The sequence below is a fragment of the Siniperca chuatsi genome, linkage group LG16, assembly GCF_020085105.1.
Source record: "Siniperca chuatsi isolate FFG_IHB_CAS linkage group LG16, ASM2008510v1, whole genome shotgun sequence".
NCBI lineage: Eukaryota > Metazoa > Chordata > Actinopteri > Centrarchiformes > Sinipercidae > Siniperca > Siniperca chuatsi.
Window position 1 is genome coordinate 5,062,724 of NC_058057.1, and position 72,089 is coordinate 5,134,812.

The 72,089-nt window shown below is 39.4% G+C and overlaps 2 protein-coding genes and 1 long non-coding RNA gene across 3 annotated transcripts in view; 1 reads left to right on the forward strand and 2 right to left on the reverse strand.

Annotated features, from left to right (window-relative positions):
- Positions 1 to 614: 614 nt before the first annotated feature.
- LOC122863332 (gamma-aminobutyric acid receptor subunit rho-2-like) lies at positions 615 to 46,395 on the reverse strand. The gene is made up of 10 exons (XM_044169739.1): positions 46,283 to 46,395; positions 45,577 to 45,945; positions 42,417 to 42,523; positions 29,747 to 29,814; positions 14,627 to 14,850; positions 14,425 to 14,507; positions 14,040 to 14,180; positions 8,632 to 8,784; positions 4,398 to 4,606; positions 615 to 4,305 (listed from the first exon to the last, which is right to left on the reverse strand). Exons 2-10 carry the CDS (start codon positions 45,924 to 45,926, stop codon positions 3,991 to 3,993), a joined length of 1,650 nt encoding a protein of 549 aa, XP_044025674.1. The 5' UTR covers positions 45,927 to 45,945; positions 46,283 to 46,395; the 3' UTR covers positions 615 to 3,990.
- Positions 46,396 to 50,024: 3,629 nt separating this feature from the next.
- On the forward strand, positions 50,025 to 58,019 carry LOC122862839. The gene is made up of 3 exons (XR_006374854.1): positions 50,025 to 52,003; positions 52,195 to 52,496; positions 56,426 to 58,019. It is a non-coding gene; the product is annotated as an uncharacterized LOC122862839 (long non-coding RNA).
- A 13,668-nt stretch (positions 58,020 to 71,687) lies between these two features.
- The window catches only part of ube2j1 (ubiquitin-conjugating enzyme E2, J1), a 79,197-nt gene continuing 78,795 nt past the window's right edge, over positions 71,688 to 72,089 (reverse strand). The window contains exon 9 of the mRNA XM_044170118.1: positions 71,688 to 72,089. This exon is cut by the window's right edge and continues 3,114 nt beyond it. The gene's annotated coding sequence lies outside the window, so the exon portion shown is untranslated.

Consider the following 72,089-nt stretch of genomic DNA (forward strand, 5'->3'; position numbering starts at 1 on the left):
CTATTCAAATCTGACCAAACTACCCAGAGCCATCGGCTTTGCACACACAGGGATTTGTAAAACTATTTATATCACGTTTCCTTTTTTGGCTTTTTAAAGAAATGTGTGTAAATGTTTATTAATTTATCCCAGACACAACATACTACAAGCCACAGCACAGACGTCCTTTTAGGACAACAAGTGATGTGCCAGTGGGTATAAATCATAGCCAGACATATTGGAGCATGAGTCAGTGTATTACCTTAAAGCAACAGACGCATTAATAAACAACACAGATGAGAGTGTGGGATCCTGCCTTACTGAAGTACTATGTTTTTAAGTAGTGGTAGCATAGGCAAATCTGACATGATTTGTTTATTTGGGGATTAGATGTGCCCAGAGTGCTCTCTAAAATCTGGATTAAAGTCACATGTGCGTCACACAGGAAGATTGTGTCTGATACATTATTCTTGGAAGTTATGACTGTTTTCATTAAAGCTGTTTCTTATGCATTGCTGTTATTAGAAACCAGAGTGGATGAGCTTGACAGCATTGTGGCCTCAAATCCTCAAATTCTGCAGACTGGTGGTCAGATATGTTGAATCGTCAAAGCTATAAATCAGGACTCATATAAATGTGTGAAAGAAAGACTTTATTAAATTTGCTCTGAAAGCATTACATTCTGAACATTTTCTGCAGATGAAGGTAGAGAAGTGATGTTAGTTTGGAAGCTGATGGAACTGCAAGCGTGCTTGTCATCTTGCTTTGTTTTTTGCACCGAGAAACCATCTGACTTGCCGTTATGAGAGTTCATTCCAAAATGATATGCACCATGAAAAAGAATAAATACATAAATAAAAAACATTTAGCTTTTTGAAGCTAAAGCCATTATTGCTTATTCAGAGGTGGTTAGCATGGCTTGGCATAAAGACTGGAAGCAGGGGGATACAGCTAGCCTAGCCTGGTTCCAGACCCCGGAATCACCTCAGATTTGTTTGCTGAGTCAAATAGGTCTGGTGTTGTGTGCACTGACGGCTGCTTGACCTGGTTGGAGAAACATTTGACCAGTCAGAGCTTGGTAGGCGGAATATGGATGGGGACCTTATAGCCACATAGCTAGCCAGCTACCAAGCTACATTCACGAAAATAGTGACAGAAAAATAGCGACAAGTGTGGATGAGATTGACACAGCTGTACAGGTTGTTGTAAGACCAAATGACGTTGGCAGGACGGATATGTCACTCCCTTCTGATTGGTTAGGGTAAAAATAATTAAAGTTCATGAACACAATGTCAAGCTGAATGAATGAAGTTAAATTAAATAGACAGGCTACAGCTAGTCTCTCCCCAAGTTTCTTTCTTACATTTCTGTTTGAGTACTGATAAAACAAATGATACAACAGATACAACATGTTAATTAGTGAGCTATAGAGGTGCTGTTGGTATATTTTTGAACTTTGGACAAAGCTAGGTTAGCTATTTCCTTCTAGTCTCTATGCTAAACTAAGCTAATCCAGCTTTGTACTTGATGTGCACAGATGAGAAAATTTATATCAATTTCATATCTAACTTTAAAAAGTGATGATTTCTGAAGGAAGAATCCGCTTTAGAAATACTGACTTGTAAACCAGTATTTTGGAATGAAACTGCAGCACTTGTGATAGGTGAAATCACATACATCACAGCGTGGTCAGGTTAGGAATAGCTTCTAGCTACTATTTACTCACCACTTATTTACCCATAGTTAAATGCTAAACGAGATGGAATACTGCTTAGAAAACCCCAACATAACTATGCAGTCACTCATGGTACTCAAACAAACAAATGAAAAAACAAAAATACAGCCATTAAACCATGTTGGTGTATACAAAAATGTTCACTTAAGGTGGTTCAAGTTAGTTACATCACTGGTAAAGCTTTCCATGTTTTTAAAGATCCGGGTGTAAGATTTAGTGGCATCTAGTGGTGAAATTGCAGTTTGCAACCATTTGAATGCCGCTTGCATCACCCTCCCCTTCCAAGTGTGTAAGAGAAACTACACAGAGAACGCGAATGGCCCTATCTAGAGCCAGTGTTTGGTTTGTCTGTTCTGGGCTACTGTAGAAACATAGTGGTGCAACATGGCGACCTCCGTGGGAATGGACTACGTAGTCCCTATGTAGTTAAAAACGGCTTATTCTAAGGTAGGTTTTCAGGTGATTATACACTAATTAAAACTTATAAATATTATATTCCATTTCTGCCAATAGCGCCTCCAACTGTTACGTACTGGACCTTTAAGTCCTTTCTAAGAAATATACAACATCTTTCTATACAATAGAAAGATACAGTATTATCTGTAGTAGTAGTAGTAGTAGTAGTATCTGCCACAAGCATCAAGCAGTGTCTGTATAAGCCCTGTTTTGCACATCTTTGCCAACTTAAGGTATAATGGCACATGGATCTATTGCTGCACAAAAAATAAATAAATAAATAAATATTAAATTAACAAAAAACAGTGAATGAACAAGCCCGTAACTACATAAATAGATAAAGACTTTGCTCAGCAACTGTGGTGTATGGTGCTTTAAAACCCATAAAGTAGTAAGATCCTGTTTAGTCCTGGCTTTATGGGTTGCTTCAGTCTGGTTAATGCCAACAGTAGTCCATGAGTAATACAGGGCAGCAGCATTTACTGTTACTTTAATTGAAATGTTGTCACTGTAGTCAGTGCTCTGTTCAGGGAAGAAAGGCAGGTATTTATATCACTTACTGCCTCATTAGCCATCTGCTCTGGACACATTCAGTAATGTGACTCAGTCAGCTCCAAAGGTTACAGCGGTAATAGCAGCCAAATTCTATGCTCTTATTATTATGACAGTTTGATCATGAAGATAGAGAGCTTCAGAGAACAGTCTTTTATTTAGGGAATTCTAGGCAGGGGTTTGTTGCACAAAGATTTGACTATGGCTCAGATTTAACGGTCCAAGTTAAGTTCTTCAGTTGTGCAAAGCTTTCTTGACAATCTGAAAGCTCTGCTAATTAATATTTTCTATATTAACCATACCAAGATCCAAAAGACAGAGAAACAAAGTTAGCGACTAGCTGGTGAACATAGTGGAGCATTTAGCTAATGTTGATCCATGTCTGCTGGATGTGTAAATAGGCAACTGATTGCTAACACATTAGCCAAAACCAACTTTATAACGTGACAAGATGTCCAGGGTTTGTGTTTTTCATCTTTCTGTGAAGATCTTCTGTAGCTTCGTTCTTTATAGGCGGGATTAAGAATGGGGACATCATCTTCCAACATAGCTAGCTAGCTACCTACCTAGATACACCGATGAAAAACAGCAACAAGTGTGGATGAAATGGATGCAGCTGTACAAGATGTTGTAAGTCAGTTTACAGAAATAAAATTCAGTGATGAATGTAGCAGAGAAAAATGTTTAAATGGAAAGACATAGGGATGCAGAAAATAGTGTTAATGCTGAAGTTAACATTTAATGCTGACAAAAAAATCATATCGAAATAAGTTACTGCAAAAGCTTTAAAACATTGTGATATTTGGTAGGCAGTCACCTCTTTTTTGGGGTGGGCATACTGATAGTAGGAAGAGTTGCAGAGTCAAGTGTGATACCATTGCCAGAGCCTTGGGGTATGGTGGCAAAATTTTTAGGTTTAAAATTAGTCTGTTTTTTATTTACAACTGGCATTAGACAAGACTAAGAGCAAAACTTGTGCAACCAGCCCCACAAGGTTGTAGGAGTATGATTGGGGTATATATGAGCTTGTGATACAATTATATTAAGAAGGAGAAGCTGTATAAGTGGTCCCGTCCAGCGGTGATATGTGAGCCAGAGTTTAAGATATTCATACCCAGAAGCCTCTGATATTCTTTAGCCATCCAGCCAAACTCGTTGCTCCTCCTCAACATGCAGACTGGAAACAACTGTATCTCTCTTCTAAAGTCAATGAAAAGGTTTTGCAGTTTTTCCTGTGACTGCTACAGTTTAGGCTAAAATGCACACACTCAGCAGTACACACACCAGTAGATCAGGTTAAACAGGATGTAGGCGCCAGGGAAGATCATGCGAGAGTAGGTGTCGATGGCGTGGGTGTTCTGGATGATCCGGAAGCCGCGGATGCCCTTCTTCTTAGTCCCTGTGGGCTCGTTATCCAGGGAGAGATGCACCACCATTCGCTCCTGTTTTTCAGACGCATTTTCAGCTGCCATGGAGGCCCTTGTGTACCCTGCCAGGCTGTTGGCATCCGCCTCACTGTATGTCCCATCCAACATCATAGTCCTGGTGTGGGACATGCCACAGGTGCAGGGGAGCGTCTGAGACTAAGCAAAAGAGATGAAAAGAATCAAGATTAAATAACAAAGCTGAAAGCACCATATGTAGACGTATGCCATTTCTGAAAAGATCTGTGTACCTGTTCCCTGACTTTTTCTCTGAGTTTGCGGTCTTTACCGTCCCTCACCGTTGTCAGGTAGTTGACAGCAGCGTATTCAAGTACAGACAGGAAGACAAAAACGAAACTGACCCAGAGGTAAATATCCACAGCTTTGATGTAGGAGACCCTGGGCATAGAGGCATTGACTCCAGTGATGATGGTGGACATGGTGAGCACTGTGGTTATACCTGAAGCACAGAGACCATACTACCTTGTATTAGTATTGCATTCAAGAAGGATTTTTGGGAAACATTGGGAAAGATTCATATCCATTTTATCTGTCTGTCCAGTACAGAGATAGCTTTGGAACTTGTAGGCTAAAGACTAGAAACTTGGGAAACTGCTAACCTTGCTCGGTCAAAGTGAAAAAAGATCCATCCTTCAACAACTTCAAAAGTTCAGGAAATCAGAGGTAACTGTATTCTAAAAAGTCAGTTGTTAATTGTGTGATGCAGTGTTTTCACAGTTTCAGAGTCCTCAAATATGTTTCTGGCTTTAGTGATTTCAAGCACTTCCTAAAAGAACAACATCTCTAGACAAGATGTGAAAACTTTTCCATTCAGCAGATACACCTGTAGGTGCTGAGTGCAGTGATAGTAGATGAAGAGGCCAAGACTATATTCCAGTTGTGCCCTGTAGTTTACTCACAATATATTTTGCTGCATTTTTCTAGTCTGCTCAGGCTACTGTTGGTTTAAAAATTTACAACAGAATAAAGCCGATGATATTGGTAGAGCAGCAAAGCTCCATATTAGCTTATGTTTTCGCCAAAAGGCAATATTCTTTATTTCTGTAACTTCCTGGGAAGTATGTGAAGCATAGATGAGATGTCAGGGTAATTACACATGATTACAAATTCAATTCAATTCAATATTTATATAGTGCCAATTCATAACAGAAGTTATGTCATTGCACTTTTCCTATAGAGCAGGTCTAGACCGCACTCTTTATAATATTAATTACAGAGAATACCACTATCTCAAAATCAATGTGATGATTTATTGATGGTCACTGATTCTTGAGACATGGGACAAAACACATCCAGCAATTATAACTGCTATTAGGTATAAAAATGAAAATATTTTCAAATCTTAATGTTAATATTTCCTGTGTCACAACCATGATATGTCAACACCCTCTTCCAGTTTCTGAGGAAATTATTTGAAATGTCTAGATCATTTTATTATAGTAGATTCTATTAGCATCTAGCATCAAAAGAAAAAAACAAAATGGCCACTACATAAACTCCATTTGTTTTGTGGAAGAAATGCCTAATGTGTCAACATCTTCAGATGTCAACTCCATCAGATTTTTGGTCTGACATTGGTGATGGGCCAATGACAGAGTTAACATTCAATGTGAAAAACTTCATTTATTGTGGTTTTCAAGTAATTTTAATTATATTAAATATAGAAGTAGTGTTTAGTTTTTCTAATAATGTATAAATACTAAATATATAAACAAAGGATCCAAAGGATGTGACGTTATTGGGTGCTCCTGAGTGCCTTTTCTCTCTTCAGCTCCCCTACAGCGCCAACACTGCGCAACACTAGCTAACGTTAGCTTATGTGATATTCTCAGCATCCCCCAGTGCCCCATGCATTACTTGGTGACGTCTCTACTTTTCATACTCCCAAACATCACAAACCATTCATATTATTAGCATTAATCATTGCTAAAAAGGTCATATTTATTAATTGGAATGACAGAACTAAGATATCCATATCTCACTGGCTCAGTTTACTCACAGACCACTCAAATCTAGAAACAAATCACGCCATCTCTAAAAAACAACATAACCCCTGGTCCCCTTTTTGCAGACCCCTTTCTGATTCCTCTTTCTCTCCACAAATGGCTTCTAATGTATGATTCACATGAGTATAATATTTATAAGTATTCGTAGAAGAGGTTTCGTAGTCATCTGGACACTGTTTTCAGAATCAAGATTTTCGGCTCCCATCCGGAAGTCATTCTCAATTGTGAAAAATGGTCTGTCATTCATTACAGCACAAGCTGGGTGTAATCTGGACATTACAACATAGAGCCCAAGAAGTGCCCACCAGCTCAGAGGGTAAGAAGAAAGAGGAAATGCATGTTCAGAATGCTCTCTCAGCTTGTGGGTATCCTACTTGGGCTCTCAACAAAGTTAAAAGAGCCAAAAACAGGACAAAAGGGAAACAGAACCAAGAAGGAACGGTGTCTCCATCCCTTATGTACCTGGACTGTCTGAAAAACTACAAAGGATCTTTAGACAGCACGATGTTCCTGTTTTCTTTAAACCAGGCAACACTTTAAGACAGAAACTCGTTCATCCTAAGGACAAGATGCCCACTCAGAAACAGAGCAATGTAGTTTACTCTATTCAATGCAGTGAGGAAAACTGCAAAGAACGGTACATAGGTGAGACTAAACAGCCACTTCACAAAAGACTTTATCAGCACAGACGACACGCTAACTCGGGATTGCAGAGCGCCGTGCATTTGCATCTAAAAGCTACAAACCACACATTTGAAGACAGTGAGATGAAGATTCTAAGTAGAGAGAAGAGTTGGTTTGAAAGAGGAGTCAAAGACGCCATTTTTGTGAGAAAAGAAAACCCCTCTTTGAACAGAAATGGTGGTCTGAGATTCAACCTGCCTACGATCTATTACAGTGTATTATCACCATGGTCAAGCCAATCATATGCTAATCAGTGATGAGGGAGGTGCAGCCAGAAAACAATAGGCCTGATTACTGATTACTGGGCCATCATGGAAACAAAAGAAGGGCAGTTTCAGTTGAAGGAAGACTCCTTCCTGAGGGCAGGGCTTAAGTAACACAGATTAACTTAAATTTCTGAGTTCTCAGACCATTTTTCACAATTGAGAATGACTTCTGGATGGGAGCCGAAACGTCTTGATTCTGAAAACAGTGTCTAGATGACTACGATTGAAACCTTTTCTACGATGGAACATTCCTGGACGAATGAGGGACTACACCGTCTCATTTATAAGTATTATTATTCTCTTCACACATTGGTCTTATTTGTTTGGTCCTGTCTTGTCTATCTGATCCTGTCTTGTCTATCTTGTTTGCCTTGTCTGTCTAATGTCTTTATTCTTTATATGGTATTATGCTTATATAAAGAATGATGTATGTGTACTGTGTAATTCTGTATAAATACAAAAAAATAAATTTTTATTTATAAATTTCTGCGAAAAACCAAAGGATGTGACGTTTATGCGCTCTCCCGAGTGCCTTGCCTCTCTTCAGCTCCACTACAGCACCAAGAGTGTGCAACACTAGCTAATGTTAGCTTAGAAATGGGGTCCGCTAACACCAACAAACAACCGGATACAGATATGGGGCACTGAATTTGATGAATTTACTGTTTATCAGACAGATGACAATGAGACAAGAATTAGGTTGGAAAAACAATAGACGCTGCCAGTGCGGAGTGTTTCTTATGGCAGGGCCTCACTGATTACTGTACAAAAACACAACTTTATAACTTTACTCACTGATTTTATTGAAACTGGATCATATGCGCTATTTTGCATATCTCTGATGTCACAATGTAACTATTTACATACTGTATATGCAAAAGTCAAAAAAGTAACTAAACTTAACTGACTAACTAGCTTTATCATTAGCTATCATTATTTTTCAAGCTGTTATCATCTCATCAATATGCATACTGGGGATCAGTGACTGGTCATTAGGTATGCACATTCACAGCTCATTCACTGTCTGGCTGATGATTGGACTGGTTCAGTGAGTAGAGAGCAGCAGCACATTCAGTCGACCAGAGAGCTATAGACATGAGACCACACTGACTGAGAAATATTAGTGACTCTCTTCAAGAGAGAGGGGTTATGTCATTTTGCATTTCTGTTTGTGTATGGATTAAACAAGTGTGAGTCAATGTGTTAATCAGTGAGCTTTAAAGGTGTTGGTGGATGTTATTTTATTTTCTTTTAGTGAGGGCTAGCCTAGCTGTTTCCCCCTGCTTCCACCGCCGTACTTAACGCAGACATGAGGTTGATGTTGATCTTCTCATCTCACTCTCAGAAAGAAAGCAAATAAGCAAATTTTCCAAAATGGTGAACTTTCCTTTAACAGTTTGACACCCCCTAGGTGCTAACTTGGTTATGCTCTCAGGTCACTGTGATGTGTTTGGACACACATGCAACACAATGACCATCCTGCTTGTTCAAATTTAATATCTTCTTACCCAATGAGACTCTGGCAGGGACTGCCCTGCGGTCAATCCAGAATGACACCCAGGACAGCATGACCATGAGAGTGGCAGGGAAGTAGGTCTGCAACAGGAAAAAGAAGATGTGACGCCGCAGAGTGAAGTTGATGTACAGACGGTTGTACCAGCCTAGGGACAGGGAAGAAGTAAAATACAGCAGATGTTTGGAAATTGTTTTATGTATCAGAGGTAGAATAGAGAAATTATATGCTAAAATGCCACGATAAACACAGAACCAGGTGAAATTAACAACTAATCTGCACAGAGATGATCAGGAAATCTGGAGGGGCATATAAACCAAACCAAACAAACCAATGAACAAACAAAACAACAACTAAATAGAAAAGCGAAAACTGCTTTGGATAACAAAATCTATGACAGCAAAGCATAGCAAGGTAGAAAATGGAAGAATAACAATGTAGGGAAATATGAAATATATTAAAATAGCCCAGTGGTGTGTTTTTCACATCAGTGTTCTAGTTCCTGAGTCACAAAAACATTTCTCAGAGGAAGACCTTTTCTCTGGATACAGTGCTTATTGGTTGTGTAAATGTCTTTGGATAAAGCCAAACAATTATTTTCGGCAGCTTTTACTATTTCCTACCTTTAGTAGCACAATTATCTTTGATAAAGTGCTCTGTGGATTGTGGTGAGTAACCAGGACATGTTTCTGTACGGACAAGTTGCTACTGACTTCAAATGTAATTAGTCAGTTAAAAGGGTTTTGGCCTATTGTTCTTCTCTTCGCTACCTCAAAATGGAGAAAACTTGCAAGCTGCACTGAATGGATAATCATGTAACCTAACCATCTGAGAAGTAATGTGTGGAAGCATTTTGGACTCAATACCATACATGGATGAAGGCCGTTTGCCGACTTTGTAAATGCAACTGCTGTTACCTTGTCACTTAGACAGCGGAGGCACCACAAATATGAGTAAACGGAAAAACATTAATTCTACAATGTAGTTTAGGACTAAGGCTACTTTCTATTTCTAAAAAAATATAGAAGATAGCACACCAACTCTCAAAATCAGGCACATCCTGTCTCAAAATTATGCCAAAAAACTAGTGCATGCATTTGTTACTTCTAAGACAGACTACTGCAATTCCTATTGCAATTCCATTCGGCTGTCCGAATAAGTCCCTTAAGAGTCTCCAATTGATCCAGAATGCTACGGCACATGTACTGACAAGAACTAGGAAAAGAGATCATATTTCTCCAGTATTTGCTTCTCTGCACTGGCTCCCTGTAAAATCCAGAATAGAATTTAAAATCCTGCTCCTCACCTACAAAGCTCTTAAAGGTCAGGCACCATCGTATCTTACAGATCTCATAATACCATATTACCCGACTAGAACACTGTGCTCCCAGAATGCAGGGTTACTTGTGGTTCCTAGAGTCTCCAAAAGTAGAATGGGAGCCAGAGCCTTCAGTTATCAAGCTCCTCTCCTGTGGAATCAGATCCCAATTTGGGTTTGGGAGGCAGACACCATCTCCACATTTAAGAGTAGGCTTAAGACTTTCCACTTTGATAAAGCTTATGGTTAGGGCTAGCTTGGCAGAGCCCTGAACCATCCCTTAGTTATGCTGCTTAGACTGCTGGGAGACTTCCCATGATGCACTTCTTTCCTCTCGCCTCCTCTCCATCTGTATGCATTTTACATGCATTACTGCATGTTACTAACTCGACATCTTCTCTCTCCTGTAGTTCTGTGCTTTCTCGTCTCTCTCCTCTCTCCTTCTGTCACTTTCAGCAGGTATTTCTACCTCCGGAGCTGCAGAAACTGGATCTGTGGTTATGGGCAATCTGCTGCCCATGTGTTCCTGCTTGACAACTGCTACTACAGTTGTTGTTATTGGCTCTGTTACTATTATTGTCATCATTATTCCTGTGACTGTCATTCCTATTATTATTACTTTATTAATTAATATTAATAAAGTAATAACAATAGGAATTATTACATAATTATATTACCACTACCATTACATTATTACTATTTTAAAATTCTAGGTGGAATTTGCATTGCCACCCTCCATTGAGTCTGGTTCTGCCTGAGGTTTCTGTCTGTTAGAAAGGAAGTTTTACCTTGCCACTGTTGCCAAGTGCTTGCTCATGGTGGGATTTGTTGGGTCTCTGTAAATAATATTATAAAGAGTACGGTCTAAACCTACTATATAGGAAAAGTGCAATGAGATAACTTCTGTTATGAATTGGCGCTATATAAATAAAATTTAATTGAATTCTCCATAAATTTCCTCCCTCTTAATCAAAAGATTAGGGAAGACATAAGGAGATGGAACATTATTCCTCTTCTTAGTGTTGGTTCTCATAATTGAATTGGTTAAAATGAATAGTTTGCAGAGACTGTTGTTTCTGTTCCAGTACCTTCCATTGGATCTACCTGACCAACAATTTCTGGAGTGGGACAAACTTATTTCAAGGTACATCTGGCAAGGGAAAAAACCTATAAATAGATATATCGACAGTTGGTGAAAAACAAAGGAGGGGTTACAGTCCCTTGTCTAAAAGATTATTATATTGCAGCTCAATTAAGACCCTTGACTTGTTGGTTTAACCCAGAGTATGTTGATAGATGGAAGGAGATTGAGGAGGCTATAGCAAAGGAGTTTCCAATTCAAGCTGTAATTGGAAAATGGTGTTGTGGAATAATGTAATTGATTTGGGAAATCTATGGATTTGTTTGCCACTTAAGTTGTGGAACAATGTAATATCACAAAATCATTTAAACAAGTATGTCAAAGTTTTGAGATGGTGTGCATATTACCCTGATTTTGTTTCTAATAGATTAGATGTAAGGCTTAAGTGGAGGGTGTCTCAAGGCTTAACATCATACTGTACATTTATTCATCAGGGGCACATAAGAGTTTTTCAAAATCTCAAGATGCATAATGATTTTTACAGATTTCTTCAAGTGTGACACTATATTGAGCAATTAATGAAGGTAAATAAACAACAGTACTTAGATAATATTCTACTAAAAGTCTTCATAGAGGAATATGTTTTGAACCATCTCAAAACTTTATAGGGGTCTACAACAAACAAAATGTAACTCAATGTATTTAAAACAAAAATTGGAAATGGAGGGAAACCTAAGTATAACAGAGGAGTAATGGGAAAATATATGTGGGCTACAATGGAAAACTCAGCTTTATGGAGAGAGTTTTGTTGGAAAAACCTCATCAGGTCTTCATTACTGCAGTTCAAAAGACTCATTATGCTAAATTGTCCAGTTGTTAGAGACAGTGTGGGTCCTCCAAAGCAAATAATTACCATATATTCTGGGTTTGCCCATTATTATCTTATTTTTGGCAGGAGGTTCATAAAATTTTGCAAAAAGTACTCCAGGTGGACATTAGATTTAATCTTAAACCCAAGCACCCCGGTACCGGGGCAGCAGGCATCCCACAAGCGGCATATAAGGGCATGCTAAACATGAGGCAATATATTCATGCTGCATACCAACACAAAATGGGAAGGAGCTCAGCTAAAAGCTGATGCTAACCATTTTTACCTAAATTAAACACAAGTCAAACATCAAGCAACTGACTGAGCGTGCAGCAAAAACTATTCTCTGACTGTCTGTCTGAAAACAGCGCTACTAATATCTTTCATTTCAGGCTATTGACACAAACAGCCCCATAAATTAACAAATACTCCAGAGATTCCAACAGTGTAGATCCTATCATTGTACGACCAAAACTTACTGCATAGTTGTCGAAGAAATACAAAAACAAACTTAGGTTTGTACATTTACAACTAGGAATTGTGTCTTACCTTCTACAATGTCCCTGTGCCATTTTAAATCCATTTCAGCTGGTTTGTATACATTTAGATTGCATGGGAATGGATTATAAAGATGGCGGACCTCAGCCTTCCATACGATTATACGGTTTATGTCTCCATCTAGTGGCTGATTAAAAGTACTGCCACCAACAAAAATAATTTCATCCTGTTGGTCTGGCTGAGCGGAATCTGTAGACATGTCATAGATGACTCTGGGACCTTCCTTTGTGCATTTATCTGCCTCTATAGCATGGACTGGTTCAGTCATATATGACTATTAATCAATATTCAATTTCTATGTTTTTGGGACATTTATGTTATTTGTAACATGGCTTTATGGAAATAAATAGTGTTTTGAAGTAAAAGTCCCAGTAAATAGTGAAAAAGTAAACAGTAAACATGGCCAAAACATGAAGACTGCCTGAGTATATCTTTATAAATTGGATTTTGTACTGTATACATTTATAAATTTTGTTTCTTTTTTTGAGTGAATTGAGTATCATGAAGGTACAACCCAACATTCTAGTTCTATTTATTAAGTTCTGTTTTCAGTTCTGTTTTTTGTTTTCTATACCTGTATTTTATATTATTTTACTGGTCATTATTTGCTTCTGTAACATATATTATTACTCATCTTTATTATTTTCAGTTACAGCTGTTTTCACAGAAAGCTTGGATAGATAAGGCTTCTAAGTCTTGTTACAATGATCACATTGATTGTATGGACCTCTGTATATTCCAATAAACAGAGAATAAAAAAAGTACTACTACTTGTTGACAAATCTCTCAATGGTAAGCCTCTCAGCCTTTCAGGTCATGGTAGGTCTACTAACTGTTTAAATCAAACAACAAAAAGCAGCATAGAAGACTTGCCCCAACTAAATCCAGGTTAAAAACCTTTATGGACTTATCAGTATCTGCCCTGCTCCTACATCCATAGATACCTTCTATTAAGTGTATGTCCCTCTTTTTTAGTCTTTTTAATTTCTTATTTGTTTTAATGCATAATGTGAAGTGCTTTGAATTGCCTTTGTGTATAAAATATGCTATATATAAATTAACTTTCCTTGTCTGTCTTGTCTTGTGGTTCTTTGGCTTTCCTCATTTAGCTTCAACTCAGCCAATTCAATTACTTCTAACTCTGCAATATCAGGGCCTGATTAACTGGTCATCAGGCCTCAGGGAAAAAAAGTGAACTGAGGGTCCCTACTGATTTCCCATGTGTTCTCCAACTTAGGTTGGTTATACATTGATTAAACATGGACTTATTTAAAAATATCCACCATGTAAGCATAATCTCAACTGAAATATTAATGGTATTAAAATCAGATTCTGACACGGGGCCCCTCGATGATACAGGGCCTCAAGATTAGGTACAAATGCAGAAGTCACATTAAGATCCTTTTCATTTCAGTTTATATTAACCAATTAATCAAATTACTTCATACTAATTGCCACCAGTGAACCTGGGGCCTTTGGGGCTCCTAAGAGTAGTCACCATTTCTGGCCAGTGGATAATCCAACCTTATAGAAAATATCTATGTAAAACTCCACTCAGCATTTGTTTTGCCAGTGTACCTGTGCTGCTGTAGAAAGCCAGTCTGGAGGTAGTGTGAAACTTTTGGATGAGGAACTGAGATAGAGAAATCCTGTCATCAGTGCTCAGGGACTCATCACCACTTTTCCAATACAGCATCAGGTCTTCGTCTGTGTAAGCATCTGAAGGACAATAAAAGGTAATGTAATGTAGTAATGACCACTGGTGTGAAAACATGATCCAATTAACATCCACTGTTGTTCTGTGCTAACTTCTTACTGATAAATAACAGCATATAGTGATAAATAAATAAACAGTGTCTTTAGTCAGTGTGGTGCTGATTGAGGCAACATGCTGCAATAATTAGTAGCACATTATTTCCACAGTCTTCTTAGCAATTGAGTGTCAGGGCATATGAATACTTACAGCTCTCCAGCTCCAGTGTGCATGTCTGCGAGTCCAAAGGGAAACGACTGAAATCCATGTTGCATGCTGCAGTAACTGTAACCCTGGGGAATTAAAAGCAGAGTGTAAACATCACCAGCTCTATGCATGCTGCACCAAGGCCTGCCAGGTGCAAAATCCCAGTGAAGGCAGATATCTGTGTTTGTGGAGGTCCTGTCCTCACCTCAGGCTGTACAGGACATGACCGTCAGGGAAGACCCGCAGCATGATGTTGTCAGTGGTGGTGTCATGGATGAAAGACCTCTTAGAGTGGACGAAGAACACATCGGGCACCCAGATTTTCTTCACAAGGCGCCCATCGAATGTCATGCTCTTGTTGGTGGAGCTTGGGAAGGCCAGCCTCTCATCCTTCCAGTAATGCCTCAGATACAGGGTCATGGTGAAGTCCTGTGGGAGCGGGGGAGGGGTGATACAAACAGAAACAGCCACTGGATTAAGCCTCACTACAAGGACTCTACTTACTTGCTTCCTCTGGTTTACTGAATTCCTCTGGGATTACACTGCGGCGGCCTGTGGCTGCTGGATTATACGGATTGTTTATGACTACACATACATGATCAAGAGAATTGCTGAACATATGTTAACTAAGTACAGTCCACAGCTTCCATTGGTCCAAGATTACTTTTGTCTTCTCGCCTCCTTCCTCCTGTTGTTACTCAGGCAGGAGTGGTCCTGCGTCTGCAATACTCCCCCTTGCCACAGCAGATCATCCTCTATCCCATTCTCTTCATGCCATTACATAGGACCAGATCAGTTTAGAATAATGGCTGGAGCAACACATTGTACTCTTGGCACCCAACATAAAAGTACCTTTGATGTTGCATAAGATGTGTTCAGGGGCATGTCTGAATCTCTCCAATGAGTAACAACTGCAGTGTTGTAAGTTTACTAATGAGAGATGTTTTCAAGTGTTGTGATTTAAAGTCTGTATCCTTGAATGTATATATAACTGCCAGCAAATTAGCTGTTGACATATTTCGGAGAACCTGTCCTGGACCACCAACACCTCCTGCCTGGTCAAGAAGGCTCATCAGCACCTCTTCTTCCTGAGGACACTGAAGAAGAACCAACTGTCCTCAGCTATCCTGGTGAACTGCTATCGCTGCACAGTAGAGAGCATCCTAACCAACTGTGTCACAGTCTGGTATGGGAACTACTCTGCTGCAGAGCGCAAGGCACTGGAGAGGGTGGTGAAAACTGTCCAGCGCATCACAGGGACTCCACTTCCAGCCATTGAGGACATCCAGAGGAAATGCTGTCTGCGTCGAGCCCGCAGCATTCTTAAGGACTGCTCTCACCCTGCTCAGAGACTGTTTTCTCCCCTGCCTTCTGGCAGGTGCCTCAGGTGTCTCTGGACAAGGACCAGCAGACTGAGAAACAGCTTTTTTCCTAGAACTGTGTTCCTACTGAACTCTGCCCCTGCTGATTCCACTGTCCCCTCATATACCTTAACTTTAAATGCTGCTATATTTTTTTGCTACATGTACCACATGTTCATTTGCACTACCGGACTATTTATTTATACATATACTGCATCATTTGCACCCCAGTACTATGTACTGAATACTGCAATAACCCATCTACTGCACTGTTAACTATTTCTGTCCATAATTTGCACTGCTTAATATTCATTGCTCTACTGTTCTGCCTAGTCCAATTCATTATTGTACATATCCATCAGTATACTTCTGTTTATAGTAATGCCATTTGTATATAATGTCCATTGTACCACTTGTAAAATATTTTCATAATATTGCTCTATCCTGCATTTATGCACATACTTTACATCCTGCACTTGCTTATTGCATTTCTGATAGACCTAAACTGCATTTCGTTGCCTTGTACTTGTTTATGTGTAATAACAATAAAGTTGAATCTAATCTAATCTAATCTAATCTAAAAATACGTGAATTTTACTACAATTTAGCTTTTTATTTGGTTGTTCCTTTGTGATGTACAAACACTTGTACGCAGTCCAGTTGTGAGTCCGATGCCAAGAGGGAAAGGAAGGGGAAAGAGCCCAATGACAGCACCGGCTTTGCCTGCCCATCATGGCCCAGACACAGATGATATGTCCAAGGAAGAAGACACAACTGTACTTGAGGCCATTCGGGGCCTGGGCTCTGAGATAGTTTCCATCAAAGTGGACTTATATACTAAAATTGATGCCCGAATCGAAGCTGTGTCTCAGATGTTTTGGATGGAAATGGATTTCCTTGGAGATGAGTTTCACCCTGCAATCACTGCGCTCGAAAAAAAAAGCGCAGACTTGGACTCAACAGATTTTATTGTAGGGCTGCTTAAAAGGGGCAATATGTAAGATTTGGCCAGAATTTTAGTTTAAAACATAAAAAAATGAACTAAAATTATCAACAGAATGTGAAGAAGTAACAGTTCTGACGTCATGTCAAAGATGTCTATGTATTGTGTTGTAGAGATATCGACTGAAATTAGCATTCTAAACTGCTAGCCCTGTCCCGTCCTGTGTTGTAATACCATTTGTGCCTAGAGAGACGATAGTCCGATAGTATAACTCAGGTAGTTTCAGCTGGGAGATGTGTGCAAGTGGTGAGTTTGCTACATTACACAAGCTCTCTTCAAACTCTAATCCTGCTCTATAGGAAAAGTGAAATGAGATAACTTTTGTTATGAAATGGCGCTATATAAAAAATTAATTAATAAATATTGATAATTACTGTTGCATAAGGTGTTTACACAGTTAATAGATCACCTTTTTGTTTTATATTATATTATTGTCTGACAGCTTTAGTCAGTGGTTACTTTTGAGATTACAGATTTTCATGCCCTTCCTGTGCACTTAAAACAATTTTGGTGATTTTGAATTTGAATGTTTGTGATGAACTGAAGGATTAAGTTCCTTTATGGGTTGAGAAAATAGTTCTACTTCTTAAGCTAAATAAACTATTTTAAACCCCAGCATTATAAAGCTGAAAACAGGGCTGTTTTTCTGAGCTCATGAAAAGTTGACTTTTTACACATGTGGTTCTCGCAGGACAATGACGCTACAAACATATGATGATCTTATAGACCATGATGCATTAATGTAGATTAAACTACCCCCAGAAATAAAGTAGTTTAAATTAGCTCAACCTTAAACATCAGCAGTAAAATACACATTAATGCAGCAGTAATATTAATCCAGAGACATCATATGTAATAGTAAAACACTGACAGGGACAATTTTATTGCACAATGAGTACTTTTACTTTTGATACTCTAAGTGAATTTTGCTGATACAACTTAGATATTTATACTTAATTAAGGTTTTGAATGCAGGACTTTTACTTCTAGTGGAGTATTTTCACAGAGTGGTATTAGCACTTTTTCTTCCACCACTGATTATGATACATATGGACATAGGTCACTCACTGCTTAGCCAGCCGAAGTTGCAACAGCATTAGGGAACTATGCTAGGCTACAAAAACAATGCCAAAGCATGCTACTCCCGGCTTCCCGCTTCAACTACACTCTCCTCCTGTTCACTCAGTTCCTCGGCTTCCCTGTCACACTGCTCCTCACATGGCCAGCCACCTCTCCTCCTTCCACCTGTTGCTGCATAATTATGAGTATTATTATGAGTATTATATAATGAGTAGCATTGCTGCTGTCGCTGTAGATGTTGAAGCACTACTGCAACCCCTGCAGCAAACATATCTGTGATTTGTGCACATTTGGTGGCATCCACATCTTGATTCTTCATTTTTTTTGGCCCACAACTTATCCGCACCGCCCTTCTTTCGTTTTTGCTTATCCATCTTGACATTTGAGAGAGGCGCTCTCCTTCATCCACAGATGCCACCAGACCCACGGCATCTGACACAAGAAACAGAGAGGACAGAGGGGTAGTCTAGTGTCATTATAGAAAATTAACCAGTGGACCACTGCCCCTGCTTTATGGTCATTAGCAAAAAATATAAATATTTTGCCAGATTGCCAGTCCAGCCCTGGGTCCAATGATAATTTCCAAATTTTATCTTCTTTTTATGCCATAAGGACATAAAAACCTGGATGACCAGCAGTTTTCTGATGTTAAACTCTGATAAAACTGAAGTTATTGCACTTGGCAACACCTCCGAGACACGTTATCTAAAGCTATAGTTGCTCCAGATGGCATTGCCCTGGCCTCCAGCACACTGTAAGGAACCTCGGATTTGTCTTTGATCAGGATTTGTCCTTTAGCTCCCACTTGAAACAAACTTCAAGGACTGCCCTTTTCACCTACGTAACATTGAAAAAATCAGGGACATCCTGTCTATAAATGATGCCGAAAAACTAGTCCATGCATTTGTTACTTCTAGGCTGGATTATTGCAATTCCTTATTATCAGGCTGGCCGAATAAGGCCCTTAAGACAATCCAGTTGATCCAGAGTGCTGCAGCACGACTAGAACATACCACACCAGAGTTCAGGGTTACGTGTGGTTCCTAAAGTCTGCAAAAGTAGAATGGGAGCCAGATCATTAAGCTTCTCTCCTGTGGAATCAGATCCATATTTGGGTTCAGGAGGCAGACACCATCTCCACATTTAACAGTATGTTTAAGACTTTCCTCTTTGATAAAGCTTATTAACCATAAGCTATATCAAAGAGGAAAGTCTTGGCTAGCTCAGGTGAGTCTTGAACCATCCCTTAATTATGCTGCTATAGGCCTAGACTGCACTGAGTTCCTCTCTCCTTCTCTTTATCTGTATGCATTCTTATCCCATTAATGCATGTTACTAACTCGACATCTTCTCTCTCCCGTAGTTTTGTGCTTTCTCGTCTCTCTCCTCTCTCCCTCTGTCACTTTCAGCAGGTATTTCTGCCTCTGAAGCTGCAGAGTCTGGATCTATGATTGCAAGGCATCTTCTGTTCCTGCTCGACAATCACTACTACAAATATTGTTCTTATTCTTATTACTATTATTATTGTAGCTTCCGTCAGAGGCAACACTCATATATTGTAGTTCATAATATGCATTTTATAGTTAAAAGGACAATAAATAGTTAAAATCTTCAAAATAATCATAAGAATAAGTAAGTAATATATTTTTTGTTAATACATGTCAATTCATTTCATATTATTCAGCTAAAACTATAGAAAAAGGGGGAACCTATTTCCTTTTGTTCCGCTAGGGAATTATTTAATTGCTGCTATCAGGATATTTTGTTCCGGTGCACTACATGTAGAAGAGCACACGAGGTGCTGTACGCATGACATGTCTGCAAGAGTTATGCCTATAAGAAGTGCTAAGAAGTTATATTGTCTTTTTGTTTAAAGAAGAAGAAACTGTAACCCTCCAAGTTTATTCCTCTTGAGTTAGAGAGGTCAATGAGGTATGTATTTTATCGTGTTAATTGCTTTGCCGTATGTGACCGTGTGTTAATGTATAATTAGTCAATTAAGTGTATTTTCTTATGTGTTGAATGTGCATTTTATTTATTCATTTTGTATGTATTTTTCGTTTATTATTATGTGTAAAACACCACATTTAGAGGGTTAATTTAAGTTTTACTTATTTCCTTTCATAGTTCTGACGGCATTGTTGGGACATAAAAGGGCTGTAAGACTAACATGTACAAGACATGTTGAAGACTCGTGTCCGAATAAATGTCTGTTAAAAATCAAGAACGACCTGAGCCTTTGCTTCAACTCGAGGGGAGTAATAATTATCATTATTATTCCTATCATTATTATTACTAGTATTATTTTATTAATATTAATATTACCACTACCATTACATTATTATTTTAAAATTCTATGTGGAATTTGCTTTGTGCTACTCTATGCTCTCTTACCTCCTGCTCTCTCTCTCTCTCTCTCAACCCAACCGGCATTGGCAGATGGCTGCCCACTCTGAGTCTGGTTCTGCATGAGGTTTCTGCCTTTTAAAAGGAAGTTTTTCCTTGCCACTGTCACCAAGTGCTTGCTCATGGTCGGAATTGTTGGGTCTCTGTAAATAATATTATAAAGAGCACGGTCTAGACCTGCTCTATAGGACAAGTGTTAACGCACTAAAGAGGCATCCCACTGGGCTTCTTTAAGGAAGATTAGAAACAAATGCACATCCCTTGTGAGCAAGGCTAAATCTGACTATTATTTGAACTTGGTCTCCAGCTCTTATTCAAACCCTGCAAAATTCTGGAAGGTGGTAATATCTAACAAATGCAATTCTTTTGCCTCCCTACCTACCCATCTCAAGTTTGATGATTGCTTAGTGTATGATCATTACGAGATCTGTTCTGCATTTAATAGACACTTTGCAGCAGCTGGTCACATTTTTGAAGACATGGATAGTGGAGTCCTCCTACTAACTCTAGTAGGAGGACTCCTAGTATATTCTGGATCCTGTCTCTTGCAGCGTAGTTCTTGAGGCTCCTCCAACCATTGATCCCAAGAAAGGTACTGGTGAAGACAATTTGGATCCTCTTTTTATTTATTTCTCTGCTGCACTAATTGTTGAGCAATTAACTTACATTTTTAACCTTTCTATTTCTACTGGTGTTGTTCCTAGAGCAGAGAAAACTGATCATGTCATCCAGTTTCATAATGGTGAAGATAAGAGTGATCCGAATAATTATGGACCAATATCCAAATTGCCTTGTTTAGTCAAAATTCTAGAGTAAACAGTCAACCTAAAAACTTTCTCACCATTAACTCTGTTCTGAGTCTGCATCAGTCGGGGTTCAGGTCCATGCATAGCACTGTTTCTGCCATCACTTTGGTTGTGAAAGATATTGACAATGCATTACACTGAACCATTGTCCTGCCATCTTTGTGGACCTCTCCAAGGTATTTGACACTGTTGATCAATTCTTGCTTTTACATATCTTAAGTAAAGTTGGTTTTAGTTCAAGTGCTTGTGCGTGGTTCCTGGATTACCTGTCTGATTGGCAGCAGTCAGTGAACCTGGGAGCTATTAGTTCAGAGTTTTTATCAGTTACTTTAAGGGTGTTCCACAAGGTTCAGTTTTAGGTGCAGTTCTTTTTACTATTTATATGAATAATATTGTGTAATTTTTAACCAGCTGTTATGTACATTTATATGTGGATGATACAATATTGTATTGTATTGCCAACTCCGCTCAGCTAGCTGTGGAGAACTTGCAACATTCCTTTAACGTTCTCCAGGCAGTGCTTAAGGATCTAACTAAAACTTTTGTATTTCCACTGTACAAGGTTCCAACATTGAGAGAGTTACAGAATATAAATATTATGGTATTTGGATAGACAACAAACTCACATTCAAATATCATATAGACAATCTTGTCATCAAATTATGTCAATATAATTATATAGAAATATAACTAACTTTCATATGTTTTGTAGGAAAAGGATTGTTGAAACTGTTTTCTCTCTGTAATTATGGTAATATGATTTATTGGAATGCCTCTGCCTCTACTCTAAAGCCCTTGGATGCAGTTTATCTTTCTGCTTTTAGGTTTATCACTGGTGATGTGTATAACACTCATCATTGCATCCTGTATGGAAAAGTTGGGGGTCTTCTCTGTCTGACGGGTGTAATAAGCATGTGTATCTGTTTATCTACAATGCTCTTATTGGGAAGTTGCCATCTTATATCTCTTCTCTGCTAGTTTGGTCCTCTGGACCATATCACACACGGTCTAATGACAGGCTTCCTCTGCAAGTCCCTCGAGTTTGTACCAAACTTGGAAGATCTGCTTTTAGTTTCTATGCTCTGACTGCCTGGAACTCTTTACAAAGCACCCTAAAAATTTATTCTTTGGTACCCCTTGGTGAACTTAAATCCATGATCAAGAACCATTCAGCTTATGTTTCACTTGAATTGTTTCTGTATCTTGCATCTTTTATGAACTATGTTTATATACTTGTTTTTTATGAATTGCTTTAATTGTTTTAATTAATTGTTTTCTTTCATCTGTATCTTTTATTATTTTGTATCTTTTAATAATTTAAACTCTTACTCAACATCATTGTAAATGGGGGCCATCCCTCAATCATTTTTCGAGTTTAAATAAAGGTAATAACAAAGAAGGGGCAGCGGCCCATTGGTTCATTTTCTATAATGACACTAGACTGGACCAATCACATGTCTTACTGGGCTGGCCCCACCCCTCCCCCTCTGTCCTCTCTGTTTCTCGTGTGAGATGCCATGGCCTGGCGGCATCTGTGGATGAAGGAGGGCGTCTCTGTCAAATGTCAAGATGGATAAGCAAAAACGAAAGAAGGGGGGTGCGGAGAAGTTGTGGGTCAAAAAAATGAAGAATCTAGATGCGGATGCCACAAATCACAGATATGTTTGCTGCAGTAGTGCTTCAACATCTACGGCGACAGCAGTAACGTTACTCATAATTATGCATAGGGCTGGGTATCGTTTAAAAAATGATGATACCAGTACCAAAACCAGTACCCTTAAAGTGATACCGATACCATTCGATACCCATCATGTGAATGGAAGCATTCAGTTGCGTAAAAGGCCACCACTCCTCCCCATCCAAATGATTTTTACACAAATACATTTTGAAAGTGTTCTTTAATTCGATTTTAATGCATGAGATAAGTGTAGCCTATATACAGAGAGGCAGCACAACAGACCAGTCTTGTTTATCAGAGTGTTGAGTAACGTTAATTCTGAAGGACTATGAGTTAACAGTCAAGCATAGAGCTTATATTAGGCTATGTGTAGTCTGTTTTATAAACCAACCGCAAAAAACCAAACACAAAACCAGCGGTGCTGCTGATATAGTGGATTGAGACCTGAAGTTTCTCTGGTAAACACACCAATATCTTCACTTGTCGCAGTCCTTCCTGCCTGCCTGCTGCTCCTCTAGCGGCCACTTCTCCTCCGGAGCCCGCATTGCTGCCGGAGTGTCTCTGGGCTAGGAAGAGCAGACAGGCCAGGTGTCCGCAGGACGGGTGGGTCCATCACATGTCGCATTAAATAGAAGAACCCTTGCGGTGATTGGCTGTGAGCAAAATTATACAAATTGTAATTTTTTTCTAGATCTGGGTACAAAAAGGATTGAATACAGGTATCGTTTGAGTGAAGACATTTCAATACTACTCGGTACAGGGTTATTTCGGTCAATACTTTAAAGGTATCGAGTACTGATACCAGCCCTAATTATGCAGCGAGGTGGCTGGCCATGTGAGGAGCAGTGTGACATGGAAGCTGAGGAACTGAGTGACCAGGAGGAGAGTGTAGTTGAAGCAGTAAGCAGGGAGTAGCATGCTGCTGGTCAGTCAATGTCAAATAGTGTAGCATAAGCCATTTAGCAGTATTTCTGTTCCCTAATGCTGTTCCAACTTTGCCTGGCTAAGCAGTGAGTGACCTAGGTCCATATCGTATCATAATCTGTACCTGTATTATAGTGTATTATATTTTTTGCTTAGTACTGCTATTCCTGTGTGCACTGACGTGATAGTGAGCTGCTGTAAAAAAGAGTTTCCCCTTGGGGATCAATAAAGTATTTCTGATTCTGATTCTGATTCTGATAATCAGTGGTGGAAAAGGTACTAATACCACTCTGTGAAAATACTACAAGTAAAAGTCCTGCATTCAAAACCTTAATTAAGTATAAGTATGTAAGTATTATCAGCAAAAGTTAATTAAAGTATCAAAAGTGCAGTAAAATTGTCCCTGTCAGTGTTTTACTATTACATATGATGTTTCTGGATTAATATTACTGCTGCATTAATGTGTATGTTGCATTATACTGCTGTAGATGTTTAAGGTTGAGCTAATTTTAACTACTTTATATAGTGTTGGGTAGTTTAATCTACATTAATGCATCATGGTCTATAAGATCATCATATGTTTGTAGTGTCGCTGTCCTGTGAGAACCACATATCTCTAAAAAGTCAACTTTTCATGAGCTCAGAAAAACAGCCCTGTTTTCAGCTTTGTGATGATGCATTTTCCAACTAATCCAAGGGGGTTTAAAATAGTTTATTTAGCTTAAGAAGTAGGAGAATTTTCTCAACCCATAAAGGAACTTATTCCTTAAGTTTATCACAACCATTCAAATTCAAAATCACCAAAATTGGAGACACATTGTTTTAAGTGCACAGGAAAGGTATGAAAATTGCAATCTGAAAAGTAAGTAGTGACTAAAGCTGTCTGACAAATTTAGTGGAGTAAAAAGTACAATATTTGCCTCTGAGATGTAGTGGAGTAGAAGTAGAAAGTTGCATTAAACGTAAACACTCAAGTAAGGTACAAGTACCTTGATGGTAAATGGACTGTACTTATATGGTGCCTTTCTAGTCTTTTCCAACTACATATCATATTCACACACACCGAAGGCGCAGCCCTCAGGAGCAATTTGGAGCCCAAGGACACGTGGGCTGGGGAAGCCGGGATCAAACCGCTGACTTTCCAATTGGTGGACAACCCGCTCTACCACTAAACCACAGTTGCCCCTTGAATTTGTTCTTAAGTACAGTACTTCAGTAAATGTACTTAGTTACATTACACCATTGATCATAATATTTTTAAAATTATTAGGCTCAGGGTTCCCTCGATAAAGATGTCATGGCATCTGTAGCTCTACTGTGCTAAAATGTATACCTGCTTCTGTATTAGCGTGGTACAGCCTAGTACGGTGAGTTATTACTATCTGTGGGATAATGTAGGCCTACATGTAGCCTACGTCAGACCTTTCTCCTCCTACAGTATGTTCAAACTGTTTGGTGCTGCTCATTCACGTGGTAAGCGTGTGAGCACCAGTGTTCATGCAGAGAGGTCAACTGTAGTTAAAACTCCCCAAACAAACAAGCACACCCTTGATTTAACTGCCCTATCACATAAACAGGTCTACTCTTCTCTGAAGATTAATATAATTTAAAAGGTGATCTTTTAAATGTGTAAACACCTTATGCAATAGTCATCATCAATATTTGGATACTTGAAATCTGTATGAACTGAATAGTTAGTTAGTATCCGATGAAATGAGATGGAACAGCTCCATGCAGTAATTGAATAAACAACTATCTGGTCATTACCAGTATGGTATTGTTTAAATTGTACAGCTTTTTGCACATCTTTGTCAGGGAATATTAACAAATCTTGATTTGAATTTTTAATCATGTTAATACCCCACCCAATTAATTGTAAACATCTCTCCCTCTCTTCTTATGTCATTGTCTAGTCAAGCCAGGTTGTTGAGGTAGCAGTGGAGGACAGAAACAGGGAGGAACAACAAGCTGTACACCTAAGTATGGATATTGTGTACTCCACAGCCACCTCTGAGTCAGTCAAGAGTGAGTGAGTACACTGGTCCACTTGCACTGGTACACTTGTCCATGGTACTTACTATTCAGCTTTGCAGTGGTTTGGGGGAATAGTACAGTGCGCATATTTAAGGGGACCGCAACGATGGTGTACTGGTGGGTGGTGTTCGACCGATTGTTGGGGGCCGGTCTGGGCCAAAAATGTTCTGATGGAGATGACATAGTGCAGCGGAAAAGACTGCATGTGTTGGAGATGACATGTGACAAACAGCATTGTTGAACAATGTTTACTGTAATGTAACCAATAATGCACATCAGATGGCAGAAAAGTGCTTCTTCCCTGCTCTCTGTGTGCTGAAACTAGAGCTGCAACGATTAGTCGACTAATCAATTAGTCGATTAACAGAAAAATAATCGGCAAGTATTTTGATAATCAATTAATCATTAAAGTAATTTTTCATGTAAAAATTGCAGAAAATGCTGTTTTCAGCCTGTCAAATATGAAGATTTCCTGCTTTTCTCTGTTTCACATCATATTACACTGAATATATTTGGGTTTTGAACAAAACAAGACATTTAAAGACTTGGAAAAACTGGGATGGACATGTTTCACTATTTTCTGACATTTTATAGACCAAGTGATTAATTCATTAATCTAGAAAATAATTGGCAGATTAATTGATAATGAAAATAATCGTTAGTTGCAGCCCTAGCTGAAACGTACAAGCAACAAACAAAAACAGTTTAAGAATGGCAATCTAACCATTGATTTATACAGCTTGAATTTCCATCTGTTTAAAAGGTAACAAATTGAAACTAACATTTATGAATTTTGAAATTAGTGAGTTGAACTGAAATCAGATTGAAAGTTTGAAATTTTTAAGTAAAATTAAACAAACAAAAACTCCTGTACTCTAAGGTTTTGAATTAAAGTGAGTTCAAATGAATGCATGGGTGCTGGTGAGATTTTTTTTTTACTGGTGTCCAGGTTGTGCGGCTTCGCTGATACTATTATTCTTATCGATACTCCTTGTTGGTTCGGTTCTTTATTGATACTCTTATCAGTTCTTTTTCATTACTGAATAATTGCTTTTAAAAATACATATTATTTTAAAAAAGAAGAAATTCAGAACAGGATTAGAGTTTATATTTTAAATATAACTGAATGTTGTTTCTAGAGCAGCAACAGTAATGTTTATGACATTAAAGTCACTATAAACTCAATAATATTTCACTGGAAACAAATCTAAAATGTCAATAAAATAATCATATTCCTGACATCAAAATACTGAGTGAAGTTTAGAAGAAGAACACAGACATCAGTCAGTATCAGCCCTTCCTCCTGTCCTCTGTCCTCTTCCCTTTGCTGCTGATGTGATTCACTGCCTGTAGGTACCACTGGTAGAGGGTGAGGGGCTGGTTTGTTTACAAGATTTTGCCAAATTTTAAGATATGTGGCAAACTAAGCTAAACAATTATACTACATACAGAGAGCTTTCGTTTTAATTTGTTTGTAACAATTCGCTATTAGCTGAGCTAGCGTGCTGTGGTTGTGTAAAACATAGTGGCAGTGGATGAGAGACTGCGGACAGAGCAGATTAAAATATTGCTTTTTAACATGTTTATGCTTGTTGAACAGGTGTATTGATAGTATTAGTAAGTAAGTAAGTATTGGCGTTGTACTCGTGAAGGTTTTATTGTACTTACTTACAGTAACAAGTGTAGTTATCGTGTTATCAACTCAAGTAATCTTTGAGTTATCTTCACTTCACCTGGTTCACTTCACTGTCTCACACCGCAGCCTCTCTGCTCTGCTGTTCGCTGATTTTGTTCCATGTGTGTGTTTGTGTGTGTATGTTCAGGAGCACAGCCCCGGCATGGAGAGCAGGGGAGAGGCTGCAGCGTGATGATAAAACGTTCAAAAGTAGCCCTTAAAGAGCTTATCAATACTATGGCCTTTAATAATTTAGCCCTGGGGCCTGTTTGGTTGCGGTACCCATCCCTGAGATAAATAAGTCTACATTAAATATAATTGCCATAACTTTGATTATTTTGGAGAAAATAGACGTATAAATAGGACTATGATGAAACAAATAATTCACTTTTGCCAGAAATCTGTCTGTAGATGGAGCTCTTGGACCCATGTGAAAAGTAAAATGAATTTGAAATTTGCTTTTTAAAATAGTGAATATTAAACTAAGCTAAATCAAACTTTAAATATTAATAGGGAACACTGTCCCGCATGGACCCAAACTAAAGGGCATATTCTCAAGATACAAGACCTATCCTACATCCCTTACTGTTTCACCTGAAAAAAAAATTAAGACATTCACAGCTAATCCCATTCTTAGTCACTCAGTGAAGATTTGGGAGGATGTTCATAAAGATATAAGACAACCAATTTCCCTCTCCCCCAAGACACCCATCATGGCATTTCATACAGTCCAAGCTGGGAGGCTCCCTGGATAGGTCCAAGTACTCCCCATTGGAGTCTTAACTGCTCAAGGACAATCTGTACAAACATATAACACAAATACACAATCTACTATCTGAATATTCTAAAGCTAATACAATAGCACTAACAGAGAAATGGGAAAGGGATCTCGAGATCCAAATCACAGATGAAAACTGGAGCGAGATTAATGAGCAATCACAGAGAATTTGCATTAATACCAGGTATAAGCTCTGCAATTACAAATTTATACATAGAGCACATCTTATGCCTGAGAGACTGAACCGTTTTAAAACCAAGTCATCCCCTCTCTGTCCCCATTGCAAACTAGAGACTAGTATGTTCGTACATATGCTGTGGTCTTGTTTTAAACATTTAGACAGTGGTGGCTGGAGATTGAGAATATTCCTGAAAAAGTTATATAGGTTATATAAAGAGCCTATTTAATTTACTAAGTATTTTATTTTTATTTTTAAATTTTTTATCTCTGTATCTTTACTTTTTGGTGTGGGAGGTATGCTGGAGGACCTGTCTCTGTGTGGTGTATGTGTATGTGTTAAATGCACTGGTTTTATGTTATGTTGTGTTATGTTATGTTTGTAATACTGTGAATATAAAAAATTAATTAACAGAATTTTCCAAAAAAAAAGTTTTTTTTATTATCAACAAAATGCACCCTTGCTCAAGTCACTGCAGGCTACACTCAAGGGTTTTGTTGCCACAACCTAACCATTTGGTTATGGTGGCTGTGGCAACAAAATGCCCCCCCCCAAACTCTGGGATCTAAATTAAATGTAATCCTTGGTCGTCCTTGCAAACAGGAGCTTACACAACATCAGGATGACATTTTAGAATCCAATTTATGGTTCCAGGACAGAAGGTTGATTTAATTACATTACTCAACATGCATTAAGTCTGCCTTTGAGCAAAATAAACAATTTCCTACCACTGAGCGTTCATAATTTGATTCTCATTATCCAACTGAAAACAACAGATAAATGACTATAACTATAAGGATACATTCATCTGTCATTTCAAAGTACAGAGTCCCTCTAATGCCAGTGGAAGAACAGATATCTGATCTGACAACTGATTACTTTAAACTATATTTGGGCTCTGATCTGGTGCGTCCAATCAGATTAGTTGACAAGTGTTACCATAGTCTTTGTCACTGTGGTGCTCATGTGTCCATTCTCATTTCATTCTTCCCCATGTGCTGAGGCAGTGGGAGCTCATTTGTTAAAGTCAGCAACTTCCATGGCTGCAAACTGAATGTGTTACAGATTTACTGGTTATATTTGCCACCAGTAACAAAACCAACTGGAATAGTAGCATTAATAATGACATTATATTTCTACTTCTTCCATAATCTCATTACTTTAAGTTTGTGTTGGTCTTTGCTTTCATACCTGATTGAATAATTAGAGAGACAGAATAATCCAAGCAATCCTCGATTTTTATGCCCAAATTGAATCTATTTTAATTAGTTGTTTTCAGTATCTGCAGCAAATTTCAGTTATTTTTGCAGTCAGATTACAGCTACTACATTACTTGTAATCCAGTTTGCCAATAACCTTACTGTGTGTATTGTATGGCATTTAACATATGCAAGCCACTTACCATGTCTACCTCTGATATGCTGTCCAAGCTTTCCACCTGAACATCCACTCCAACAGGGACAGCTGGACCTGCAAATATCAAACACATTAGAGTTTGCATTCCTATATTTGGAGAAACAACTGTACTGTACATATATTACTATTTCAGGCCCTTTGACTATCTCACCAGGTAGGTTTCAAATCCACAGAGATATAAGTGGGTTTAGACGGTGTAGTCCCTCATTCGTCCAGGAGTGTTCTATCGTAGAAAAGGTTTCAGTCGTAGTCATCTGGACACTGTTTTCAGAATCAAGACGTTTCGGCTCCCATCTGGAAGTCATTCTCAATTGTGAAAAAATTGGACGGGAACTGGAAATTTAAACTACTCTGAGTTACATAAGCCCTGCCCTCAGGAAGGAATCTGCCTGAGTATCTGTAAATAGCTAGTTTCACCTGAAACTGACCTAATAGTTTCAAGATGGCCCAGTAATCAGTAATCAGGCCTATTGTTCTCTGGCTGCATCTACTTCATCACTGCTACGTGCCTGATTAGCATGTGATAGGCGTGACCAAGGTGATAATACACTCTGATAGACTTTGGGCAGATTAAATCTCAGACCACCATTTCTGTTCAAAGAGGGTTCTCTTTCTTCACAAAAATGGCTTCCTTGACGCCCGTTCAAACCAACTCTTCTCTCTACTAAGAATCTTCACCTCGCTGTCTTCAAATGTGTGGTTTGTAGCTTTTAAATGCAAATGCACGGCGCTCTGTAATCCTGAGTTAGCGTGTCGTCTGTGCTGATAAAGTCTTCTGTGAAGTGGCTGTTTGGTTTCGCCTATGTACCGTTCTTTGCAGTTTTCCTCACTGCACTGAATGGAGTAGACAACATTGCTCTGTTTCTGTGTGGGTAACCTGTCCTTAGGGTGAACGAGTTTCTGTCTTAAAGTGTTGCCTGGTTTAAAGAAGACAGGAACATCGTGCTGTCTAAAGATCCTTTGTAGTTTTCAGACAGTCCAGACACATAAGGAATGGAGACACCGTTCCTTCTTGGTTCAGTTACACTTTTGTCCTGTTTTTGGCTCTTTTAACTTTGTTGATAGCCCAAGTAGGATAACCACAGGCTGAGAGTGCATTCTGGACATGCCTTTCCTCTTTCTTCTTACCCTCTGAGCCTGTGGGCACTTCTTTGGCTCTGTGCTGTAATGTCCGGATTACACCCAGCTTGTGCTGTAGTGGATGGTGTGAGTCAAAGAGCAGGTATTGATCCGTATGTGTTGGTTTCCTGTACACTTCTATCTGGAGCTTTCCGTCCTCTCCTCTGAGAGTAGAACAATCAAGAAAGGCCAAGCGGTTCTCTTTTGCATCCTCACGGGTGAACTTGATGTTGGGGTCCACTGTATTAATATGCTCTGAGAACGCTTCCAAGTCTTGTTTCTTGATTTTCACAAAGGTGTCATCCACGTAACGGTACCAATGACTTGGTGGTGTGCCCGGAACGAGGATAATGCCTTCTTCTCAAACTGTTCCATGTACAGGTTGGCCACAATGGGAGAGACCGGAGAGCCCATAGCACAACCGTGAATCTGTCTGTAGAAGTGTCCCCGAATTGGAAGTAGGTTGTGTTGAGACAGATGTCTAATAGTTTACATATGTGTTCAGGTGTAAGCTTGGTCCTTTGCTGCAAGGTGGAGTCCTCCTGCAGTCTTATCACCGCTGACACTGCTTCTGAGGTTGGGATGCAAGTGAACAAGGACACTACATCATAAGAAACCATAACGTCATCTGGGTCCAACTGGAGATGTTTCACTTTGTCCACAAATTTCTGTGTGTTTTCCACATGATGTACTGTGTTCCCCACCAACGGAGCCAAGATTGTAGTCAAATGTTTGGCTATGTTGTATGTGATGGAATCTGTGCTGCACACGATGGGTCTGAGTGGAACATTCTCTTTGTGAATTTTGGGAAGGCCATAGATGCATGGAATGGCTTCCCCAGGGTATAGTCTGTAGTACAGAGGCCTGTCTATCACCTCCTCCTTCTCAAGCTTCTGTAGACAGTCTATAACCTTCTTCTTGTAGCCATTGGTTGGATCTCTTTTAAGTTTTTGATATGTGGTTGTGTCTTCAAGAAGGTTGTTGACCTTGGTTTCATAATCGGCTGTGTTCAGAATCACAGTGCAGCGACCCTTGTCTGCTGGTAGAATGTTTATGCTGTGATCCTTCTGCAGTGCTGAGAGTGCCCTCCTCTCTTCGGATGTAATGTTGGAAGGAGGTGGTTTGGCACTCTTTAATGTTGCAGTGACACGTAGCCTCAGGTCTGCAGCCTCTGCTTCAGTCATCTTGTTCTTCCTAATGGCTGTTTCGGTGGCTGTGATGTAGTCCACTGTAGGGATGTGGTTGGATGTAACTGAAAAGTTGAGCCCTTTGGAGAGCACATCTTTTTCTGCCTGTGTCAGGATGCGGTCTGATAAGTTTTTGATCCAATTGTTTCTGTTAATACATGTCTCACTTTGTTCAGTCCCTGATCTCCTGTTGTGCTGGTCCTTTCCTAGATTCTTCTTATTCAAAAGGATGTTAAATTTCTTAATTTGCCGCTCCTTGCTCTTCCTATGTTGTGCACCCTGTGCTACCTGTGTAAAGTCCATCACTCTCTTGAGGATTTCTTCTGGGACAATGCTTGATAACTTCTTCTGCAAAAATTCTATTCTGTTCTTCAAATTGTCTATTCTTAAGTTGTTTTCCCTGATCCTTTCACTAAGCATCTGGGTCAGGTTTCTTCTCCAAATCTTCTCTGCTCTGTGTCCTTTTACTGGTGGTTTAATCTGTAGGCTCTTGAGAATAATCTTGCTCTGCCTGCATCTTAGATTAAAACGGAGATGGTTCAGCGGTGATGAGAAGACTGCAGGAGGACTCCACCTTGCAGCAAAGGACCAAGCTTACACCTGAACACATATGTAAACTATTAGACATCTGTCTCAACACAACCTACTTCCAATTCCGGGGACACTTCTACAGACAGATTCACGGTTGTGCTATGGGCTCTCCGGTCTCTCCCATTGTGGCCAACCTGTACATGGAACAGTTTGAGAAGAAGGCATTATCCTCGTTCCCGGGCACACCACCAAGTCATTGGTACCGTTACGTGGATGACACCTTTGTGAAAATCAAGAAACAAGACTTGGAAGCGTTCTCAGAGCATATTAATACAGTGGACCCCAACATCAAGTTCACCCGTGAGGATGCAAAAGAGAACCGCTTGGCCTTTCTTGATTGTTCTACTCTCAGAGGAGAGGACGGAAAGCTCCAGATAGAAGTGTACAGGAAACCAACACATACGGATCAATACCTGCTCTTTGACTCACACCATCCACTACAGCACAAGCTGGGTGTAATCCGGACATTACAGCACAGAGCCAAAGAAGTGCCCACAGGCTCAGAGGGTAAGAAGAAAGAGGAAAGGCATGTCCAGAATGCACTCTCAGCCTGTGGTTATCCTACTTGGGCTATCAACAAAGTTAAAAGAGCCAAAAAACAGGACAAAAGTGTAACTGAACCAAGAAGGAACGGTGTCTCCATTCCTTATGTGTCTGGACTGTCTGAAAAACTACAAAGGATCTTTAGACAGCACGATGTTCCTGTCTTCTTTAAACCAGGCAACACTTTAAGACAGAAACTCGTTCACCCTAAGGACAGGTTACCCACACAGAAACAGAGCAATGTTGTCTACTCCATTCAGTGCAGTGAGGAAAACTGCAAAGAACGGTACATAGGCGAAACCAAACAGCCACTTCACAGAAGACTTTATCAGCACAGACGACACGCTAACTCAGGATTACAGAGCGCCGTGCATTTGCATTTAAAAGCTACAAACCACACATTTGAAGACAGCGAGGTGAAGATTCTTAGTAGAGAGAAGAGTTGGTTTGAACGGGGCGTCAAGGAAGCCATTTTTGTGAAGAAAGAGAACCCCTCTTTGAACAGAAATGGTGGTCTGAGATTTAATCTGCCCAAAGTCTATCAGAGTGTATTATCACCTTGGTCACGCCTATCACATGCTAATCAGGCACTTAGCAGTGATGAAGTAGATGCAGCCAGAGAACAATAGGCCTGATTACTGATTACTGGGCCATCTTGAAACTATTAGGTCAGTTTCAGGTGAAACTAGCTATTTACAGATACTCAGGCAGATTCCTTCCTGAGGGCAGGGCTTATGTAACTCAGAGTAGTTTAAATTTCCAGTTCCCGTCCAATTTTTTCACAATTGAGAATGACTTCCGGATGGGAGCCGAAACGTCTTGATTCTGAAAACAGTGTCCAGATGACTACGACTGAAACCTTTTCTACGATTACATTCAATGACAATGCTTTTTAACATCCAATGCCAACCTTTTAAAAACCATTTCTTTTGACAATATCTGCACATGGCAACTACAGTAGGTTTTGGTAAGGAACAGATTGTGGTTATGGCAAATTAATTATAATTAAGGAATGGTTAAGGTTAGGCAACTAAAAAACATAGTTAGGTTTAGGGAAGAATTGTGGTTTCAGGTTAAAAAAAGCAAACATTAACTGTTGGATTATGACTGGGCGACAACTCTTGTCTCTTGCATGAAAGTCTTAAGTGCTATACACCCATACACCACCCCGACCTCCATACCCTTACACACCACTTACTTTCAGCTATGTTACATAAAGAGCACACTACTTCCTGCATTGGCACTGAATGTTGGACTTAAATCATGCACTTGCCCAGAATCGCCCACTATGAGTGCAATTTCTAGGGATACACAGCTGCTGTTTATGTTACAAGTTGGTTCACTGTAACTATGTACATCTAGTGTAGGTAGTTAGCTTATCATGGTCCCCTGAGGGGAAATCCTAATGATGGCTTGTGCTTTTCTTTCACACCACCAACAAGCCAAAATGTTTACTTATACGAAACTGTCCTCACCAGAAAAATTTGAGCATTGTTTGTTTGTTCAATCACTTTATGAAAGCTTCTTGTGGTCGAGTGAATAATAACTGTCTCTGTCTCAGAAGCAAAGGCAGTTGTAGTGTGACATTTTATCAGTGGTGGAATGTAACTAAGTACATTTACTCAAGTACTGTACTTAAATACTGTACTGAACTTAATTTGAGGTATTTTACTTTACTTGAGTATTTCCATTTTATGCTACTTACAGTAATACTTCTACTCCACTACGTCTCAGGGCAAATATTATTTTCCTCCACTACATTTGTCTGACAGCTTTAGCTTTAGTTACTTTTCAGATTACAATTTTTCATACCCTTCCTGTCCAGTGAAAACCATGTATCTCCAAAACTGGTGATTTTTAATCTGAATGTTTCTGATAACATGAAGGATACATTTACTTAAGTAAAGGATCTGAATACTTCTTCCACCACTGTTACCCAGAGGATAAACCATTTTGTTTGTAATAACAATATGTACCCCCGGCCACATGTAATGTGTCCAAAATTTGTTTTAAAAAAAGTCAATAATTTTTACTGTAAGTGGACATGAACAGGGACAGTGGAAATTGAGGTGAAGACATGCCTGCACGAGTTGACTTGAGCAAAAAATGTGCGCTTATTGCTTATTCTGAGGTTTTAAGACACCACTTCATGAATGTATGGAGACAAGACGAAAAAGAAGAGTGGAAGAAAATAACAGCTCAGACTGACTGATCTAAGAACTCATCAGAACTCTAATTCTTTCTGTCACATAAACACACACACACCTAAGGGTGCATACATTGCTAGCAAGCTACAGCTTATGTAGAGTTGGTACATTGGCTGTTTGGGGTAAATAAACATGGACTGCAAAAACACTCCATCAGTGAAATTTGTGAAAACAAAGTAAAGTGAAAATTTTATTTGCGTTGTCTTAACAAACAAACTGACAATGTTAGAGAATTTTTTAAACCTGCAATAACTGATGTTTGGCCACGTGGGGAAAGCAGGAACAAGTTGCGAACACATTAACATATCGTCACCTTTTAAGTTGATATAATGAACTTGTTGCTTCTGTATGCACCCAGCAACATTATTAGACTTACATTTGCTAGGTGGCCAGAAACACGGTTCCAAATGAATGATAAACACTCTGTTAGCTCTGGTTTTGGTCTCTACGAACTCCCGAGAAAAATATCTGGCTCTTTAGCTGCTAAATGCTCCACTATGTTCACCAGCTACTCTAACGGTGTCTGTCTGGTGTTTGGTGCTGAGAAGGTATTGTGCAATGGGTTTTTAGAGCTTTCTCTCTCCAAACAGCTGCCTCTGTGGCTGAAAGTTATATTATGAGAGCGGTTAGTGAACTAAAACAGTAAAGCTGTGGGCTGGACAGCTAAACAATGAGCTGAAACTTTCCATAAAACTCTGTAAAGCTGAGGGAAGCTACAGATTCAGGTGATAATTCTCTGTAGGTTCATCACTATGAGCAACCCCTTTCACATTGTCACATTGTCATTTGATATTTTGTTATTTTAAAAAATATCAGTTATAACTTGTTGGCATGTTTCATCCTGTTATTTGTCTGTGATGAAGAATATTAACCAACAAAAATGCGATATGCAAATATGTCTTTGGATTATAATAGAACACACACTCCTAAAATAACAAAATGGGGTATTCTCCTAAGCCATGACTAATAACTCTAATCATTTCATATGAGAACTTGCATTGAAGAGAACACAGTCTTCTCATATTTATTGATATGCGTCGTTTAGCTGATTATATTTAAGGCCAGTTTGGGATTTACAGGAATGTGTCCTACTAGCCTTATCATCAATAGCAAAACAAATTCACACACCCTTCTGTCATTTGTGTACAAAACTAACATTGACTGCTGTAGTATTGTTAATCTGAACAGCAGTAAGGATTCCGGCCTTACATAACTAGTGGCACAGCAAAGCTGCTACCTGGAAGGGGGGATATTAACTCGTGCCCAGTTCCAGCTGTCAGCAGAGTGTCCTCCCTACTCTTACTCACGCCATATGCCACATATGCCACACACGTGCCAGAATAAGCAATGCTTGAGCTCCTGCTGACATGTTGCCTCAGTGGACGTAACACCAGACACCTGCTGAGAAAAAAGCCTGGACCAGCGGAGCTTATGGAGAGACATGGGTCTGTTATTTTGCTTTGTCTCAGCTCTCTCTGCAGCTGGGTCACAGGAGGCCACAGCCAGAGCCCACTCTGAGCTGAATTTTACTGCGAGGACACAGCAGTGATAAAAAAAAAGGTCTGTCCAGAAGAGGGATATAGTTGTGTATGTTCCCTAAATTACAGGGTATGGCAGCCAGTTTTCTGTTCTTCAATGTTCAAAATGTTGACTACAGATTGAGGCTGAAAAAGTGAGGTTTTTGTGTGTTCAGGCAGGCCAATCAGGCACAGATGAAATGTCCTGCATGTGGTTTTGCCAGAAGAATTCCTTTTGCTATTTTGAGCTGACAGCATCAGCGATTTATTCCATGTCACTGATTATCAGATGAGACCCATGAATGCGTCATAGTGATGCTCCACTTCATAAATCCTGTTGGCCCTTGTAGCCCTCAGTAACACTTCTGTGTGGGCTGTTTTCAAATGGGGCATGGAGCAAGAAAACGCCAGACAGTGTTTTCCCCCCTGACCTTACAGTCCCCACAACAACACTGAGTATCAACATCACAGAAGAGCAAACACTACAAGTCAAAGTTAAAATGCAAAACAGCCTGTTTATGGGAACACACAGTCTGCAGAACAGGCATATTGATAGTTTCACAGTTCTGCTTTCCTGAAAGCTCCACTAAACCCCAACGGCTTCATTTAATACCACGTCTTACTCTCTAAAATGGAATTACTGTCAAAGAGAAAACAAAAGCACATAATCCATATGCATTCACAACGTGACATAAAAGCTAACATTTTATTAGCTACATGTGGAGATTTATCCAGCAATTGATTTTTTTTATCAGGCTAATCATTTGAGTCACTGTGCTTTCATTGTGAAAGCACATTGAAAAGGCATACGTATCCATATTTTTTTTTAATTACTATATGTACTATGAGTTTGAGACTAGTGTTATCTTCACGCAGTCATTTTCATTTCTCCCTGTGGATGAAATTTAATAATGTCTCTAATTAAGAAAGTTAATGATCATTAATATAAGAAATACATGAGGTTGGTGTTGGGGAGGGACTTTTATTTTGATATGTACCAGCAGATGCTCAAGCATATTAAAGTTGAAAACCTGAAATTAGGCAAAAGGGGAATATTTCACTGGTGGAGGCTAATATAAAGAGAAAGAAAGAAGGTAGGAACAAAGAAATAAAGGGCCAGTTCCCCCAAGAAGGGCTGGATTAAACCATTAGGGACGCCTGAGGCAAAACCTGTTGTGGGCCCCCCTGTTCCTCCCACTCTGTGCATTGCATGTACACCCAGTCTCCTTCAAGTGCTCATTATGTACAATACACATGGCAGCGTCATCATAATTTACCCAGAAACCAAACAGTACTCCTATGCTGGGAGTTTTCACTGTGTCAAATTTATTTGTTGTGATTTGATCAACAATTTATATAGAATATTTGATGTAGGGCCCATTTACTAGTTAGGGACACAAGATTAGGTAATAATCATCGCCTTAAGGCCCTTATCATTTTGGTTGATACTGTGATATATTAGGACATATTCTCAAACAAATTTGTCAGATCATCACAAACCGACTTGCACACAGTGAAATTGAGGCTGTCATGGCCCCTTGAGGTCTAGGGCTCCAAGGCAACCTAGCCATGCAGATACTGTAGTTTGGGTTTTATGTGTCCAGCTTTAGAGATATCTAAAGCTGGGCACATTTCTGCTTCCACCCCAATACAATGGAGGTGAATGGATTTTTGTTTGTGGTGCTCACAGCACTGGACATATATTTTTTTTTTTAAATGTATCAGTGCGGATGACTAAAGTAAAATTTTGGCTTTTGGTGAAGGATGTGAAGCATCTAAGTATTATAGAATGCTCCTGTAATATGGGGGAATAAAACTGCTGCAGCCCGTGGGGATGTTAGCCTGGGAGTAAGGTGCTGACCATGAGCTGCAACATCCTGGTTTGCATCTGGTCGGGAACCTTTGTCAAATCTATACTGCCCACTATCTAATAGACATTAAAAGCCCTAAAAATATTGCAGCCTTTAAAGAAATAGTTCAACATTTTGGGAAATATGCTTATTTGTGTGAGATGAGAAGATCAATATCAACCTCATGTCTGTCGGAGTCAGTACACAGTTAGCCTAGCTTAGTATAAAGACTTGAAGCTTGCCTGTTCAAAAATACACCTACCAACACTAAAGATCACTAATAACACATTGTATCTCATTTTGTAATCTGTACACAAACAGAAATGTAAAAGTGACTATTTCTAGGTAAACAACATTCGGAGCAGCATCAAAGAGTCTTGTAATCACAGTGAGGTTGCCAGGTTTGGTACGATCGTGCCAGTACAGAGACCAAAACCAAAACCTGTGCTCTCTGACCATATCTGGCAACCCGCATTATAGCAGGAGACACTGCACAGAAGTACTGGGCAGATGGATAAAATGTTACTCCAAATTTTTCTATGCTGTAAGCATCACAAATAAACATCCATCCACCTCCACTGTATTGGGGTCTCTCAGAAATCTCAGAGACAGTTTTGGTTTTATTTGTCCAGGTTTAGAGATATCTATCTGCATGGGTAGATTCCACTATGGAATAGTATATATTCACTGTCCACCATTTTGGTGGACATAGGGGCAGTAACTGACCCGCAATAATAGATACAGACTCTACAGCTCTGGAGGCAGAAATACCTGCTGAAAGCGACAGAAGGACAGAGGAGAGAAACGGGAAAGCACAAAACTACGAGAGAGAGAAGCTGTCGAGTTAGTAACATGCATTAATGGGATAAGAATGCATACAGATGAAGAGGGAGAGGAGGAGAGAGGAGAGGTGCATCATGGGCAGTTTCCTGGCAGTCTAGGCTGTAGCTGCATAACTAAGGGATGGTTCAGGACTCACCAAAGCCAGCCCTATCTATAGGCTTTATCAAAGAGGAACGTCTTAAGCCTACTCTTAAATGTGGAGAAGGAAAAATCACTCTTTGGCTGATCTGCTCACAAGTCATGTTCACACATAAGCCATAAGCCTGTTATAAGGGGTCACAAGAAGATATTACTTCATTTTAAGGTGTCGCATAGGCTGGGAGCCACTGATGAAAAGTGAATGACTGAATAAGGGAGTGATTTTGGACATAGCCAATATGTTTTTGCTTCTGATTTTTGCTTTAAAGTGAGACTTTGTATTTTTATTGCTTATTAATTTAGCTTTTCATTTGTAAGAGGAAGAATGTGTTATTTCCTCTTTAAGGGCTGCTGGATACATAAACCTGTTCATCATCATCCTCCTTACACACAAAACAGCTGATCCTGAAACATAAATTCATCTTGTAAATTACTCATTGAAAGCTTTTACAGAAAGTCAAGTAGTAAATAAGATTTCAGCTACACTTTGCATGGAGACTAATTTGTTCGTTTACTCATTATAACTGCTGTACATATTTCTTTCAATTAATATGTTCTATAATTTCCATACATATTATTTCTGTCGTTTTAACATGTTTTTGTTATGTTTGTTTAAATTAATTCATGCATATTTAGTGCTTATGTTAAGTAGGAACTAAAGTACATATGCGTTACACACGGACATTTTTGAAAGGTGCAACAGGAAAAAACGGACTTTTGGTGAGAAGTTAATATCTCTGCATGTGGATTTAAAGTTAAAGAAGTTGCAAAGAAGAAAAGATGTTTTTCATTTTTGTATTTTGATCGGGGTATTTCAAGAACTCATTCCCTCTTGGTTATATGCAGCCAGCGAGTTTGACGGTGGATTTCATTGACGGTGAACGTGATAGCGGAGAAAAGAATGAGAAAGGCAATAAATCCATCAGTATCCAGAACCATGGCGTTGTATATTTCCCGGAGGGAGTGATACTCATGCTTTCACAGATTGAATTGTCCTGTAATTTCTACAGATGTGTCTAGAATAGAGGGAGAAAAACATCCTATCCATTCCACCTAATTATGCTGGACTGCTCCTCTTTTCTTGGATTAGCAACTGTAAATCTACTGTTGGTTTACCCTTGCTAGATTAGTCAGGCTAGAAAGAAATGCAAGTGAAAGGATGCATTTAGTGGAGGGTTCTTCAGAATCCCATGAGTGAAATTAGGGGAAAACATGTTGTCTCTTTTGAATGCAAATGTGACTGATGCATGACAGGTCTATCCACCCCATCAGATATTTTTTAAACCCGAGGCAGACAGGGAGGAGAAGCTCCATAAATAGATGTACTCAGGAAATCACAACTTGATATGAAATCAAATATTCTTTCCAAACAAATGTCTCCCTTCAGTTTCCTGCATGTGTTTGATTTGTTAGGCTACAGGGGACCGCCCAATGGGAGCAGTGCAGGTGCTCTAATTAGTATAACGTTATCAACATTCACAGCTCCACCTGCACACTATTGATAATACAAACCTCATCCACTGTTACTCTTTGGCATATGGGATCAGAACAAGCAGTTTATAGAGTACATTTGGACAATAAACTACTCCACAGTCAGGATTTGTCTGATTGTGACACAGGAATTTTCTCCATACCTACACTGACATCCCCATTGGCACATAACAGCGTCGTTCATGATATCATTCCCCCAGCTAACGGGAAGTGGCGGTGTAAGAGGCTTTCATTAGTAACACTGCAGTCGCTCCTTTTGAAGCCAGGAGGAACCACAGCAGCTGCTGCACATACACTTTGGCCTCAGCCAAATGAACGCACAGCAGTCTCATAGGCAACAGCAGGGCGCTTACACAAGTCAGCTTTTGATGTTTGAATAAGACGATTGCATTCTTCTTCTTTTGCTGCTGCAGCTGCGTCTGCAAACAAAAGCTGACAAACGCAAGACAAAAAGTGATCCTCAGTGGGATTCACGCTCCCATCTGTGGCTGCAACTGTAGTCCCAGAGGAGCATGACATTCACTGTGGGACGTTTCATTTAGCTCACCACCTCCTCCTGTGCTTAAACAGGGCCCGTTTGTGCTAAATACCAGAATGGGACTCTTTAGTTCAACAAATACACTTCTTATTTTTAATTGCCTCCCCAAATCCCAGCAGCAATGCCATTGTCCTGACATTCAAGATGTAAAGCAAGGACACAGAAGCCCTTAAGTTGACTTTTGCTTCAGTCCAACACAAGATTTGTCAGAGGTGACAAATAATGGTCGTGCACGTTTTTCTTCAAGGTGCTGCAGGATGACCTCTGCTCAGCTCTGAATGTATTTACAGTGTACTAGAACCTTCTAAGGATTTCTCTGTTTCCTTCTTTTTTCTTTAGTTTGTGGCTGCAAGCTCCACATCTCGCCTTACTATACTCTTTAAGTTTGGCAGTTGAGTGGAAGAGAAGACAGGTGGGAAAAATAAACTTTCTTCTGCTTTCCCAGTCAGCGTGGTATCAACATTCACTTCACACTCAGGTTCAACAAAGGGTGAACCTGTTGGTGTGTGACATCACTCAGAAAACAGACTTCTTTAAAGACACAAGAACAATGGACAAATATTCTCACATTATCACCAACATGATCACTGACTACAAGTCGTGACGTGTCTCTTAAAGCTCACAGAACTTACCTGCGAAAGCAGGCCTCATGGTGAAGTCATGCTCGTCTATGCGCAGAAGGTGGCTGGTCTTCACTTTTCGGGTTTTGGTTCCATCCACAACCTTCTTCGACAGAGGACTGGCAATAAGCCAGCAGACAGAGAGGGGAGGTTTTTAAAGTGCCATTAGAGTTTGGTCTTAAAGGATAAGGCTGGTGTTATTCTATAATTTTATTGCTGTCAACCAATTGCATAAAAAGACTTCCCAACCCTTTTGCCAAGGGGAGAGAACGTTGATAGTGGAATGTTGACCTCTGAATAACATCTAATGCTAATATTTTTATTACATATACAGTATATAATAATTATATACATTTTTGATTATGCCAAAAACACTATGGTTAAGGTTAAACAACTAAAAAACTTGGTTAGGGTAAGGAAAGATTGTGATTATGGTAAAAAAAAAAAAATATAGGCGAACATTAATTGCAGCTTTGTGACAGAACACGCATGCTTGTCTCACATGAAAGTCAGATGCGCTACATGCCTATCCACCATTGCGACCTCTGAGACTGTCCTCCCAAGAAGAATGACAGCAAGTAGTTTACGTTTAAGTGACAAAGCCCTCTAGTGGCCGTTGTAACAATAACGGGAAGAACCAGTTGATGTTATTATAGAGCGCTAAAGTCTGCATAGGGAAGAGGTCAGTGCGGATGGATGGGTAAACAAAACATCAGACTTTCACACGGGAGACTGCTGTTTATTTCCTGTTTCAAACCGTGGATCAACATTGTTTTTTTAAACCATGATAGTTCCATAACCTTAACTAAGTGTTTATTATTGTAACCATGATGGCCTCTTGACACACTTCTCTCCACAAAAGCAGCAATTTTACTACTTCCACTCTCTGGATCAGCATATCCCAACTAATCTACCTTGACTGTATAAGTCATTTGTGTGTGCTACGGGCATCAAATAATGCAATGCTCCATGACGTCACAGATATGTGTTGCACTTTGCTTTATGCCTGTCTATATAAAGGGTCCACTACCTTCTACATTGACACTGTGTGTTTATTGACTTTTGATGTAAATCATGAGGTGCCGAATTGTCAAATATGAACGTAATTCCGAGAATACTGGGCTGGACTTCCTTATCCTGTCTTATCCTGTCAGCCCCAAGCCTGATGGTTCCTACCGTAAAGTGTTAAAAACAGCTCACAAATATATAGTTATATTTTTTTAAAGGCTCTGTAACTTCCTGGACAGCTGGACAAACTTAACAGTAGGAAATAGTACATTTGTTGGGGACTATTTTCAGTGGTGGATTAATCCCCATTTGGTGCTCTAGTGAGTATTTGGGGCAGTAGCATGGTGTATGTGGGATTGAGTCAAAATGGTAATGAAGGAACATGTCACCCATTGCAACAGTGTGGCTCATTGATATGTTTTTAGTAGTTTTTGGACAACAATGGAGCTCTATGGCACAGAGGAACAAGATATATCAGGCTTTAAATACAAACACAATACTTGTTAATAGGATATATTCATTGTTGGTTTTGGTCTGCACATGGGATTTGTTGACAACAACAAACACATATATCAAATAATCAAACAAATATCACCAGACTTACATATATCTTATGCTTAAGAATGGAGGGAGGGGAAGGCAAGAGTATGCTAAGCAGCAGTGCATGGCTTATGTAGGGGCCCCTAAATTACAAATGTGAAGCCCTCTGATATTTTTTTTGTTGTAAAATTTTATTTAAAATTTAATCTTATGTTTTTTGTAGGACTATTGTTTTTTTCTTTGCAGTTCCTAATAAAAAACAGTAAACAGGTAGCACTGAGCAGGTTACCAGGGTGAATGAATTTCTTTCTTTCTGTGATTTTAATTGTAGGTGATAGTTGTTATGCACATTTGCATGTAGCAAATTTCATTTTAAAACCAATTGGTTTGGCACTAAAAATACAATTCTGCTTAGATTTAGGGCCCCCAAAATGCTTGGACTTACTCTGAAAGGAGTCAAAATTTGTGCTGAAATTTCTATGAAGTAGTGCTGAAACAATTAGTTGATTAATTAATTGACAGAAACATAATCAGCAAGAAATCAGTTTTCTTAGTCTTCTGTGAGTAAATTAAATATCTTGGAGTATTGAAGTGTTGGTCAGACAAAACATGCAATTTGAAGAGGTCAGCTTGGGCTGCGGGAAAGTGAAAGACCACATTTTAGGGACCATTTTAGAGACAAAACAATTACAGAAAATAATGGGAATATGAATCAATAATTTGCAGTCCTACTATGCACACATTTACCACATTTTAGAGACCATTTTAGAGACCATTTTAGAGACCATTTTAGAGACAAAACAATTACAGAAAATAATGGGAAGATGAATCAATAATTTGCTGTCCTACTATGCAGAGCCCACTTTTTTGAAAAGTGGAATAAAGTAGGCTACTGCCTGGTACTGGTACAGTTTGTCAGGCAAAGAGATGAAATCCAAGTTTTGCTAGTAATATAAATTCATGCAAGTCATAGCAGAACACAACTGAAGCTGCTGCTGAGGGATGTTTGACCCTGTTTGAAAACGACTTAAGTGTGACAGAGAAAATATACCAGCCAGACAATAGGGTTAAAGAGAATATCCTTCCTGCAATTCCTCCACTTTTCAGTCTCTGTTTGGAGTAATGGTAAATGGACTGTACTTATATAGCACCTTTCTAGTCTTTCTGACTACTCAAAGCCTTGCAGAGCTCAAGGACAGCTTGGTTCCGACACATAAATCCCCCAAATAGCAGTGCGACCGCGTATGACGGGTCGTATTAGTTACCAAAACCTCACTGAATGATTTAGACTGGAAATTAATAGGAAGAGATTTTGGTCATGCACAGATTAAATGAAAATGTTTACATTCAGGATGTTCTTGGTAATGGAAAGGAGGGGAAATCCGCAAAGCTGCTTCCTCTGTCCCTCTTCTGTAAGGTGTCAAACTGATATAGCTAAGTGTTAATTGGTCTGTTGCACAGAGTGGTGCCTAAATGTGAGTTCTTAGAGGTAGCCTACGATGGAGAAAGGCGAAGCACAAGTGACCTTGATCTCCTGGATATTTGCCCAATGATGAGCTCTGGAGGTCAGAGTTCACATCTCAGTTTAATCAAAATATAATATAAAATGGTTTTCAGTACTTACGTGCCGGGCTTGTGAGTCTCCGTCGGCGCGGACCACCGCTTTTTCCTAGTTTTGTGTTTCCTGCACTCCCCGATCAGGATCAAACACAAAAGTAAAAGCAGAAACCTAGTGTAACACGGCATGATGAGTTTAAAAGTCCCGGAGCGAGTCGGCCAGTGACGCCTTTGGTCCGCGTGCAGGACGCTCGGTGAACGGTACCATCTTCCTGTCAGAGGCAGGAGGAAGAGTGTGAGAGACGAGGGACTGTGGTGAACGAGTGCGCCGACGAGACGGGATGGTGAAGTCTGATAAGCGCTCTGATTGGACTTCAGACTCCAGGGGGCTTTTTCTAGCTCAGGAGCACGCAGCATCAGCACCACATGCAGCGCACTGCAAAAAAATAAAATAAAATAAAAATAAAAAAAGAGTCCCTTCTGACGAGTCGTTCAAAGGCAGAGGTACTGCTAAGAGAAGGCAATTTGAGAACACGATATGCCTGCTGCAGCCCTGCTTGTTTTTAGTTTTCCCCAAATAGGAGACCATCCAGACAAAATGTTGAAATTAGTAAAGTACTTTTCTAATAAAAACATATTACTTGATTTGATATTATTATAGAAAAACAAACAGCTTGGAAAATTAGAAAAAGTGAAATTATTTCATCTCATTTACAATATTATCTTGTTTCTTGAAGATATGAACACTCCATAGTGGTTGCACGTTTTATTACCATCATTTCTTGCAGTGTAGGACAGGGTAAGGGCATCCTCTTAAACTGACAAGACTTGGATGTCCACATCTGTCTCACTCTTGGAGCTTTTCTTCATTCCAACTGCCTGGAGTCTGGATAGAAAAGTTGTGAAATTGCATTAGTAACCAGTGGAATTACAATCACCCTATTAGGCAGCATTTCTAATATCATTTTCAGACTCAGCTTACTTAGGATTAATATTTTTATATAGGTTTCCTACAAAATTTTGTCCGCAGACAATGAATGCCAGTGGCCGCTGACTGCACCATTTCACTTGATCGCCCACAGTTACTGTAGGAGGGAACATTGTTGTTGATTTAAAAAAAAAAGATGAGGCCTTCCAGTTGATTTCTGATTGTTTTATTCTTGACCTTTGCCCTCCATCATGCAGTCAAGAATTACAGTGCTTGTGGTGTCAGCTCTGTCTCCTTACATGAGCTTTCAACTTTAGACTTTGTGGATGCTGAGAAACATTCTGTTCCCCCACTAAACAAGAGTTTTTGATCTCTAGAGATTAAAAAGTATTATCCAGTCAAAACCATGTTATATTCAGCTGGATGAATGCTGAGTATTCAATGATTGAAGAGTAATGAGAAAATATTTCCCTTATTACATTACATTTATTTAGCTGAAGCGTTTATCCAAAGTGACTTACAATAACTGTATTTCAGCCATGTGGATACAATCCAAAAATTGCTAGAATCATGCAAATACATCAACTTCATCAAATATGCTGAACTGCTTCAAGGGCTAGATTTAGAAACAGCATAAAGCTATTTGTTTTATTTTATGGGCCAAAGTGCAGTCTGAACAGATGAGTTTTCAGTTTGTAACAGAAGATGTGTAGACTTACTTCTGTCCAGATGTCAATTGGGAGCTCGTTCCACCATTGTTGAGCCAGGACAGCAAACAGTTGCGATTTTGTTGAGCAGTAGCTGGTCCCCCCTCATAGAGAGGGAGAAGCAAGCTGATTGGCAGTAGCAGAATGTAGTGGACGGGCTGGGGTGTATGGTTTGACCATGTCCTGGATGTAGGATGGGCCTGAGCTATTCACAGCACGGTAGGCTCCCTGTATTTCAAAAGCTGGAAAAAAAGGTTTGGATGCTTTGAGGCAGTACCAGTCAAGTCTTGAGTCAATCAAAACAAGTGCGAATCTCTTCATTAATCAACAAGTACTGTAAAAACATGTTGCAAACTCTATTTTTTACTTACACAAAGGGGAATGATTAAAAAACTGCTTGTTGTGTTTTGGGTGATTGTGACAGATACTGTGTATTAAATTGATTGAATTTGCAGAGAGTCACAAATGCAATACAGGTGCTAGTTAGCCTGCTTCGTACAATAAGGTCAATGTCAAATTTATTTATATTGCACATTTAAAACAACCACTGTTGACCAAAGTACTGAACAGGATAAAATACCAAATAAATAAACATAAAAGTTAATAAATACATAAAAAGAAAATAAAACAATGAACACAATAAAAGAACAGCAGCACAATAGAAAATTAAATCAAGGTGTCAAGCTGAGCTAGAATTGAATGCCAACGAGAAGAGGTGGGTCTTTAGCAGTGACTTAAAAGTTTCAAGGGTCTGGGCAGCTCTTATATGAAGAGGTAAACTGTTCCAGAGATTAGGGGCAGCCACTGCAAAGGCTTGGTCGCCTCTATTTTTGTGCCTGGACCTCGGAACATCCAAGAGCATCTGGTTGGTCGATCTCAGTGCTCTAACTGGAGCATGATAATGTAACAAATAAGGTGGCGCCAGCCCATTTAAATCTTAAAAGGAAGCAATAAATCTTAAAATCAATCCTGAAGCAGACAGGAAGCCAGTGGAGGGAGGCCAAAACTGGTGCTGATTGCGCTTTCTCTTTCCAGTTAAAAGACGAGCAGCTGCATTTTGTACTAAATGCAGAAGACAAAGAGATGACTGTTCTAAACGCAAGTACAAAGAATTTTAGTAATCCTACCAAGAAGTAATAAAAGCATGGATAACTTTCTTGAAGTCGTTGGGAGAGAGATAGGACTTTACCTTGGCTAAAAGTCTTAACTGAAAGAAGCTGGTTTTGAGGCTTAGGGGGTGAGGCAGCCTCGTCCAGGTCTCTCTTGCAACCACGGACCACCAACTCGGCCCAGGATGCCTGATGATTCGGTGTCAAGCAGAAGGAAAGCCGTAGAAAAATGGAGCAGTCCCACAGAACTGTGTCCTGGATCAATCCGTCTGGACTGCCCAGTCATGTCCATGAAGCTGTTTAGATGAGAGTCTTTCTTCTGCAGTTCATCAGAAAGCCGTCGAATATCATCCTTAAAGTCAGCTATGTTTCTGTTTGCTTTCACGAATAGCACACAGTCCTCACAGGGTGTAGTTCGCATAGCTGTGTTTGTTAGCTTAGCCACCAAGCAAAAAACAAGCCAGCCAAGCAGCAGCTGGCAGAGTAAGCAAAGTGTAATTTGATAAGAACACAAGCGGGGAAGTCTCGTAAAATCAATGGAGTTGTGATAAAATAATAAAAGACTAGTAAAACAGATAAGATCATTTCTGATCAATTGGCTAAAAACGTAAAAAAATAACTTAAAAGCGACTGATAATGCTAAAAAATCCGCTCATCGATCAAGACACTGTGAGAATCAGTCCCATTGGAGATCCGAGGACCCGCCGCCTGTAAGTATTTTCCTCATTGCTTTACAGAAGAGAGAAAATCGTAGGCTAATCCTGTGCATCTTACAGTAATGGTTTATTCAATTCAATTCAATTTATTTATATAGCACCAGTTCATAACAGAAGTGATATCATTGCACTTTGCCTATAGAGCAGGTATAGACCATACTCTTTATAATATTATTTACAGAGACCCAAGAAATCCCACCATGAGCAAGCATTTGGCGACAGTGGCAAGAAAAAACTTCCTTTAAGAGGCAGAAACTTTGGACAGAACCAAACTTAACGGTGGGTGGCCATCCGCCGCTGCCGCTCCGCGTTTCCAATTCACTTACCCTCGCCTCCAATACTACAAATAAACTACATATATTACATGTACCATTATCACTAAAGGAGGCAGAGGAATAGCTAAACATTGGACACACCGACAGATGACAGGGAGAAAGTGTAGCCATTGCAGCTGCTAAGCTAAAGAACGGTAGCTAGTAAAAATTAATACCGTGTAAACGGTTGGATTAGCGAGAAAGTCGTTAAAAGAAGGAGAGAGCTATGAGTGCTTGAGCAGAACTAGTGTATGTTTAAATGTATAGCAGATAGTTTGTCACTATAATGAAGAATCGAACAAAATTAACTGTGATGAGCTAGAGCAGCAAAAATACGCTACTAGTAAAACACAAACACCGGTGACCGGAAATGAGACAATACGCTTACATCAGATGTGGAAATGTTGTTTTATGTTGCTAAAAATGTGTTACCACTTTATCAGTGTTTCCAAATGAATGAGTAACTTTTACATTCCTGTTCGGTCGCTGCCGAGTATGAGTATGTAGCTGAATAGATAATATTAGGATAAGGGTCTTGATGCAGTAATGGCCAAATTCTTTGTTTTTGTAAATGGACTGTACTTTTATAGCGACCACTCAAAGTGCTTCACACTACGTATCACATTCACCCCATTCACACACAATGATACACTGATGGCAGGTGCCAACTGCTTATCAGTCCAAAGAAACTAATCATTCACACACAGAAGGCACAGCCCTTGGGAGCAATTTGGGGTTCAGTGTCTTGCCCAAGGACACTTCGACATGTGGGCTAGGGGAAACCGGGATCGGACCCAAAACGCTCTAAATCATTCAGTGAGGGAGTCTCTCCTGTTACCCTAAAAGCAATCCTAAAAAAAGAATCTGTATTCATCTCTGATAATCAGTTTGGGTTTAAAAGAAAACATGGCACTGATATGTGTATTTATGCTCTAAAGGAAATAGTTGCTAAATATGGAAGCCAAAATTACACTGTATTTATGTGTTTTATTGATGCATCCAAGGCCTTTGACAGAATTAATCATGAAAAATTCTTTCTGAAATTGTTTGCTAGTGGTGTTCCAAAATATATACTTAGAATACTAGTATTCTGGTATGCCCATCAAACACTGAGGGTTATATGGGACAATGTTGTATCTGCCCGATTTCATGTAAATAATGGTGTTCGCCAAGGTGGAATTCTGTCTCCTATTTTGTTCAATGTGTATATGGATGACCTATGGATGACCAAGACAAGTCTTGTTGGAAACTGTTATCAATCATCTTATGTATACTGATGACCTGGGAATTTTTGGGATTCGATCACCAGGCAGTGCTTTCTCAACCCACGCCCTCCCCACTATTGTCGCTTGAGCCCCCAAATCTATTAGCATTTGATGGGGAACACCATTGACTGAACAAGAAATCATACATCGCTTCCCAATAAGTTGGGCTACACGCTTTTTTGGAATTGGCCTATGTGGTGTATTCGATTTTAGGTGTTTGCCTGTTGTGACTGGCTGCCCCTTTCCAGTGACCTCATCCCATTTCCCGTCAGATTATCAGAGGTTAGAACAGACATTTCCAACCTTGTTAGCAGGATTCTTTCCAGCACTTTAGGGTTAGTTATACTGAGATAATGCCCCCAGATGTTGTTTCCGGTATGTGGCAGGGGGACACGGCTATGAGAGACAAGGACGTGCCATGGTTGGCAGCATTGCAGTTGTGTTCTAGAGATGATAACTCACTTTATGCTAGAACACCCAAGTTTACCACAGAGGACATCAGGGCTTCCCAAAAATGGGATACATCTGTGAGGTGATAACACTAAAAAGGAATGGATGGAACCCTAACGATAAAGACAAGAGACACGGAGACTGATACATGAATAGAACAGACTCAGACTGGATAAGGGAATTTTGTACAGGCAGGTAGGACAACATAAACAACTGGTTCATTCACCTGAAACTGACCTTTGTTTCCACGATGGCCCAGTAATCAGGCCTATTGTTTTCTGAAACTAGGCAGGGTAAACAGTACTCAGGAAGATTCCTCCCTGAGGGCAGGGCTTAAGCAACACACACATAGTAGCTTAAATTCCTGAGTTCTCGAACCATTTTCACAGTTGAGAATGACTTCTGGATGGGAGCCGAAACATCTTGAATTTGAAAACATTGTCCAGATGACTACAACTGAAACCTTTTCTACAATGGAACACTCCTGGATGAATGAGGGACTACACCGTTTTGTAGATTCATATTTTTTGCACTGTTTACTGATAGATATTTAGTTGGGTAATCCAATCAGTTCAGTATTCATTGTGCATATCAAAGAAAAGGAGTGAGATGAAGCTTGGTCTCACTAAAGGCATTTAGCAATATATGTTGATTCCAATCAGAAATAATGCAATGGTGATGATACATTGAAATTTGGTTTTGTGAATTCACACTATTCACACTGGCTAACTTAATATTAACTTGGTGCATTAAACATTAACAGTGACAGTAAAATACATAATTTGGTTTAATTTACCATAATAAAAAAGTACTACTATTGTGTTAGTGTGTTATCTTAACATGTTAATTCCAGCAAAAACAGATTGAAATTAACGTGAGCTTTTTACGTGAGGTTTGTTTCATATTACAGTGGTAAAGATTGATAGCGTCACGATCAACAGAGAGATACTGGAAAGATTAAATGCTGATTCTCTCACCATGCTGCACCCACACAATACCATACAAGTGAGTACTATTTTTTTTCTCTGATTATCATAAGGAAGCAGACTGTTTTGGACGATATAATTCTATTCAGTATTTCTAAAACAGGAGAATACTGCGGCCATTAGCTAGCTAATCAAGGTTTTCCAACTTTTACTTTTTGTCTAGCCTACATTCGGATACATCAGTCATAGCAATGTATTTTCCATCCACAGTCTAAGTCTGGATCATCAGTCCAGCGTGGGGCTTAGATAGCCATAGACCACGAGGACCAACCTCAGTGTGGATGATATCTGGGTTGTTCTGAGGTGAAGAACCTTTTCTGACCAGTCCCTACCAGTAAGCGCAGTACCAGAAGTCCTCTTCTTCCAGTGCAGTTGAGTGACCTGAGGTGGTCACCAGCATCCAGCTCAGACCTGCATGTCATCACTGCCCTTCACACTACATTACCTGCCTCACCCAGCGATGCAGGTGGAACAGCTGCTGCCAGTCAAGGGAAGACAGACAACGCCTGCAGGTTTGTGAACAATGTTATAGCTACATTTCTTTGTTGTTTAAGTGGCAGCTTTGTACATCATCACTTCTGGGCTATTTTTGTGTTATGAAGTTCATTTCATCCCTACAGAAAACAGTATTTTTACACAGTATTGCTAAGTGCCTTAAAGCCCAACAATGGTGAAGTGTCCATGCCTGACATTTGTCCATTGTTGAAGTCCTTTACAGGATTTCTGTTTTGTTAAGCCCATTACCTGACCAAGACTGTTATAATTTATGTGATGGCTGATAGTAATATATGTTTATTGAAAATAACACCAGTGTTCTATTGAAGCGTATACTAGACTATATTCAAATGATAAACTTGAAAATGAAATTCCACAACAGCATTATAATTTTCCACACATGTATGTGTTATTTAAGTAAAAATGAAAAAATCCAATTTTCATTTTCACATACGGGCGTTCTCTGACTATATTAAAATGAAAGGCTGTTTGACATTTAATTTTCAATATGCAATATAAACAATGTAACCTGATTTTCTATCTATGCAAGCAATATTTAAGTCAAACTGAAAATGAAAACTGCATTTGACATTTAATTAAGACTTAGCCTGCTATACTATGGATAATATTCAAATGCAATAAGCAAAACAGCTCCCCCAGTCTTTGCATTTACATGTCCCCATGGTTTTTTGGGGTCAACATGAAAATGAAAACTGTCAGTGCTCTCATCAAGGCGGGTCTTCAGTTATGATGTCACTTGGTTGAACATCTGCTGCTTTGCTCATTTGCGTAGTCTGCTTGTGGCAGAAAGACGAGAAGGTGGCCGGGCCTCACTGACTACTGGATTACTGTACAAAAACACAACTTATATAACTTTATTCACTGATTTTGGTGAAACTGGATGATGATGATGATACTGTATTGTCAGATCAAGTTTGAAATGTTTCTTGCATCACCGCAGCTCCATTTGCAACATCACAAAGATCATATTTTATGGGGAAAATATTTTCTGGTTTTCCCTCTGATGTCCTCCGGCTGCTTTGCTTCCACTCTTGGTGATTTACAGCGTTTCCCAATGGACAGATAGCTTTACTTGTTTCTTAAGTAACCGCTAACTGCTGCTTAACTAGTGTTACGGACAGTACAGACCGGAGACACAGGGAAGATACTGATATGGTTTATTGAAACACGAGGAGAATGATGGATGGATGGAAGTATACTGTCCTTTCACTGGAGATCGTGGAGCTCTGGAGTAGTGTGGAGCTCTGGAGTAGTGTGGCTGAACACAGGTGAGTAGGTTCACACAGGGCTGGGAACCGGAGTGACACACACACAGGAGATGAGAGACACACTCACGGGAGACTGAAGACACACAGGATCTGGAGCTGGAGTGACACACACGGAGGACTGGAGTAGACAGGAGCCGGGATCGACGTACTGGGTGCTGGGTGATCGTTGGAGGTTATTCCTTCTGTGGTTTAGTCCGAGGCGTGGTAGATTCAGGAGACAAGAATACAATCCTTTGTCTAAACGAGACCGGACCCAGACTGTGGTGAGGAGCTGGGATTTATAGGGGAGTGCTGATTGGATGCAGGTGTGTACTAGGTAACAGGTGAAGGGAATCAGTAATCGGGTGAGGGAGTGTAGTGGCTGGAGAGAACATGACAGACTGTGACAACTAGTTAGCGGTCCTATTAGTGGAATCTGCCTGGACTGGGAGCGCAGAGCACCAGCTGAGTGATGCTGTTTAAACCGTTAGCAGACGACCTTACTACCTCATTTCAGTTTGTACCTTTGTCTTAGAGTAATTAATCTGACCTTGACCTTGTTCCACCTCTGTGTATTGATAGATCCTAAAATAGTTTCACTGCTATTTTTAATGTGCAATAAAGTTATTAATTTAATTTATTAAATTGTTGCTTCAAGTCAGTTGAGTTCTCTGATGGTGTGGGCGGCCATCTGCCGCTGCCGGTTGGGTCGAGAGAGACAGACAAACAGAGAGAGAGAGAGAGAGAGAGAGAGAGAGAGAGAGAGAGAGCAGGATTTTATACTTATATAGTATAGTATTATTATAGTATAGTATTATTTTTAAAATAATAATGTGATGGTAGTGGTAATATTAATATTAATAAAATAATGATAGTAATGATAATGATAGGAAAAATAATGATAATAATAATGAGACTAATGATAATAATTGTAGTAGCAGGTGTTGAGCAGGATCATGGGGGCAGTAGGTGGCCCACAATCAGAGATCCATACACTACAGGTCCGGAAGCAGAAATACCTGCAGAAAGCGACAGAAGAAGAGAAGAAAGAGACAAGAAAGCACAAAACTATGGGAGAGAGAAGATGTCAAGTTAGTAACATGCATTAATGGGATAAGAATGCATACAGATGGAGAGAAGGAGAGGAGAGGTGCATCATGGGCAGTCTCCCGGCAGTCTAGGCCTATAGCAGCATAACTAAGGGATGGTTCAGGACTCACCTGATTCTGCAGGAGAAGAGCTTGAAAACTGAAGGCTCCCATTCTACTTTATCTCTTTTGTTTGTATTGTAGGCGACAGTCTGCAGATCGAGGAGTTAATCATCGGAATCCTCGCTATTTACGTGACAGTAGTTCGGTTACTTTGTATGACTCCTCTCTGCGATCCTCTTCTTATGCCACTCCCACTCCAGTGACTATGGCGTTGATAAACGCGAGATCTCTGGCATATAAGACCTTCATCCTGAACTATCTTTTTCTTTCTCATGAACTTGATTTTTTATTTGTTACTGAGACTTGGCTTAATGCTGATGAATTGATTTCTCTTTCCGAACTCTCTCCTCCTGGCTGCAGTTTTTTCAGTACCCCTTAGGTCTGTTGGTCGTGGTGGGGGTCTTGCAGTTGTTTTTAAAGACAAGTTTAAGTGTAGATTTTCACCTTCTGTGTCCTTTAGCTCTTTTGAATCTCAGTTAATTATGCTGAATTCTTTTAAATCTGTGTTATGTGTTTTGATTTATAGACCCCCAAACTCTCATGGAGATTTTATACAGGAGTTTTCTGAATTTTTATCTGGTATTGTCCCTTCTTTTGACAATATTTTAATTTTGGGGGATTTTAATATACATGTGTGCTGTCCTTCAAAGCCCCTGGTCAAAGAATTTTTAAATTTATTAGAGTCGTTTAATTTTTTGCAATGTGTTTCGTGTCCAACTCATGAACGTGGTCATATGCTTGACCTTGTATTATCTTTGGGATTTTCTATTGATAGCCTGAAGATTGTTGATACTGTTTTTTCTGACCATAAGACTGTTATTTTAAATACTAATTTCCCTTGTGTTGTGCCGGGTAATACTGTTTCTGCCTCGATTTCATCTCGCATACTTAATCCATGTACAGCGAGTAGTTTTTCAGCTGTTTTTAATGTCTCTCCTTTATTTTCATTGATCGAGTCACACTCTTCTTATATGGGTTTAGAAGAGTTGGTCGATCAGTTTAACTCTTCTTGCTTAGAGATATTAGATGCTGCGGCTCCTGTCAAAAATAGGGGAAGAAAAGTCAAATCGCAGCCCTGGTTGAACAGTACTATCCGTGCTCTTAGGCAGGAGTGTAGGAGGGCTGAACGCAAATGGGTTAAACATAAATTACAAGTCTCTTATGAGATTTTGAAGAACCATTTGAATGAGTATCAAGGAGCTGTTAAATTGGCTAGATCAAATTATTTCTCTGTCATCATCTCCAGAAACTGTAATAATTCTAGAGTACTTTACTGTAAATGCTGTTCTTCATCCTACTGCTACTCCTGCACTCACTCCTTCTGCTGAACTGTGGGAAGAGTTTTTAAACTTTTTTATTGGTAAGGGTGATGGAATTAGATCTCTAATTTCATCTGTTGGTAATGATTTTATTGTTTCTGTTGCCCCTCAGTACCATTTGACCAGTTTTATGCTTGTTTCTTTGCAGCAGCTTAAGGATATAACTCCTAATATGAAGCCCACCAGGTCTTCTAGTGATGTGCTTCCTTCTTCTCTGTTTAAGCAGGTACTTGACTCAATTGGCCCAAGTATTCTGTCTATTATAAATATTAGTTTGTCATCTGGTGTTGTTCTGGTTAGTTTTAAGCACGCGGTTATTCAGCCCCTTTTAAAAAAACCCCAGCTTAGATCCATTTGACATGAGTAGTTTTCGTCCGATTTCAAAATTGCCTTTTATTTCAAAAATACTAGAAAAAATTGTGCACGCACAGCTTAATGACTTTTTAATTAGGAATAACATCTGCGATAGATTCCAGTCAGGTTTTAGAGTTGGTCATAGTACAGAATCGGCTCTTTTGAGGGTGTCTAATGACATCCTTCAAGGTGTTGATTCTGGTAACTATGTTGTCTTGCTCTTGTTAGATCTTACAGCGGCATTTGATACAGTTGATCATAACATTCTCATTGATTGTCTTAGATATCAGGTTGGTATTCAGGGCTTAGCCCTAAAATGGTTCTCTTCCTATTTAAAGAATAGGACTTTTTCAGTCAGCTTAGGGGATTATTTTTCTTCCATTGCCCCCCTTGTGTGTGGGGTTCCACAGGGCTCAATACTGGGACCAATTTTATTTTTTCCCTTTATATGCTCCCTCTAGGTTCTATTTTTGAGAAATTCGGGATTCAGTATCATCTTTATGCAGATGATTCTCAAATTTATGTACCACTAAAACATGGGCATAATAGTGCCATTCAGTCTCTTCATGCATGTTTGCCAGAAGTTAAGTGCTGGCTTGCAAATAACTTTCTCCAATTAAATGAGGATAAGACTGAGATCATTTTATTTGGAAATAAGGGGTGTGTGGATGTTGACTGCCTGGGGTTGTTTCCTGGGAAAAAACTGTCTAGCGTGAGGAACCTTGGTGTCATTTTTGACTCTGAGCTCAAATGTGAGCAGCAAATCAATGCAGTTGTTAAGAATAGTTTCTTCCATCTTAGATCAATATCTAAATTGAAATCTATTCTTACTTTTAATGATATGGAGAAGGTTGTTCATGCCTTTGTGTCTTCACGTTTGGATTATTGTAATGTATTGTATTTGGGTGTGAGTCAGGCTTCTCTCTCCCGTTTGCAGCTTGTTCAGAACTCAGCTGCTAGACTTTTAACGGGTACTAAGAAGAGAGAACACATTACTCCGGTTTTAATTAACCTACATTGGTTACCCATATGATACAGAATTCAATACAAGTCTCTGCATGGTCTAGCCCCTGAGTATGTTACTGATTTAATCAGCTGCTGTCAATCCAGCAGATCTCTGTGCTCAAATGATCAGTTGCTTCTTGTGGTTCCACGTACGCGTCTAAAATGTAAAGGTGATCAGGCGTTTTCTGTTGCAGCTCCTAGGCTATGGAATGACCTCCCTCTGTCTCTAAAAACTTGTCCTTCATTGGGTGGTTTTCAGAGTGCGCTTAAAACTTATTTGTTTTCTTTAGCTCTTGACAATGCTTTGTACATGTGTATGTCATATGTTTGTTTTCTGTTTTTTCTGTTCTTTTTTATATTTTGTGTACAGCACTTTGGTTCCACTTGTGGTGTTGAAAGTGCTTTATAAATAAAGTTGAGTTGAGTTGAGTACTTTTGGAGACTCTAGAAACCACAAGTAACCCTGCATTCTGAGACTGCAGTGTTCTAGTGGGGTAATAAGGTACTATGAGCTCTTTAAGATACAATGGTGCCTGACCATTAAGAGCTTTGTACGTGAGGAGAAGGATTTTAAATTCTATTCTGGATTTTACAGGGAGCCAGTGCAGAGAAGCTAATATTGGAGAAATATGATCTCTTTTTTAGTTCTTGTCAGTACACATGCCGCAGCATTCTGGATCAACTGGAGAGTCTTAAGGGACTTATTCGGGCAGCCTGATAATATGGAATTGCAATAATCCGGCCTAGAAGTAACAAATGCTTGGACTAGTTTTTCTGCATCATTTTGAGTTCATCTAGCTTGACTGATAGATATAACTGGGTATCATCCGCATAACAATGAAAGTTTATGGAGTGTTTCCTAATAATATTGCCTAAAGGAAGCGTATATAAGTTGAATAGAATCGGTCCAAGCACAGAACCTTGCGGAACTTCGTGATTAACTTTGGCATGCATGGAGGACTCACTGTTAACATGTACAAACTGAGATTGATCTAATAGATAGGACTTAAACCAGCTTAGTGCGGTTCCTTTAATGCCAATGGTGATGGCCAATGGTGTTGAATACAGCACTAAGATCTAACAAGACAAGTACAGAGACAAGTCCTTTGTCTGATGCAATTAGAAGGTCATTTGTAATTTTCACCAGCCCTGTCTCTGTGCTATGATGCACTCTTAATCCTGACTAAAAATCCTCCAATAAACTATTGTTATGTAGAAAGTCACACATCTGATTGGTGACTGCTTTCTCAAGAATCTTAGAGAGAAAGGGAAGGTTAGATGTAGGTCTATAGTTAGTTAAAACTCCTGGATCAAGAGTGGGCTTTTTAAGAAGAGGGTTTAATTATATACATAATAATAAATAACAGGAAACATCAACATCAAAGCTCGATAACTACTATCTGTCTCAGGCAGTACCCATTGCTGTTGTCGCTAGCGTTCTAAATTATACTGTGTTTCCATCGCAGGAACTTTCCCCAGGGACTAGGAACCTTTGGATGAACTCTATGCTTTGGGGAGAGAAGCTGTTCCGTTGTGCTGGCTCTTTTTAGATACACTTATCTCGTGGCCACAAGTTAATTAAAATGTGGGAATGAAGTAGTACCTTGTGTCCACGAGTTAATTAAAACATGCGAAAGAAGGCATTAAAACATGGGAATGAAGTAGTATTTCATGGCCACGAAGTAATTAAAACATGGAAACAAAGTAGTCTCTCATGGCCACAAAGTAATTAAAACGTGCAAATTGTATCTCGTGCGCACATAATAGTATTTTGTGGCCTCAATATAACTGTTTTTGTAGATCTATGGATCTACCCAGATCTTACTGGACTCTGTAGCAAAGTGCTTAGATAACGGATTTATTTAAACAGTCTGCTGCAGGTGATGATGAAGACAGTGGTGAAGAGGCAGAAACATCAAAGAGGAGTGAGCATACATGCTATGTGCTGTGAATGAGCTAAATGAACTAACTAAAGAAGAAGGGGCGACTGTTGTAGAGTGGGTCATCCACCACTGGGGGTTCGATCCCAGCTTCCCCCATGTCGAAGTGTCCTTGGGCAAGACACTGAACCCCAAATTGCTCCCTAGGGCTGTGCCTTCTGTATGTGAATGAGTTTATTTCTTTGAACTGAGGAGCAGTTGGCACCTGCCATCAGCCGGTGAATGTGATTTGTAGTTGAAGCGCTTTGAGTAGCCGGAAAAGACTAGAAAGGCACTATATAAGTACAGACCATTTAACAAAATATATTTGTAAACCTTGGGGTTTCAATGCTGCTTCCAAGTTTTAACTAGACTTAGTGCACAAATGTTCAGAGAAGTTTAAGCTGAGCAAAGTGTTTAAAATGGTCATCAACTTTGACTGTAAATGGGTACAAAAAACATGTAAGTTTGATGATTTTCTTCTAGATTTTCTTCATAAATTCTTTTTTGCATTATAGCCTATAAGGCATATAATATTTGACAGCCAGCCCAGCAATAAAAATGATTTGTTAAATACTTACTCTACAGGTGAACTTGGCTCTGAGCAAGTTATTTATTGTTGCATTACAAGAAATAGGATGAATGGCAAGTGTGTTGCATAATACACCACATAAGTATTTGTCTATGTCAAGGTTGGACTATTCATCATGAATTTAAGGAATACAACAATATTTGATGCTCATGTCAGACAGTCTAAATGATGTCTGTTTTATGCATTTTAAACAAAGAAATTAACCTGAGTCAGACAGGGAAAGTTTTGTGGAAGTCTTTGCAGGGCCACTGAACAATTTTAAAAATAACTGAAGCATAGATGTGTTTTGCACTGTTATGTACATTACCAATAATAGACACAAATGGACCCTTTTTAGTTGTACCTTGTAATGTCTGAACTCTAGGTTGAACATATGGACGTTATCTGAGGTAGAAAGCAACTTACCCATCAAGACGAACATTGTTGGCGTGGTCGAAGTGTTAACCAATCACTGAACGAGGAAGTGACATCCTAACTAGAGACCCGCCTTGATAAGAGGACTGACAGATTGCATTTCGATTTGAATTTTGACACCAAAAAAGCATGGTAAATGTAAATGCAATAGACTGGGGGCGTTGTTTCGCTGGCACATTGAATTGCCAAAGCCATAATGAAAATGAAAATAATTCAAATTGAACTAAGTACAGAGACAAGTACAGTACAGGACTTGTCTCTGTACTTAGTTCAATTTGAATTATTTTCATTTTGTACTTAGTTCAATGTCTTGTTAGATCTTAGTGCTGCATTCGACACCATTGACCATTACATCCTATTACAAAGACTGGAACATTCAATTGGCATTAAACGAACCACACTAAGCTGGTTTAAATCCTATCTATCAGATCAATCTCAGTTTGTACATGTTAACGATGAGTCCTCCGTGCACACCAAAGTTAGTCACGGAGTTCCACAAGGTTCTGTGCTTGGACCGATTCTATTCAACTTATATATGCTTCCTTTAGGCAATATTATTAGGAAACACTCCAGAAACTTTCATTGTTATGCGGATGATACCCAATTATATCTAACGATCAAGCCAGTTAGCTAAACTTCAAGCATGCCTTAATTACATAAAAACCTGGATGGCCTGCAATTTTCTGATGTTAAACTCTGATAAAACTGAAGTTATTGTACTTGGCCCAAAACATTATCTAAAGATATAGTTACTCTAGATGGCATTGCTCTGGCCACCAGCATCATCGTAAGGAACCTCAGAGTTATCTTTGATGAGGAATTTTCCTTTAACTCCTCCATGAAACAAACTTCAAGGACTGCCTTTTTTCACCGATCCTGTCTCAAAATGATGCAGAAAGACTATGCATGTATTTGTTACTTCTAGGCTGGATTATTGCAATTCCTTATTATCAGGTTGCACAAATAAGTCCCTTAAGAGTCTCCAGTTGATCCAGAATGCTGCGCCATTCTGTTGTTATTGGCTCTATTACTATTATTGTCATTATTATTCCTATGACTGTGATTCCTATTATTATTAATTTATTAATATTAATATTACCACAACCATTACATTATTACTATTTTAAAATTCTAGGTGGAATTTCTATTGTGCTAAAGATCACGGTCTAGACCTGCTCTATAGGAAAAGCGCAATGAGATACAGTGGTGTGAAAAAGTGTTTGCCACTTCATGATTTCTTATTTTTTTGTCACACTTAAATGTTTCAGATCATCAAACAAATTTAAATATTAGTCGAAGATAACACAAGTAAACACAAAATGCAGTTTTTAAATGAAGGTTGTCATTATTAAGGGAAAACAAAATCCAAATCTACATGGTCCTGTGTGAAATAGTGATTGCCTCCTAAACCTAATAAGTGGTTGGGCCACCCTTAGCAGCAACAACTGCAATCAAGTGTTTGTGATAACTTGCAATGAGTCTTTTACAGCGCTGTGGAGGAATTTTGGCCCACTCATCTTTGCAGAATTGTTGTAATTCAGCCACATTGGAGGGTTTTCGAGCATGAACTGCCTTTTTAAGGTCATGCCAGAGCATCTCAATAGGATTCAGGTCAGGACTTTGATTAGGCCACTCCAAAGTCTTCATTTTGTTGTTCTTCAGCCATTCAGAGGTGGACTTGCTGGTGTGTTTTGGATCATTGTCCTGCTGCAGAACCCAAGTTCACTTCAGCTTGAGGTCACAAACAGATGGCCAGACATTCTCCTTCAGGAGTTTTTGGTAGACAGCAGAATTCATGGTTCCATTTATCACAGCAAGTCCTCCAGGTCCTGAAGCAGCAAAACAGCCCCAGACCATCACACTACCACCACCATATTTTACTGTGGTATGATGTTCTTTTTCTGAAATGCGGTGTTACTTTTACGCCAGATGTAATGGGACACACACCTTCCAAAAAGTTCAACTTTTGTCTTGTCAGTCCACAGAGTATTTTCCCAAAAGTCTTGGGGATCATCAAGATGTTTTCTGGCAAAAATGAGATGAGCCTTAGCACTGCCTCAGCAGTGGTTTTCGTCTTGGAACTCTGCCATGCAGGACATTTTTGCCTAGTCTCTTTCTTATGGTGGAGTCATGAACACTAACCTTAACTAAGGCCTGGGTGTGGGTAGAGAAATTTAACTCAGGTGTGATAAACCACAGTTAAGTTATGTTTTAACAGGTGGGCAATCACTTTTTCATGCAGGGCCATGTAGGTTTGGATTTTGTTTTCCCTTAATAATAACAACCTTCATTTAAAAACTGCGTTTTGTGTTTACTTGTGTTATCTTTGACTAATATTTAAATTTGTTTGATGATCTGAAACATTTAAGTGTGACAAACATGCAAAAAAAATAAGAAATCAGGAAGGGAGCAAACACTTTTCACACCACTGTAACTTCTGTTATGAACTGGCACTATATAAATAAAATTGAATTGAATTGAATTGATTGCATTGCCACTTTGCATATTGAATTGCCAATTGCAAAATGAATTGCCATTTGAATAAAGAGACCAAAAAATCATGGCAATATGAAATGCAATTGATTGAGCTTTCATTTAAATTTTTAATCATAATAATTCAAACTGAATTGAAGATTGCATTGCCACTTTGCATACTGAATTGCCAATTGCAAAACGCATTGCCATTTGAATAAAGAGGCAAAAAAACTTATATATGACTCACCATTGTGTGTAATGGCACCAAATGGCTCTAATGACATGTTTTAAAGAATATTTTAAATTGATTTCGTGTTTTCTTAACCATAATATTAATTAATATAATTCAATTCCATTTTATTTATATAGCGCCCAATGCAAAGACCACGTAGAATTATTATTTTTTAAATAGTAGAATGGTAATTGTAGTGTTCATATTAATAAATTAGTAATAATAGGAATGACGATGCTATAAGAAAAATTATGTCAGCATCAGTAACAGAACCAATAACAACAACTGTAGTAGCAGTTGTCGAGCAGGAACACGGGGGCATCAGGTGGCCCACAACCACAGATCCAGTCTCTGCAGCTCCGGAGGTAGAAATACCTGCTGAAAGCGACAGAAGGAGAGAGGAGAAAAACGAGTAAGCACAAAACTACAGGAAAGAGAAGATGTTGAGAGGAAAGAGGCGCATCATGGGAAGTCTCCCGGCAGTCTAGGCCTATAGCAGCATAACTAAGGGATGGTTCAGGACTCACCCAGGCCAGCCCTAACTCTAAGCTTTATCAAAGAGAAAAGTCTTAAGCCTACTCTTAAATGTGGAGATGGTGTCTGCCTGCCGAACCCAAACTGGGATCTGATTCCACAGGAGATGAGCTTGATAACTGAAGGCTCTGGCTCCCATTCTACTTTTGGAGACTCTAGAAAACCACAAGTAACCCTGCAACCTGGGAGTGCAGTGTTCTAGTCAGATAATATGGTATTATGAGATCTTTAAGATACGATGGTGCCAGACCATTAAGAGCTTTGTAGGTGAGGAGAAGGATTTTAAATTCTATTCTGGATTTTACAGGGAGCCAGTGCAGAGAAGCTAATATTGGAGAAATATCTCTTTTCCTAGTTTTTGTCAGTACATGTGCCGCAGCATTCTGGATCAACTGGAGTGTCTTAAAGGACTTATTCGGGAAGCCTGATAATAAGGAATTGCAGTAGTCCAGCCTAGAAGTAACAAATGCATGCACTCATTTTTCGGCATCATTTTGAGACAGGATGTGCCTGATGCAATATTACGTAGGTGAAAAAAGGCAGTCCTTGAAGTTTGTTTCATGTGGGAGTTAAAGGACAAATCCTGATCAAAGAAAACTCTGAGGTTTCTTAGGGTGGTGCTGGAGGCCAGAGCAATGCCATCTAGAGTAACTATATCTTTAGATAATGTGTCTCAGAGGTGTTTTGGGCCAAGTACAATAACTTCAGTTTTATCAGAGTTTAACATCAGAAAGTTGCAGGTCATCCAGCTCTTTATGCATGCTTAAAGTTTAGTTAACTGGTTAGTTTCATCTGGCTCGATCGATAGATATAATTGGGTATCATCTGCATAGCAATGAAAGTTTATAGAGTGCTTTCTAATAATACTGCCTAGAGGAAGCATATATAAGGTGAATAGAATCGGTCCAAGCACAGAACAATATAGTGTGTTTAGTTTCTTTTAATAGCTAATGAAACAGGAAATGTGAATAAGTATTTACCTAACTGAAAATGAATTAATCCTACCTTGCAATAAGGTGAAATGTCACTTTGTCTGAAACAATGTTTCTCAGGGGCAGACGTGTCAGTGTGTGTGACTGCCTCCACTTCTCCTGCATTCCTCTCCCCCTTAGAGGAGGACACAGACAGGGAATACACATTCCTATAGCCTAATACAAGGAACACTAACTTGTATTTGTGAAGGAAATTTCCTTAGAGGGCCCTAATGTGGGTGTCAGGTGAGGTTCAGGTCACACATGTCACGCTTGGGGTCACTTGCAAACCTAGAAATGAAATGACCTCTCTGTCTCTAGCATTAGTTAATTTTGCTGTCTCCTGCAGTGGGCCCATAACAGCTGTGTAGATAGGAACATCTGTTACTTAAACACTCAAAGACAGTAGATTGCATTCTTTGTCTCAGATGTAGATGTAACAGACAGGCTGTCTCCACTTAAAATGTAATACATGTGACCTCCTAATTCCAGCGTGACTTAGGTAAGGTTTAGAATTCACATGTTTAGGCAAGAAAAGCATATATATCCTTGTAGGGGGAACACGTTAGACTCTATAGGGCTAGTAAGGGATAAATATTGTGTACCAGGAAGAGTAAAGTTTCACGCCGTGGATACCAAATGCCCCGCCCCTTTTTAGAGAAGATTATAAAACAAGCCTTTTGTCCACTCCCTTCTCTTCTTCCCTTGAAGACCTTCTCATTTTCAGTGCAGACTGTTGACTTAAAAGGCTCTCGTGTCTCACCAGACAGACTCCAGTTTGCTTCAACTGACCCGCAGAGCAACCGAAAGAGCACAGAACAAGTTGGAGGCCACCGATGTCCAGCAACTTTGAAAGAAAGAAGCCTTCTAAAGAAGCGTGCTCCAGTTCTGTGGTCTAACACAACAAAAGGTTAGAAAAGAAGAAACCCCGGACCCTACGCACCCAGCCACATGGTGCCTGCAGAGAAAAAGAGACAGGCAGATGGAGAGGGAGATGCAAAACTAACTAACTCTTAAAGACAGAAACTCTGTTAGTTCTCCTAAGTTGCTGCTTATAGCTTAAAGCCTGCTCTAGTCTAGCTGCAGCACCTGTGTCCTAACTACACCACCGTTAGGACTGTAACGAACTTTAGAACTCAGTCATCACCTGGCAGATGCTATGCACGCGTTGCCATCACAACCAGGCCAAGCAGTTGTAAAGAAAACCTCATCACCCTGAGAGTGAGAGGAACGGAGATGGCTGACTCAAGCTGAAGTTGCCACGCGGGACCAACAATGCCCAAAAGCATGCAAGCTGATAGGAGCTCCACACAAGACAGAGAAACTCCATGGGACTGAACACATCCGAGCATGCCTCCGAGCTCCCCACAGAGAAACAGCATTGCTTCTCCTCCCCCCGCCCAGAGCAACTTCTCCCCTGGTCAACTAAAACTCAGGTGAAACAAAAATGCTTTTCCTGTGATATTGGGTTTGATGCTTTAGCTTAATAAGAGCAATTAAGAAATGTAGATCAAAATTAGGATCTCCCTTCAACATAGGTATGATATATAAATTGCTTCAGATGATTAAGTCCTAACAATAATTCCCAACAATCTCCTCTGACTTTCCAAACTTCTCAGTTGCTGAATGGTCCATAAAGGTGATTTCACTGGTAAATATTAAAGTTTGTCCATGTAATGGTTTCCTTTGTTTACACAAGTTAATACCACTCGCTGATTTCCTCTGATAGACGGAAGTGAGGGTAAATCTGCTCCTTCTTCTTACCAAATTAAGGTAATTCCCCCTGATCAGTTTAATGCCTTTAAGGCTTATATTGCTACACCATGTACTAAGCAGGAGTGACCCAACATCCCAGAGAAGGCACAATTACAGCCAGTGCCTCCTTTGAGCTCATCTCGGTTGACTACCTGCACCTCGAGCTGAGTAAAGGAGGCTACGAATACATCTTAATCCTGGTAGATCACTTTACTCGCCTCACACAAGCCTACCCAACTAAGAACAAGTCGGGCAAAACTGCAGCTGAAAAAAACTTTTTTTATTCCACGCTTTGGGACCTGCAAAAACCACATCATGATCAGGGCCGGGAATTCAACAACAGCCTATTGCAACGACTCAAAAGCTGGCTGGAATGACCCTTTCTCGAACTATCCCCTATCACCAGCAGGGGAACCCCATCGAGCTCCTAAATAGGACACGTCTTCAGATGCATTGCACTCTGCAGGAGGGGAAGAAAGCAGAGTGGAAAGACCACCTTCCACATCTTGTCCACTCTTACAATTGTACTAGACATGAAGCGACAGGCTATTCGCCCTTCTTTCTCCTCTTTGGCAGAGCCCCGTGGTTGCCCATTGATTTGCTGTTCGATCACGAACCTGAGCAGCAGTCGCAGAACAGACAGGAATACGCAAAGAAATGGGCTTCTCAGATGCAGGAGGTATACAGGATCGCCTCAGAAAATAGCAAGAAGTGCTCAGTGAAAGGAAAAAAGTACTATAATCAAAGGTGGTCTGGGCAAACTTCGTGCTTACTGGGAGAACAACATTCAGTGCATTGTTGAGAGACTGGGAGATGGACCTGTATACAGAGTTCAAGTAGATACAGGGGACCGAATCCTCCGTGTACTGCACTGTAACCTCCACATGCATACATGACTTATCATTTGAACATGATGAAAAGGACTGTCATGTACAAAAGAAACCATAAAGACAAAGGAATCATCACACACACACACACACACACACACAGAGCCAAGCAGCCAGGACAACCAGCCAAGACTTGACTGAACAGAAGACATTGCCATTTCAGTAAAACAGTTTCCAGACTATTGCTATACCTCACTTGACTACTTGACACTCTTTTGTTAGTTTAGTTCTAAATGTCCGGAGATTGAGGAAAAAGTTGTGTTTTAATACAAAACAGACACCCCCTATTTTTTTAGATATTACTATTAAGAACTACTCTAACAGAGTCGACTTAAATGCAATGTGGATTTATACCACCAGGTCAGTAGATGGCACCCTAGCGCTCATGCGGATCAGGTTGAGAGACTGGAATTTCCTTCAAGCCCTACCTAATCAGAAATAAAATGGTGCTGGCTTGATTAAGATGCTAATCCATTGTGTGTCTCTTCATTGATCCACAGGTACTGTAAAAACATGTTGCAAACTCTAGTTTATTCTTACACAAAGGGGGATGATTCAGAAACTGCATTGTTGTGTCTTGGGGCAATTGTGACAGCTATGTATCGTTTTGGTCTGTAGTTAATTGACTGAATTTGCAGAGAGTCACAAACGCAATACAGGTGCTAGTTAGCCTGCTTCATTCAATAAAGCAAGGTTGTAGATGTAATCCTGTGCATCTCACATTAATGGTTTATGATGTGGAGATGGGGTTTTATGTTGCTAAAAATGTCTTACCACTTTATCAGTGTTTCCAAATGATTTTTACTATTAGCTCTATTCTGTTTGGTCGCCGCCACTGAATTGTGCATCTTGCCAACAGAGTATGAGTATAGGTGAATAGATAATATTAGGATAAGGGTAAGGATAAGGGTAAGGATAAGGATGCAGTAATGTCCAAATTCTTTGATTTTGTTATGCATTTAGAATTTTGATAATATAAAATGGACAAATCCAATATATTATTTTTTTAAATTCTATTTTATTTTGCACATAATTTACTTTTTGATGAACATGGTGTAGGGGAGAACTACTTTAATATTAAATAACTGCACTTGTCCACTGTGGCGCCACCCTGGAAACAGGGAAAATAAACCAAATTAATTAATAACTTGATCATAATTGATCAGTCTCTTAAGAAGAATTTAATTCTTTGATAGACTGACCTCTGTCTTCTTTTTCAAAGAAAACACACAGACAGCTTCTTACTGATAAATGACATTTATTTATAGCCTAATATCTAATAACTGAATAAATGAAGGATTAATGATAAGTATATGATAAAAAGAATAAACAAACAGATATAATAATAAAGATATTGAATGGTGAGATAAACCTTACTCAGTGGCAATAGTGAAGCAAAGTATGTGATCTGATTATTAAAACAAAAATGGTGAGACACTAACGTAACGCTAGGGCAATTAACTTTTCTAAATGGGAATTAACATATTTTATTCGACACCAACTCTTTATCACAGCAAAGCTGAGGTTTTGGCTACTTGCTGAAGCGCCGGTAGAGGTGAGATGTTCCCGCTGGCTTCCCAAAGTTGTGTGGAGGGTTGAGTCTGCTGTGCAGTGGGGTTGCAGGCCTATCTGCCTGTGACGACTCCGTCGTTTAGGAGCCCAGCTGCAGATTACGCTCCCAGGTGACTCCTTGAAAGCAGTTGGTCACTGAGCCGATGAGGTCTCCTAACGGGTCTGGCAGTTTCAGGGCCAATGGCAAAGGTCTGGGCCAAGATGTTGCTGGCACAGTTCTCAGGGACATGAAGGATTCAGTTTCTTCAGTTCTAACCTTTGTTTTGTTAGAACACAGATGTTAAGTAGGCTTCTTTCAGAAAGTTCTTGCTTTCAAAGTCGGCTGGATTCCAGCAGCTTGGGTACAGCTGCAGTTAAACCGGGGAAAGCGAGCTGTTCTCCTGGAGTCTAAGTTGGTTTCGCAAAACTATATTCCTTTGTTTGAAACTTTTAAGATGACTACTCAAGTCTTCTGACTAGTGAATTTAATTTGAGTTTTACGCGGAAAAACATACATACTCTCAAACATCACTATGGCCATGCTATCGTGATTTGAGACAAAAAAATACCATAGTGGTTATAAAACATTGAGGGAAACATGATTAACAACATCTATTTCAGCAGATCATTCAACCACTTAACATGGTATTACTAACTACCTGTCAAAACATCAATTCACTGCTACTAATCAAAGTGGCAGAAGGTCACACAACACTTAGTTTGCTTACCTAATAAAATTTGAAAATGCAGTCCTACACACGATATTGACATTTATTTGTTACAGAAATTTCTATCCATGGGGCGCCCCAATAGCTCACCTGGTAGAACGCGCCCCATACACCAAGGTTGAGTCCCTACAGCAGTTGACCAGGTTCAATTCCAGCCCGCTGCCCTTTGCTGCATGTCATCTCCCCCTTTCCTGTCTATCATCAGCTATTTCACTAGCAAATAAAAGAGGAAAAAAAAAAAGGAAAAACATTTCTCTCCATTGGTAGATGGCAATGTCACATGGTAAACTCATGTTTCCTTGTAGGGACGTCAGGTTTGCATGAATCATCACAAAAACATGGGCTGGGAAATGTTAGCTGGATTACTGATCTTAATTTACCTCTTTCTGGCTGGAAAGAAAGTATATCCCAGTGCTATTTCTCAGGAATGCAGTTATGTTTATTATCTCAGGTCACATCGGGGTGAGAAGAAAGAGAGGGTGTGTGTGTGACAGATAGATAGGAAGAAGTGGTGGTGTGTTTAGTCTCTCCTCATTCAGTTAAACTAATCCAGAGTCAATTTATTGTCTTTAAATGGTGCTGCTGGTACATTAGCGTGACAATATATATATTTCCTCAGGGGTGAAAAGTTCTTGTCCTGTCTGGCAAGTATACAAATTGGCACCTTTACTGTTTGAGAGGGGAAAAAGCCAGTTACGCAAATCCGGAGGTCTGAGCAAAGTTTTATTCAACCTCCCCTCCAATGGAATTCCACAGGGTCATAAATGGTACCGCAGTGTGTTTGTGAATATTTGGGAGACATTCACCCATTGTGATCACTACAATGGTATGCATCTGTGCATATAATGCAGTCATAATATTGAAATATGTATTTTTCTATTAGTTTGGAAAGTAAGATTGAGTGACTAACAGGGAAATATTCTGATGTGCATAAATAAAATGGCGCTGTCTTGATTAAGACGTTAATATATTTTATTTTATACTTATACCCACTTGGTACTTAATTTATTTTCTGACCTGTATTATAGTGTATTTTTTATTTTTTTTTGCTTAGTACTTCTATTCCTGTGTGCACTGACGTGATAGTGAGCTGCTGTAGCAAAAGAGTTTCCCCTCAGGGATCAATAAAGTATTTCTGATTCTGATTCTGATCCAACGTCTCTTCATTGATCCACAGTGCTGTTTAGCTTGAGTATCACATGTTGCCGGTCCAGATACCCCTAGTTCTGGAGCTGGTTACATCACTCGAAAAGTCTCAAGTAAATTAAAACAAGTCTGAGTCAAGTCTCAAGTCAGTCAAAAACAAGTCTGAATCTTGTCAATGTTCAAGTCCTTGAGGGCAAGTCCAAGTCAAGTGACATAAGTCCAGGTCTTCCAAAATAATAATAATAGAGTCGAGTTTCATGTAAATCCAAGTCAAGTCTTAAATCAATCAAAACAAATCCAAGTCTCAAGTCAGTCAAAAACAAGTCAGTCTAGTCTTAAGTCTTGTCAAAGTTAAGTCTAAAGTTTTTAAGTCCTTGAGGGCAAGTCCAAGTCAAGTCTCAAATCTTGTCAAAGCAAGTCTGAAGTCATTGTCTGCAGTCCTTGACTTCTCTTCATTCGAAAGTGGCAAGTCAAGTCTTTCAGATCTCTTAATGCTGACTATAAAAATGACACATTAGGACATTTTGCTTTCGAAACTGTTAACTGTTTTTTTCATTGGTGAGACCAAGTCATTTAAATGCATAGGCCTAAATTGCAATACAAGGCCTGTCTGTTGCTGTATTATTTATTTTTTCAGGTCAAAACTTGAGACTTGAGTTGGTCTTGACTGCTACAAGACTTGTTTACTTGAGACTTGACTCCCTAAACACTTGAATTGTTTTGAGATGTTCAAGTCCTCATTTTATGACTTGAATCCTAATCTCAAGTCCACAGCTCTTGTTTAACCATACTAAATCATAAAAACAAGCCAGAGACTGATAACAATAAGTCTTACTCTCCCAAGCTGTGTAGTTTAGCTGTTTACTTTTATTTTTATAGGATTTGTTGACAATGACAAAAAAAACCCCATCAGCCTTATGCTTTAACTCAACTTTGACCAAATATGTGTTTAGTGCGTTTATAGGGCAGAAAGTGAGAAAGGTTTACTTACCTGTAAGTAAAGTTTCAGTGTCTTAGGGTTATTTTAACCAAACTAGTGGCATGGCTCTGGGGATGGCAATGTCGGTCTATCAGTTGGTTGCTCCACCACTACTGGATGGATTGCCATGAAGGTTTGTACAGGCATTTATGGTGCTCATAGGATGAATCCTACTGACTTTGGTGATCCCCTGACATTTCCTGTAGCGCCATCATAATGCTGACATTTTTCTTTTATAGTCATATCTCAACAACTATTGAATAAATTCGC

What these genes read in the sequence shown, in the direction of transcription:
- LOC122863332 (XM_044169739.1), bottom strand. Translation starts at nt 45,926, where the DNA reads ATGCTGCGTGCTCCTGAGCTAGAAAAAGCCCCCTGGAGTCTGAAGTCC. An exon ending in GCATATCAGAGGTAGACATG is followed by an intron (nt 14,851 to 29,746) that starts GTAAGTGGCTTG and finishes CCGCTCCCACAG; the next exon opens with GACTTCACCATGACCCTGTA. An exon ending in CCCTGCCAGAGTCTCATTGG is followed by an intron (nt 4,607 to 8,631) that starts GTAAGAAGATAT and finishes TCTGTGCTTCAG; the next exon opens with GTATAACCACAGTGCTCACC.